The following is a 72,089-nucleotide window of genomic DNA, read 5'->3' on the forward strand; positions in this document are numbered from 1 at the left end:
GGTGAACCATTGTGAAATACTTTGGGATGGGATTGTTGCATCTTGTAATGTAATGTTCATGCATTTGTAAGCTTGGAATGAAACTCGGATTGGATCTTGTTTCCTTTGCTCGGTGGGTGGCTTCATAGAAGCCTAGGTTGGGAGGTGAGCCTCCATGGTTCCAATATTTGTGTTGTGTAGCAAGTTTTTGAGAAGATGTATCCCTATGAAGAGATTTGAGTTTCACTCTTGGAAATGTTGAAAATCATGTGTGTGGAGAGACCAATCTTTTGTGTCATTTCATAATGTATTGTGATGTGAAGCCTTCATTGTTGTTTCAATGAGATGTAAAAGGAGATCTCCTAATTTTTGGTATTTTGTTGAAGTTGTGAAGCTTGAGAATTTGTATAGAGTTAAACTTGTAAGGAAATATACATAGTGAGGAGAAGCATATTAAAGTTATATGGTCAAATTTTTGCATATATAAAGATTGGTGCATTTAGTTAATGTTAATTCTCATGGGGTTCTCATATGTGATCACCCTTGTAACAACCATTCAAGGTAGACTAAGTAAAATCATTGTAAGCTTCTAATTTGGTGATTGATGGAATATGAATAGAAGTTCTAAGAATTTAATTGTACATAAGGTTGTATGGGAAGAAATTCATTGTCTCTATGGGTATTCATTTCCATATATGATTCCCTTCATTCTTAATTCTAATTGTTTTATGTATAGTTGTTTCTTTTAGATGTGTTAATAACTTTTCTTTTAAAAAGACATGTAAAATGAATCTTATTCATTGAAGTGTCCAACCATGAAATGTGATGCATCATTAGTAAACCTTAAGACTAGGTATAACAAGTGATAACACCGATTCTCCCACCAAAATAGTACTTTGTCTTCATAGTTGGAATGGAAGAAAGTAGGTCCTGGAATAACATAGTTAAAAATCCATAAAGAAAAAAAGTGTTGTAAGTGCACTCTTTTCTCTCTAGAAAATGTATGAGAGAAGAAATAAATCCTCCTCCTATTACAAGGCAATTAAATAATCAAGAAGGATGTACTTCAGAGCCTAGTGCTTAAAATAAAACAATATCTAGCTATAGGATCATACTAAACTTAGTAATAATCCACTAGTTTAAAAAAAAATCCTTATAGCAAGAAGGAATCTCCTGTGTCACCTAACCCTTGAGTTACTAATTTTTAAAGTAACCCAAAAATAAATAAGAAATGACTGACAAGGATATCTTGGGCACTCACAAGAAAAAGGTAGGAATTTTTTTATAAAAAAATTAAAATATATAGTATCAAATCATGGGGTAGTGTTCCCACACCTATCTAGGCGGCCTTCCTCTTTTCTATCAACCTTGGGTGCAAGGAAAAAGGTGGCATGATTGATCTTGCCACTGATACAAGTTAGAGACCTCTTTCCCCATATTTTGGCACCCACTATTATTCAAAAAGCATGATCAAATGTTTTAACTTGGCTTGTGATCCCAACCCCATCAAACCTCCTTGGGAAGCATTGTAAGTGCCTAGTAGAAGGGCCAAGTTAGCTTTAAATTTCACTTTAGTTGGGTATCCCATTTGCTAAGGAGAAAGGCCCCAACCTAGGGAAAGTAGTCACCTAGGGAGTCAGGTAGGTGGAGATTGGGTAAAATAAATCAGAAATATTAGGTTGTAAATTAACCATGTCCTTATAGCATGTATGGGGAGTGTTATTCTATCAAAGTAGGTTAATGATTGTGTTGTCATTTTAGTCTAAGTCAAATGGATTATTATTTTTATTATTGTAAAAGTCATGTGTCAGTAGTTAGGAAATATATCCCTTGGTTTAAAAATTATAGAATAGTTTAGTAGCACATTAAAGAGATATTTTATTAATATTATTTTTTGGGTGTTTTGGTTATATTATTTATTTTTGATGTAGTTATGAATTAGAGGTTATCTAACTAATAATGTAGGTTATAAAAAAGAAGAAAGAAAGAATAATTGAGAATGCATCTTATTAATTAAGATTATTAAGATTTATCTAATAAACTATAAAGTAACTAGGTTGCAATGAATAAACGTTGTATAACATTGTAATTATAAAGTAACTAACCTACATATAAGTATAAATAGATGGATAAGAATAAGTAATGGTAATAAATTAGAGTTGTAAGATGTATGGTATTAACATAGATAATAGGCAATAAGAAGTTTGGGTGTGGTTTAAAATTAATAATTGTAGAGATGGGAATATAGTTAGTGGTTGTAGGATAAAGTTTATTAGTAGACTTTTAACATTTTAAACAAATATACATTCACTAATTGTAGTAAGCCAACATAAGATGGTAGGATTTATTGACGGGTTGGTAAGTATATGTGGTTAGGTAGTCAGTAGATATATTCTGTAGTAGGAATTCGAAATATAAATTTTATCGATCATGATAGGAAGTATGAAAAGCTTAGAAAAGATGAGTATTTAAAAATTTGAAGTTGTTACGAACTAAGGATTAATATAAGTTATATCTCTAATAATATGTAATAAGAGTCATGGACTAGTAAGGGTTGATAAGGATCCGATAAGAAGTCGGTAGATGAATATCATGAGTAATCTTAGGAATTAGCAATAGATTGTAGAACGAAATTGATTGAAAGATGGTTGATATTAATAGTCCTAGAAGTAGAGATAGTTAGAATATAGTAGATCATGATATGTGGATAAAGTCTATATATTAGTGGACCCTAATCGATACTATCCGGAAATCTTACTTAAGCTCCTCATATTGATATGTGAAAGTAAGGAGATTGCTATGTAATGTTGTACATCATCAGAGGTAAATGTGAATGTGTCTAGGGGGTCATGTCTGCACATATACAATTAGAAATTACGTTGATAAAATATTTGATTAAAAATTTAAATGTGTATCTAGATATAATCCTTCTTAAGTTAGAGATCTTAAGTCATCTGCAATGTTCCACAACTAGATTTATAATGTATGATCTTAAGTAGATTTGGGCTAAGAACTTTATTTTGTGGAGCATTAGAAAATATATGTTTAACTTACTGTTACCTAACTGAAAGTTGGCAAAATTAGTAAGTTAGTAGAATGATTGTCAATGTATGAACTTATCCTCTCTAGGAACAAATTTGAAGGAACCATTTGAGACTTACATCATTGTCATGATCGTATTCAATGTAAGAATCATATTATTCAGTGATGTACTGACAGGTTCCTTGCCACCTAGATTGATATATATGATGATTTGACTCTCAGAAGGCAATCAATCAATGGCCGGTGAGCCTTTGAAACTTGATATCTGCACTCTTAGTCATAACAGCCAGACTTATAAGAAAACCTTAACCTAATGCCAGTATGAACTCCTTAACTGATTATCATTATTATTGGGAAATCTCCGTTGTATAATTTAAATGTTGTCAAAAAAATAAAATTGTAGTTTTGTTTTTACCCTGTAAGTTTGGGCATGACAAAGGACCATAATATCAAATACACATAATGACATAAGTGTTTCATCCAGTTCCAAAGTAGGAGTGAAGACAACTGAAGCCAAGATGGTGCTATTAATAGGCAATGACGACAAACATTTATATTATGTTCAAGCACTTCACTCCAAAGAAGAATCTAGAGGAACACTATTTTTTTTTTTGATGAATAGTCCCTTCCCTATATTAAAAAAATATAGGATCGCCCCGCAAGTTCATACGGCCACTGGCTAAAAATCAACTATTCATCAAAAAAACTATAGAAAACAACATAAAACAAAGAAATCCTCAAGTTGACAACGCAATGCCAGTCGAGGAAGGAGGATCCTTATCATTAGAGCTCCACCAAAAAGTGGGGATAGTAGTTGGCTCAGGGGGAGCCCAACCATCATCCGCAGTAGCAGCATTATCTTCGTCTTTCTCTCCCTCAGGCCTGGAAGGAGAAATGGCTAAATTCAATTGCGAAAACACTCACTTGAGGTCCAGGTGAGTAGAGGGCCAACCAATAGTAGGAGCAGCAGGAGGAACCATTGGGGACCTTGAACCAGACCTCTGGGGAAGCGAGGCCGAGCGATGCCAATCACCGAAACCTCCAAAAACATAGCGTCGATTGAAAGTACCACAGCTGGGAGAGTGGTGCTATTGAGAGTGAGGTGTGCACGAGTGGCGAGCAGAACTACTACATCCTTGACAGCGATTGCGAGGAGGGGCACGGTCATTGGAGACCAAATCTAGTGGAACACAAGCAACCATATAGGGGGCATTTCCCCAATGAGCCAAAAGCTCCTGTAAGTGTGCCACCTCTACAACCACTTTATCCATTTGTACTTGAATCTACAACATGATATTGTTATAAATACATGCTTTAGAGTACATAGCCACATTAATGTCAAGTGTGTTGTGAGCATAAATGACTGCATTGCGATATTTCCAAATGGTAAATAAGATCTCCAATCTGTAAACATGCCATATCTGGGTGTATTTGAAGGGAATCAAGGTATTATCACCCAAAAGAACCATATTCCAAGAAAAAGGTTCTGGGTGGAAGGGGCGAAAGAGATCATGGATCCATTGCCAGTAATACTAAGCTCGTCTTCAAAACCAAAAAAGTGCAAAAAGGACTATGGTTGACCACAAAAGGGCAACGAGGGTTAGGAACTTCTAGATGCCACAACTAAGAGCCCAAAGGCAAGCCCTAGAAAAGAATACACCAGATGAAGTGTGCAGTTTTGGGTTCATTAATGGCGTGCCACACAGTGGAGAAGCTATGACTCCAAGTGTGATGCGAAGATTGCAAATGCTAATGCTAGTTGAGAACATCAACCATGGGTAGGTGAAGAACCAATCATCGGTAACCCAACCTAGATTTATAGCTAGTTACTGGAGTGTCTAGATACCACTTCCAATCTTTCTACCAAGGGCGAGAAGATCGAATTCTTACTTTGTGTAAAAAATGTGAAGGCACTGCAAAAACTAGAAGATTAGAAGTCTGTCAATTTGGACAAGTGAACTAGAATTGCACTCATATGTCTTCCCATGACCACAAGCTCATAATAACTCTAGAGAAAATATCTTTAGGGGTCCTTATGCCACATTTTTAAAAATGCAGAGCACTAGCCCTGTGCATCTTAGCCAAGAGAATACCTTGTATAGCAAATAAAGGTGACCACCAGAGGTTATGTTGGTTTAAGGAAAGCCCATCTCTAAATCCATTGCCAACCCAACAAAGCTAGGGCTTAACTACTTTCTAGGCTTTCCAAATACTCTTGGCAACAAAAGTACCCTAAGTTTGAATAGGTATAGGGGTAATCAGAAGGGTTTGAAACCTAATCCCCTTCCAGGCTGGCCGGTGAACTGGAAAGCCTGAAGAAATACAATGCCTTAAAAGAATCTTCCAAGCTTCATTGCCAGAAAGAGCTCGGATCATCCATTTGGCACATAAAGCAGTACCTTGCTTCTGGTTGGACAACAAGCCAAGGCCACCAAACTCCTTGAGAAGACAACAAAAATCCTAGGCAACTTTATGAAAGCCCTAGTGAGAAGAATCTGACACCTAAAGGAAGTCATGTAAAAGGTGTTCAATTTTGAGGTATGAGGCCTTTGATGGAGCCCAACAAGAAGAATAATAAACATGGGTGGTAGCTAGCACTTTGGAACAAATCTGGAATTTTCCTACAAGTGAGAGAGGTTTGGTGATCCAATATTCCAACTTCTTCTCTATTATGGCAAGAACCGCATTCCAGAGCTCAATAGCTAAGGCTTGGAATGTGAAGGGGATACCAAAAAAATGAAAAACTTCCCCATGTTGAACCTATATCCATTGGTATTACTCAAGCCAAGTAGGGTGAGGAAGGTAAGACAACAAAGAGTTTTGTGCCACTGAATGGATGACCATGAAGCAAGATAGAATGTGTTAAGACATTGCAAAGCAGAGGCAACATTCTCTTCATCCTTAATAAGAGTGAGGAAAGAGTCATCTGCAAAATGACCATTCATAAGCTGGTCAGGGGAATCCTGAAGGGAAATACCTTGATCCCTTCTTTAAGAGATGGCATTTGTGAGCAAATACACAAAACCTTCTGTTGCGAAGACATCTAACGAGGGCACCAGTGGGCAGCCTCAGTGAATTGAATGATAAAGCCCAAATGCTTAAGACTGATGGCCATTAATGGATATGCAAGCAAAGGCATCTCCAAAGAGCATTTGGACTAACTATAAAAAGGTAGGTCCAAACCTAAGAGCCTGAAGCATGGCCAGAATGAAAGGCCACTCAATCCTATCGTAAGCTTTAGCAAAATCAATTTTGAGAAAGATGGCCAATTGCTTGGAATGACAAGCCCATTCCATCCCTTCCCACATAGCATTTATATTATCCAAGATATAACGGGACTTGATAAAACTCGTTTGTTCAGGGTGAATGATCTAAGGAAGGAGTTGACAGATTTTGAACAAGAGAACCTTGGCAATGATCTTATAGGAAACATTCAACAATGTGATGGGCCTCCAATTGCAGATGTCTTTAGGGTTGCCCACCTTAGGTATGAACTTAATATTCCCTTTCTTAATTAGATTACCTAGAGAATAGGAATTGTATGCCTCAATATAAACCTTATGCAGGTCTAGACCAATCTCATCACAAAATGCTTTGTAAAATTCACAAGGGAAGCTATCACAACCAGGGGCCTTATCATCCACCATGGAGAAGACAACTTCCTTGAGGTCTTCCAGAGTGAGCTTCTACTCATAGAACGCATATTGTTCTAGAGTGAGTTTTTTAGGCATGATAGCCAAACAAGCCTACAAGGCTTGGTCCTTGGCCATTGAGGGACCCTGAGCTATTAAAACTTTTTTATAGTGGCAAACAAAGGCTTGAAGACTATCAGGAAGCTCACAGAGGGTATGTTGACCGTCAGAAAGTGTTTGATCCCCACCATAGAGTGGTGTGCCCTCAATGCATTAAAAAATTCCTTGGAAGCTTGATCACCAACCTCTAGCCAGTGAAGGCGGGCTTTGAATTGAGCTCCCCGAGTAGCATAATTGTCTGCAACTTGTTTCTAATGGTGAAGGTTGGCAAGCCGAACCTGGAGATTCATATCAAATGGATTCATGACAAGAGCTTCAATGGCCATACAAAGATCTTTGATTTTGGCCTCATAGGATCTCTTGCGGTATGTAGCCAATTGCCTCCCATAAATGCGAAGAAACCTCATAGTATAGGTGATGGCATCATTCCACCACTATATTCACCCAGAGGATGAGTGGGGCCTAGGTTCAAAGTTCCAAGTTTGTAAAATATGGGAGGCGGTGGGCGGATGGGACAACACAGAAGTATTAAGGTAAAATTGAGTTTTACAATTACGAGGAGGGGTAGAATACCAGGTAATGGAGAAGTGGATGTGAAAATGGTCTGAAAGAGTCATGTTAGGGAGCAGAGTGATAGGTAGCAGACTCTTGTGAGAAAAAGAAAAAAAGGACTGAGAAGAAATCATAGCACGGTCCAACCTTTTAAGGACCCTATGAACTCCCTCTCAAAAGTTGGAGCATGTGTACCAAATGCCATCAGTCCGGTGGCAATGAACATTGGGATCAAAAAGACCCAAATCGTTTCTCATGTAGAACTAGGCTTCTCACTCGCCAGCTAATCATCAAAAAGGTAGAAGGCCCACTTTATCAATAGCCAACTCAACCATATTAAATTCCCTGCAAAATAACCAAGTGGCAGGTGGCAAAGAATCAACTAGCCACCTCCACAAGTGTGAGTGCTCAATCACATCATTAGAAGCATATATATTGACAATGCCAAAAGAATGATTTTGAAAAGACAAAAAAATCCAAACTACTCTCTGCATGGGGTTAGAACCATGAGAAATAACAAAAGGAGAAAGCTGAGGGGAGAGGAGAGTGACTACACCACCTTGACCAGCTTCATGCTGAGAAGCAAAACTATCACCATCCGACCATATCACACAACAAGCTGAGTTGAGAAGGAACCCAAAGACTTTAACTTCTTGCAAACAGAGAACATCAATATTGCCAAGCCTACACTTGGTATCATGAACATAATACTTTCTAGGGAGCTCTGTTAGCCCCAACACATTCCATGAGAGAAAAATCATCATAAACCAGCTTGCATATTCTCCTTGTCCTCAAGCGAAGAAAAATTGTTATGCAAGAAAGTGGAGGGTTCAAACAAAGAGTCACCCAAAGTGATGGCTCTTTTCTTATTGCCTTTAGGGCTGTGTGAGTGATGAGGAGACGAAGAAGAAATCATAGAAGCTACTTGAGGTGCCCAAACCTAGGCAGCTTGTACCTCTAGCTTAGTTGTCCCCTGCGATGCAGGGTTTGAAACAAGCAGCGACGACACACCGAGAGGAGCCTCTGGTACCGAAGGCACAAGAGGAGCCACACTAGAACTGGGTTGGCTAGGTTCTTGAGAAATAGGGTTTGGCTTAGCAACGCCCTTGCCTTTCTTGACAACCATTGTCCACTCATTTTTTTAATAGCCAGAGCCAGCTTAGGTTCCTGCATTGGAGAGTGATTGTGTTCAAGAAGAGGACAATCCTTAATCTTGTGACTCACAGATTGATTACGAAAATAAGTATTCAAGAGATTCAAGTAAAGAACCTTTTGAGAAAATGTGGTAGCACCAATATAAATTTCCACAGTCTCTTTAAGGTCCTTAGAAAGGTCGACCTCAAATAGACCCTCCACTGAGGATGGGCTTAAAAAAATTTGTCTAGTTCCATGCAAATGACTTTGCCCATAGTTTGGGCAATTTCAGTGAGAAAAGACCCGCAAGGGATGGACAACCTAAGGAACTCTACCCAAACTAGAACCCTAAGTTTATAGTCATCCGAGACATAGAAGTCTTGAGACCATCTTTGAAAAATGAGTAGAGATGAGTGAGCTGTCCACGACCCATAGATGAAAATACTCTCAGCCTGGGAGGGGTTACCAAAATGAAACAAGAAAAAACCCTTGGTGAGGTTTTGAATCCCTTCAAGACAAATCACCTCAAGAGACCAGGCTTTGGATACCCATTCATGTAGCGTGCTTTCAGATGGAGTGTGACCCACAAAATACCCAATAAGGGTTTGGGTTTCTAGCCATTGGCAAACAGATTCAAAAGTGGAAATATTTAGAACCAAGTCGAGAGAGGAATTACCTCATGAAATACCTTGGGCACAAATTTGCACGGGCATTTTCTTAGCAGGGCCATTATCGTATGTAGCAGCAACTCCAACACCAGCAGTAACTGCTAGGCCGGAGAGGGCCAAGGCCATTATAAGCTAAAATAAAATCCCACACTAAATGCGGAATGACAGATAGTAATGCAGAAAGGGCTCAGACACAAACCATACAAACCCTAGTAGAGCTCCATCAGAACACATTTTTGGAGTGGTGGTTTTGTAGAAACTCTCTCAAACCTGACCCTTAGAAGTTGTGTTCACCACATTGTTTGCTAGTGTGACTTACCACTCCTGTGTACACCAAGGTTTTCTACAACATTCAACATATTTCTTAACGCAACACATATGCCTCTAATATGCCATGTATAGCTAACCCTATCATCTCAAACATTGGTGGTGTTGAGCAGCTAGAAATGTCAATGCTTAGTAGGGTGTGGACTACAGGTAGCTTCTACACTACAAACACAACTACACCCTGAATTTATTGTCACAAAAATCTTGTCGACGATAAACATAAATTGTTGGCCACAAAGTTTTGGTAAGAAGTATCATTTTAGAAGCACCAACATGAGGAAATTCTGGTGGGCTCTCGCCTAGTTGAAAGCCTATCGTCTAATAACATTCTCAAAATCCAATAATAGAAAGTTTTCTAAAATACTTTAGATGATAGTGGCCTCATAGGATCTCTTGTAGTATGTAGCCAATTGCCTCCCATAAATGCGAAGAAACCTCGTAGTATAGGTGATGGCATCATTCCACCACTAGATTCACCCAGAGGATGAGTGGGGCCTAGGTTCAAAGTTCCAAGTTTGTAAAATATGGGAGGCGGTGGGTAGATGGGACAGCATAGAAGTATTAAGGTAAAATTGATTTTTACAATTATGAGGAGGGGTAGAATACCAGGTAATGGAGAAGTGGATGCAAAAATGGTCTGAAAGAGTCATGTCAGGGAGCAGAGTGATAGGTAGCAGACTCTTGTGAGAAAAAGAAAAAAAGGACTGAGAAGAAATCATAGCATGGTCCAACCTTTTAAGGACCCTATCAACTCCCTCTCAAAAGTTGGAGCATGTGTATCAAATGCCATCAGTCTGGTGGCAATGAACATTGGGATCAAAAAGACCCAAATCGTTTCGCATGTAGAACTGGGCTTCTCACTCGCCAGCTAATCATCAAAAAAGTAGAAGGCCCACTTTATCAATAACCAACTCAACCATATTAAATTCCCTGCAAAATAACCAGGTGGCAGGTGGCAAAGAATCAACTAGCCACCTCCACAAGTGTGAGTGCTCAATCACATCATTAGAAGCATATATATTGACAATGTCAAAAGAATGATTTTGAAAAGACAAAAAAATCCAAACTACTCTCTGCATGGGGTTAGAACCATGAGAAATAACAAAAGGAGAAAGCTGAGGGGAGAGGAGAGTGACTACACCACCTTGACCAGCTTCATGCTAAGAAGCAAAACTATCACCATCCGACCATATCACACAACAAGCTGAGTTGAGAAGGAACCCAGAGACTTTAACTTCTTGCAAACAGAGAACATCAATATTGCCAAGCCTACACTTGGTATCATGAACATAATACTTTCTAGGGAGGTCTGTTAGCCCCCGCACATTCCATGGGAGAAAAATCATCATAAACTAGCTTGCATATTCTCCTTGTCCTCGAGCAAAGAAAAACTGTTATGCAAGAAAGTGGAGGGTTCAAACGAAGAGTCACCCAAAGTGATGGCTCTTTTCTTATTGCTTTTAGGGTTGTGCGAGTGATGAGGAGACGAAGAAGAAATCATAGAAGCTACTTGAGGTGCCCAAACGTAGGCAGCTTGTACCTCTGGCTTAGTTGTCCCCTGTGATGCAAGGTTTGAAACAGGCAGCGATGACACACCAAGAGGAGCCTCTAGTATCGAAGGCACAAGAGGAGCCGCACTAGAACTGGGTTGGCTAGGTTCTTGAGAAATAGGGTTTGGCTTAGCAATGCCCTTGCCTTTCTTGACAACCGTTGTCCACTCATATTTTTTAATAGCCAGAGCCAGCTTAGGTTCTTGCACTGGAGAGTGATTGTGTTCAAGAAGAGGACAATCCTTAATCTTGTGACTCGCAGATTGATAGCTAAAACAAGTATTCGAGAGATTCAAGCAAAGAACCTTTTGAGAAAAGGTGGTAGCACCAATCTGAATTTCCACAGTCTCTTTAAGGTCCCTAGAAAGGTCGAACTCAAATAGACCCTCCACTGAGGATGGGCATTAAAAAATTTGTCTAGTTCCATGCAAATGACTTTGCCCATAGTTTGGGCAATTTTAGTGAGAAAAGACCCACAAGGGATGGACAATCTAAGGAACTCTACCCAAACTAGAACCCTAAGTTTGTAGTCATCCAAGACGTAGAAGTCTCGAGACCATCTTTGAAAAATGAGTAGAGACGAGTGAGCTGTCCACGACCCATGGATGAAAATAATCTCAGCCTGGGAGGGGTTAGCAAAATGAAACAAGAAAAAACCCTTGGTGAGGTTTTGAATCCCTTCAAGACAAATTGCCTCGGGAGACCAGGCTTTGGATACCCATTCATGTAGCGTGCTTTCAGATGGAGTGTGACCCACAAAATACCCAATAAGGGTTTGGGTTTCTAGCCATTGGCAAACAGATTCAAAAGTGGAAATATTTAGAACCAAGTCGGGAGAGGAATTACCTCATGAAATACCTTGGGCACAAATTTGTGCGGGCATTTGCTCAGCAGGGCCATTATCGTATGCAACAGCAACTCCAAAATTAGTAGTAACTACTAGGCTGGAGAGGGCCAAGGCCATTATAAGCTAAAATAAAATCCCACACTAAATGCAGAATGACAAGTAGTAATGCAGAAAGGGCTCAGACGCAGACCGTACAAACCCTAGTAGAGCTCTATCAAAACACATTTTTGGAGTGGTGGTTTTGTAGAAACTCTCTCAAACTCAACCCTCAGAAGTTGTCTTCACCACATTGTTTGCTAGTGTGACTTACCACTCCTGTGTACACCAAGGTTGTCTACAACATTCAACATATTTCTTAACGCAACACATATGCCTCTAATATGCCATGTATAGCTAACCCTATAATCTCAAACATTGGTGGTGTTGAGCAGCTAGAAATGTCAATGCTTAGTAGGGTGTGGACTACAGGTAGCTTCTACACTAAAAACACAGCTACACCCTGAATTTGGTGTCATAAAAATCTTGTCAATGATAAACATGCAGGGTTTGAAATAGGTAGCGATGACACACCGAGAGGAGCCTCTAGTATCGAAGGCACAAGAGGAGCCGCACTAGAACTGGGTCGGCTAGGTTCTTGAGAAATAGGGTTTGGCTTAGCAATGCCCTTGCCTTTCTTGACAACCTTTGTCCACTCATATTTTTTAATAGCCAGAGCCAGCTTAGGTTCTTGCACTGGAGAGTGATTGTGTTCAAGAAGAGGACAATCCTTAATCTTGTGACTCGCAGATTGATAGCGAAAACAAGTATTCGAGAGATTCAAGCAAAGAACCTTTTGAGAAAAGGTGGTAGCACCAATATGAATTTCCACGGTCTCTTTAAGGTCCCTAGAAAGGTCGACCTCAAATAGACCCTCCACTGAGGATGGGCATTAAAAAATTTGTCTAGTTCCATGCAAATGACTTTGCCCATAGTTTGGGCAATTTCAGTGAGAAAAGACCCGCAAGGGATGGACAATCTAAGGAACTCTACCCAAACTAGAACCCTAAGTTTGTAGTCATCCAAGACGTAGAAGTCTCAAGACCATCTTTGAAAAATGAGTAGAGATGAGTGAGCTGTCCACGACCCATGGATGAAAATAATCTCAGCTTGGGAGGGGTTACCAAAATGAAACAAGAAAAAACCCTTGGTGAGGTTTTGAATCCCTTCAAGACAAATCACCTCAAGAGACCAGGCTTTGGATACCCATTCATGTAGCGTGCTTTCAGATGGAGTGTGACCCACAAAATACCCAATAAGGGTTTGGGTTTCTAGCCATTGGCAAACATATTCAAAAGTGGAAATATTTAGAACCAAGTCGAGAGAGGAATTACCTCATGAAATACCTTGGGCACAAATTTGCGCGGGCATTTTCTTACGGGGGCCATTATCGTATGCAGCAACAACTCCAACACCAGCAGTAACTGCTAGGCCGGAGAGGGCCAAGGCCATTATAAGCTAAAATAAAATCCCACACTAAATGCGGAATGACAAGTAGTAATGCAGAAAGGGCTCAGACGCAGACCATACAAACCCTAGTAGAGCTCCATCAAAACACATTTTTGGAGTGGTGGTTTTGTAGAAACTCTCTCAAACTCAACCCTCAGAAGTTGTCTTCACCACATTGTTTGCTAGTGTGACTTACCACTCCTATGTACACCAAGGTTGTGTACAACATTCAACATATTTCTTAACGCAACACATATGCCTCTAATATGCCATGTATAGCTAACCCTATCATCTCAAACATTGGTGGTGTTGAGCAGCTAGAAATGTCAATGCTTAGTAGGGTGTGGACTACAGGTAACTTCTACACTACAAACACAACTACACCCTGAATTTGGTGTCATAGACATCTTGTCAACGATAAACATAAATTGTTGGCCACAAAGTTTTGGCAAAAAGTATCATTTTAGAAGCACCAACATGAGGAAATTCTGGTGGGCTCTCGCCTAGTTGAAAGCCTATCGTCTAATAACATTCTCAAAATCCAATAATAGAAAGTTTTCTAAAATACTTTGGATGATACACAATGTAAAAAGAATCTGATTCAGTTTTAATAACTAAAGATAAACTAAGCTAAAGGAGAAATAGATAGGGCTCAGGAAGCCAAAGAAAGGGTTTCAAAATTGGCTTTCTTTTCTACAAATTTTGTGCTATAGGGAGATGGAGGTTCTAGATTCTAGCCTTGCTAGGGGAATTTTATTTCTGTTTGTATTTTTAATGTAGGGGAAGAGAGATATTTTATTTCCAAATAGTGATTTGTATACAGAGATAGCTAGATTTGTGTTGTCTTGTTGTCTGTTTAGAGAGGAGAAACATTAGTATACCAAAACTTTGGTTTTAGATACTCGTCTCTTGATCAATATTAATCTTTGAGTTATTTTAGTTTTATGTGAATGTAACTCTATCTTATTTAATTACATGCATGATTATCATCTGGTCTTTAGTTACTCATGCACTTGGAAAGATTAGACATGCCTCTCTCCTACTTATTTTCTTTGTAATGTAATAGTCTCAATAAGTGGACTTTGTGTCATTCCTTATTCGTGGGTAGATGTTCGTGTTCCTTTATTACGTTCAAGTTAAAAGCATTCCCAAAATTTATATTCATCGAAAGAAGGGAGTTGTACCTTCCTATCAAAATTTAGAGGGTGTTTATGTATTCCAATTGCTAAGCGACCTAGTGTCAGTTGCATGAGTTGTCTTCTTGGCTCAAGCATTCAAGAGTCACGTTAAGGTTGTTTTGTAAAGGAAAAATCTGTTAACAAACAACTATATACATATCTTTTAGGGAAAAAAACTATGAATTTATTAGAGGCTTTAGCAAAAACTAATAAAAAAGAATGATAAAAATTATAATCGTTAAATAAACCTTACCTAAATTTTTATGGTCGTCTTCTATTGTTTTAGGCTAGGACACTTATCTAGGCTGTCACATTTTACCAACTTTCTATCACACTTGACTTTTTTTTTTTTTTTTTTTGCTTAATTTGTTCACGAGAAAGATGAAAATACTATTAGGAAAAATTAACACAACCAATTGTAAAGCAAAAATCAAAATTTAAAATTTCATTTTAATAGAAAAGATTCGCTAGGAACATAGGACAAGTGAAATTCTCACTAGTTTGCTCCCTTTCCAAAGTAGGGATTAATGCTAAAAAGAAGCTCAAACATTAATTTCCTTTCCACCACTAAAAGACAAACTATTAAAATCACAATTATAACATTCTAAAAACACCAAAATTTAAATATCTTGAATATTATTTTTAATTTATAAAAAATAAATCATTGAATTAATTAACATTTCACAGAAAATAACAATTTAAAGAAAAATCTATAATTTCATTCAAATACATTCTAAAATTATTCTCAATAAAAGAATGGGCAAAAAAAAGGAGCCAACCAAAAATAATCCCTTTTAAATCAAATTAAACACTTGGCAGATGCAAAAGCAGGGCTATCCAAAACAAAGACTTTTCAGGATACAGATATTTCTTCACCTGACAATCGTTTGCGCGCAACTGATTTTTTTCCCGATATGGTCTGCCACATGTATGGCCATGAAGGAGCACATAAACCATTTGATTAAGATTCAAACAAATATTTGGGCCGCACCCATGTGCCCAATTTCATTTTCTGAACCACGTTTTCTATATTTTGTTGATACCCATTAGCGATATCTGCAAAACAGGATGGCTCAATTACTCAACACTCTCCACTCACGTACAATCAATCCTCCAAGCCTTTCAAGTCCGAATTCTGTGCATAGAACAGGCCTTACTCATTGCAATCTGTCATGTGGTTTTGAAACCAGAAATTCTCTAGGCAAGTCAATTGCTGCATCTCCCGTGCTAATTACATCCAAGAGATTGCGAAGAGAAATCAGTTGTTCTGCAAGCGTTAGCGCTGGTGGGAAGAAAGGAAATGTGATCGAAGTTGAGGATGGTATGTATGCTTGGAATCCGAATCAGAGTTAAAGAATGTTGTGGTCCAATAGAGAAAATGTGTTTAGGACCTAACAAAAATTTGTAATTTGTTCAGGATACAATTGTTACGGGGTTATAGTTTAATGCCTACCAGAGCATGTTTACTTGTTTAAGAGATTTTATTGTTTAGGTCTCAGGTTTAAAATGAAATTCTCAGGGTTGCCTTCCTTCAAGATTGTGTATAAGGCTATTACAGCAAGCTTATGTCTAATAGTAAGGAATCTTGTTTTATGATGGGAAGTTAAATAGAAAATATCTCCCCTTCTTTGTTTCCAAGTGTTTCCATGCACCCATCTACCAATTTTAACTGTGAATGCAATGTGAATTGTAAGTTTTTAAACTCAAATTCCTTATTAAGGTTGCTTACCTCATTCGGGTGACGAGTTTATCAGTTTGTGGTTGATGGTACTCTTTCATGCCACACGCTTTACTTTTCTGAATATTGTTTTTCTTGTTCCAAACGTAGCCATTAGGTTTATTTTTATCATACTCCCATCCCCTCAAGTTAATGAGTTGTCTGATATACTGCGGTCTTTGATTGGTGTTACATTGGAAGTGGCCCTCCTACTAACCTAATACTCGGTTAATTGTAGATATGTATTGCTACTTGCCAAGCCTCCCCTCTCCTCCTTTGCAACAGAATTCTTGGAATTGTTTCTGCAAATAAGAGATCCTCATATCATATCGTCTTACCCTTTTACTTATTTGTTAATACCATATTGGTTTTTGCTATTTTAACTTTCCTTCTCTGTTCATGCTTTTCATTTACGAATTTTATATTGGTATCCATTATTATAATGCAGAATATACACGCCATAGGCGTGTTTGTAGTTGTCTAAATTTTACTCGAATATCTGAGTCACGAGGTCTTATTGATTTCTTTCAGTGCTAGGATTTTATACTGTGCATTTGTTGCTTTGAGGTGTTGAATTTTATGGAAAAACAATTATTTTGCTAAACAGGTGAGGAGCTAGAGAAATACATCCAAGAAGCAGGAGATAAGCTGGTACGTAGCATGTTCGTTCTTATGAAATGGGGGAGCTAGATGCCGTATATTTTACTGGTCGCTAAGTAGGTTGTGTTGTTGTTGGCACAGGTGGTGGTTGATGTTTCAACTACAACCTGTGGACCGTGCAAGCTTATATATCCAAAAGTGGTGAACATGAGCATCGAGTATCCAGATACTTTATTTTATAAAATCAACGGAGACAAAAGCAGCAGCACTAGGGTAAGCCCATTGTATCTCAGACATTTCATGTATGAACTTTTGCTTTATTTTTTCTTAACTGAGATAAATTTTAATTTTCAAAGAAACGTGTGGGGCTTGCAATTTGCATTCTCATATCTTATGATTATCTGAATACAAGCATGTACTGTAAGAAAAGAATGCTAATTGACCATAGTCAGCATAAAAATCAGGTGGAGGAACAGGGATCTGTCCTCACACTATACTCTCCTGGTAACTATTATTAGGACTGCTTTACCACTTGTTGATAATTAAGTTTACATTATTAAATAAAACTGCACTCATGTGTGTGTATATATATGTATGTATGTATGTATATGCGTGTGTGTACACACACATATATTTATATACACGCGTGCGTGCACACACACACACACACACACACACACATATATATGTATGTATCTAGATTCTATATATATATAGCATAGCAAGCTTGTAACTGTGGGATGTGGCTCAAAAATATGTTTTAACTTAGCTACTGTCTAGACTCTACAATGTCTTCTCCATTGTGGGAATGAATAATGTTCTTGATGGGGAGTTCAATATAGGTCTTTGAAATTGGTGGAAAGCCTTATTTCTTTCTCCATTCTTATTTTGAAGAGGAACTAGTGTGAAAACCCAAGAAGAGTGTTTGATGGGAAGTATGATTTTGATTTAATGAATCTTGTGAGTTCCTGCTTCATAAGATAGTATCAGGATTTGTTAGCCTATGCATTTGTTTCACTTGCTTTCTGTTAAGAGAGAGCTCAATTGTATGTTGGCTAATGCCTTTGTTGTAGTCTTTGAGTTACTAATAGTTTCATGGCATAACATGGCCATATGTAGCACATATATAAACCGAGTAAACACTATACCAACTTTTAATCTTTTCTCAGGAGCTATGACAACCTATATGTAATCCCCCTTTTTTAACCATAAACTTTCTTTTATACTTATATCCTCATCAAATTTGAAAAGACTTTCCAAGGTGATCAACTCATTAGGAATTTGTTGAACCTCAACTAGAGAATTCTGATCTTCATATGCTTCTTCAATTTTTGGCTAGAGCTTCCTGGTGAACTTTTCAGATAACTACCAAAAAAAAAAAAATTCCCAGCAACTTTCAGAAACCTGCTAGTGATCTCAAATGTCAGGGATGGCTGGTTTTATTACTTTTTCATATGATCTCTATTTTGCAATAGATCATCAGTTGGGCTGAACTGGGATGTTATCAGAGCCATAAAATCAACTGAGCTGAAAGTTGATGACTTTGAAGCAAGTCCCATTCTGTATTTTCATATGATATTTTTTGAACATTTTCTGTTACACGATCATCCTCACTTGACCTATGACTAGGTTAGAATTGCCAAAATCTTATAGCTGCTTGATGCCATTTTCTTGCCAAGTGCACCCATGAATAAGTGATTTATGTTCAGCTTCATTGTTTTGGCAGTTAAATTGGAGTGCATATGAGTGGAGTGTCTTGTTCCCATCAAGAGAGAGTACAGACACACCTTCTCCTTAACCATTGCTACATCTCGCACCATGCAACAACACCATCACAATTTGAATAGATTATCTTATTTCTTTTGGATAATTCCTTTTTGTGCATTAACTTCCAGTGTAAACTGCTATTCATCATATGTGATATATGTACCCAAATTAATAAAGTCATAATTACATATGCACCCCATTATTTCTATGGTCTATAGCATAGGTAGGCTTAAAGTTTTACTAGGGCTCACAAGACAACCTCTGGGATTAAAATGCCGACTTCTTTTAGTAATTTTCAATGAGTACTTCTAGCTGCTTTTCTAAATATAAAAAAAGGGAGAAAGCTCTGATAGTAAATGCTAAATTGAAATCTAATCTAAGTAACTAACATGGATCATCCACTGGATGAACAGATTTCTTATTCATTCCAAACTTTGGACAACTATAATCAACAGATTTCAACTTAAGCATTCATGAGATTATAAAAGGCAAATTCATTAAACAATAACAAGGATAAGCTTGTCACAACTTCTGTAAAATGATTAAACACTTTAGTGTAGTAATAAGATCACACATTTATCGAGTAGTTGACACAGATTGAAGATCAAAGGATGTGAATGGAGTTCTCAGTTCTTGCAAAATGTCAATAAAGTCACATAGAAACTTGACACCCCAAAAACATATAAACTTATAAAGAATATAACAAATCTGCATTCTAATATTAAACTCAAGAAAGATTGCAAATTGGTAATGATGAACTCTGAAAATTCAATAAATTTCTCGGTCTTCCATGACCCTTAGGCCCCTCACTATTGAGTTCTTATTAGCAGCTACCTCGTTCTTTGTATATTGCTCTGTAGCCTTCTGTAGTGCACCTCTTTCTTTTTTCTACACCATTTTGTACACCTTCTCCTTCTAAGCTCCATGCAGCTGTTTTTGATGTTATTGCTGTTTATAAAACCCCCATGATGGGGCAACCTCTTTCCATGATATTCGCCGTCTCCTCACCATTTTATAATGGCAACCCTCTTCTACCATTTTTAACATTCCATATCCTTCAATGTTTTCTTTTGTTTTTAAATGATTTTTATTACTGATTAATTTTGTTTTACACAGCCCCAAAATGGGCAACCCATATCACATTCTCCACACCATCTCACTAATGTAAATATATTGTCATTGATGTCAAGGGAACCTAGATATCATGAAGATAATGCAACAATTGAAGATATAAAGATGGAAGGCATAGCCTGAGGAAGAATAAATTAAAGATAGAAAATACATATGAATTCATATTGATTGAAACAATGAACAATGGAAATAGTAAACAACAACAAACGATAATATATCATTTGAAGGGGGGACAATAGCAATATGTGTACCTGTACAATGTAAACATTCAGTGTTTAAACTCTTTCAAGCCCGATAATAATATTAACAAGATGCCGTCGTATAAATTGAATATATGGATTCAAAGAAATCTTTACCATTACATAGTCGAAGGTATGAATATGGAATACCTCAAAAGTATCGAGGATCAATAATAAATTGAAAGATTCTATGGCAAAAAGAGATAAACTAAAGAGAAAATAAATTATGTAGACGGGTGAAAGGTAAGTTTAACATTTGCAGCGATAAAAACAAATCCACGACAAATGAAGAATATCAAAAGTGATTATCGTGTGTCTTAAGATTAAGAAGAAGCATATGCTACCGAAACATTGTGATGCTTACCATAATTAATGAAATATATTCTATAAACTTTTAATTAAATTTGTTTAAAAAGAGACATGACTCTTTGAAAGGTCACAACATCATATATAAGTAAGAGGTGATTCATTTGTAAAAAAATAAGTCAGCAGTTGGAGCAGTTTGGATGAGAGAAGAGCAGAAATAAAAATATATATTCAGATATTATAAATCTGATATATATTTAATCAGAATTTTATAAAGTAGTGTGAGTGCCATATTATTTATCTATTGGAAAAGATTGGCTGACTTCAAGGCAAAAGAAATCACATAGTTTCCATCATTAGGTTGAGAAAGCAACTACGTAAAGGTGGAGGATCAGATTTAGTATCAAAAGTGGGGAGTAGGTGCTTCCAGTGGGTTGGAACCTACGAACTGTGGGAGTTGTAGCTCCCAGCGGCGAGGTTCTCGCATAACGAGGTTGGAGCCCCTTGTAGGTCGGAGCCTACATACACATTGTAAAAAGATTCAAAGTTATATAAAAATATTTAAATTGCCGTGGTTTTCTCCCGCATTGGGTTTCCACATAAAACTTTGGGTTATTGTGTTCATATGCATAATTGTTCATTTCAGCATTTGAAGTTACTTGTGTGGATTAAAGTTTTAATTTGGCGAAATCATTATTATACTGATTCACCCCCCCTCTCAATATAATTGTGTGCTCTTCAATTGGTATCAGGGGCAGTTCCTCCTATAAAGCCTAACCGCTTGAAGGTAGATCTAAAAGAGTACAATGGGCGAAATCTTTCAAAACGAAATGCCAATGTTTGAAGGGACAAACTATGCCTATTGGAGTATAAAAATGGAAACTTATGTGACGGCTATTGGTTTTGATGTCTGGCAATCAGTTGTAGATGGTTGTATACTGCCTCAAAACCCACCAACGGATACAACCAGAAAGAGAAAATGTGAAAACAATGCCAAAGCGAAACATGCAATTTTGTGCAATCTTGCTGAATCAATATTTTCAAAAGTTATGCACTATAAATCGGCCAAGGACATTTGGGACAAGCTGAAAAATGTTTATGAAGGAACCGAGAATGTAAAGAAATCCAAACTACAAACTCATTGGAAAGTATTTGAAAGTCTCAACATGAAGCTGAGAATATACTTTATAGCCACTTTTTTTGATCGTGTAGATGATGTTGCCAATTCTATGCAAGCTCTTGGTCAGGAAGTAAAAGAAAGTCTTGTAGTTGAAAAGATTTTAAGATCGCTATCTATGAAGTTTAATTCTAAAATTTCTGCAATTGAAGAAAGAAAAGATTTAGATAAATTGACAAAAGATGAATTACATGGAATTCTTTCCGCTTATGAAATGAGAACCAAAAGCAATGAATCAAAGAAAGAAATAGCATTTAAAGCATCTAAGAAAAATAAAAGCAAAAAACAAATGTCAAGTGAGAGCTCAGATAGTGAATCAGACAAAGAAGAAGCTTACTTCATGAGAAAGCAAAAAGGAAAGAATGAAAAAAACAAAGGAAAGTTCAAATGCTTTAATTGCAGAAAGCCAAGCCACTATGCATCTAAATGTCCTCTCAACAATAGTGACTCCATTGAAGATGAAAATGAAGCTTTCTAAAAGAAGAAATGGGAAAAGAACAAAAAAACTTAATAAAAAGAAACAATTTCAAAAGAAGGGTAAAAAGAGGTTCTACTCCAAAAGGGAAAACAATTCTTCGGATGAAGATAGTGAGGATTGGCCAAGTGATGAGGAGGATGAAGTTCTCTTTGTGGCCGAAGCCGACCTAAATAATGTTCATGAGGATGAAGAAGATGAATCTTGTGATGAAGAAAATGATGTTGATCTTGAAGAAGAACTCAATACGCATCCAATGAAAATATAAAATTAAAGAAGAAAGTAATCAAATATAAAGCTGAATCCGAGAAAACACTAGAAGCATTAAAAACTCTTGAAGAGGAAAAGAAACAAGTAGAAGATAAGTTAAAGTCCAAAACAAAGAAGTGTGTCAAATTGGAATTAGAAGTTGAAAAATTGAAAAAAGAATGGGAGGATAGCACTATCAAATTAAAGGACAACATTAAGTTTGGGAAAAGTTCAGAAATTCCAACTACTATTATAGACAGCCAAAAACCCGCTTCTAGCAAATCTGGAGTTGGTTTTAAAAGAAATTCAAACAATGATAAGTCTTTTAAAGGATTCATCAAAGAAGGTGATAACATAGCTGAAAATGAAATATCAAAAGAAGTAAACAAACTTGATGATGTGCATAAACATCATTATAAGTTCCATGGCTATTGTTATTCATGCAATCATTTTGGGCACAAAGCAATAGAATGTAAAACAACAAAACAACATATGAATGATTGGAAAAGGCCATATCATAGACAATATTTCTCCTACACCTTCAATGGATATTGTTACTCTTGCAACTAGTTTGGTCATAAAGCACTAAATTGTAGAAGCAAAGAAAGGATCACTTCAAACTTCAAGATCAAAATTCTTTTGCTCCATTGGTTGATCTTGATATTCTATGTTCAAATTGTAATAACTTTGGACATGCTGCCCATCAATGTAGAACAACTTTTCTTACAAATCCATCTAAGAAAGAAAATCATGCTAACAAGAAGGTTTGGAAAAGGAAAGAAAAGTCTCTATTTGTTTAAATAGCCTTACATGCGCAGAATAAGAAAGATAGATGGTATGTTGATTGTGGGTGTTCAAGACATATGATAGGGGGCAAAAGAAAATTCATTTCATTTGAACCAATCAGTGATGGATCCGTAGAATTTGTGATAGCACAAAACAAAAAATAAAAGGAAAAGGAACACTTAGTCTAGACCATGGAAAATCCAAAACAAAGAATGCCCTATATGTAAAAGGATTAAAAGAAAGCTTGCTAAGTGTAAGTCAGCTTTGTGATCAAGTTCATAATGTAATATTTCATCCTAAAGGTTGTGAAATTTAGGACGGAAAATTGATAGCTAACACAAAAAGAACAACAAATAATTTATACATTCTACAAGAGATGAAAATGAGACTTGTTTCTTGGCTCAACAAGATGAAAATTGGCTGTGGCACAAAAGATTGGGGCATTTAAACTTTGACAACTTGGTCAAAATCAGTTGTAAAGGAGCTGTAAGAGACATACCAAAATTATCAAAACCTTCAAACACCATTTGCAAACAATGTCAATTGGGAAAGCAAACAAGAAGCACATTCAAGACTAAGAAGTACTCTACATCAAAGCCACTTGAACTGGTGCATTCAGATTTATGTGGACCAACTAGGACAAAAGGTCTTCAAGGAGAAAGATATTTCATGTTATTTATTGATGACTCTAGAATGATTTGGGTAGCCTTCCTAAAAGAAAAATCAGAAGCACTTGACAAGTTCAAAGCCTTCAAAGAACTAGTTGAAAATGAAATGGAGACAAAAATAAAATGTTTTAGAATGGATAGAGGAGGAGAATTTACATCACATGAATTTGATATGTATTGTGAAAAGAATGGAATAAAAAGACAACTTTGAGTACCTAGAACTCCTCAACAAAATGGAGTGGTTGAAAGAAAGAAAGAACGGTTCAAGAAATGTCAAGGGCAATGCTTAATGAATCTAATATGGCCGATACCTTTTGGAAAGGAGCAGTACATACAACAGTCTACAATTTAAATTGTGCAAAAATAAGAGTAAATCATGACAAGACACCTTACGAATGATGGAAAGAAAGACTAACATCATTCTAATATTTCAAAATCTTTGGAAGTACATGTTATATAAGAGGGGGCTGAAGTTGACTTGGCTAAATTTGAAGCTAGAGAAGATGAAGGAATCTTTTTTGGATATTCATCAAAAAGTTAAGCATATAGATGTTACAATAAAAGACTTCACAAGATTGTTGAAAGCGCAAATGTAAAAATTGATGAAGAATTTGAAAAGAAAAAAGAAAATGCAGAAATACCAAGTACATGTCAAGAATAAGAAGATCCAAAAGATGAAGAAGATGAAGAAGAAATTGAACAAAAACCTTTGAAGACACCAGCAAAAACTCCTTTAAAGACACCAACAAAAACTCCTTTAAAAACACCATCAAAATTTGTCCAAAGAAATCATCCAGAAGACTTGGTAATAGGAGATCTAGAAAAGGAAGTTCAAACATGAAGAAGATCAGAAAACAATGATGAGCATGTATACCTTTGTCTTGTATCAAAAATTGAACCAAAGAACCTGAAATAAGCCAATGAAGACCAACATTGGGTAAAAGCTATGGAGGAAGAATTGAACCAAATCGACAAGAACACCTAGGAAATTGTTCCAAGGCCAAAAGATAAAAATGTCATAGGAACAAATGGGTGTTCCGGAATAAAATGAATGAAAATGGAGAAGTCACTAGGAACAAAGCAAGACTTGTCTATAAAGGTTATACTCAAGTCGAAGAAGTGGATTTTGAAGAGACTTCTGCTCCAGTTGCGAGATTGGAAGCAATCCGGATGTTTCTAGCATTTGCAAGCCATAAAGCATTCAAAGTTTACCTAATGGATATAAAATCAGCTTTCCTAAATGGAGACTTAGAAGAAATATATGTTGAATTTTCCGAAGGATTTATATTGTCTAAAAAAGAGGATCAAGTATGTAGATTGAGAAAAGCACTTTATGGACTAATGCAAGCTCAAAGAGCTTGGTATTCTAGATTGGATAAGTATCTTCAAGATCAAGGTTTCAAAAGAGGTATGGCTGATAGTAATCTATATATCAAATCTGAAAATGACAAACTTTTGATAGTAGTTGTACATGTAGATGACATAATATTTGGAGGAAGTGATAAAATGTTTAAAGAATTTTCCATGAACATGCAACAAGAATTTGAGATATCCATGCTTGGAGGATTATCCTTCTTTCTTGGATTGCAAATAGAGCAAACAAATAAAGGAATATTAGTTTCCCAAGGTAAATATATCAAAGAAATGTTGAAGAAATTTGGAATGGAAGATTGTACTCCTGTTGGCACCCCTATGATTACTGGATGCGAGCTTAGAAAAGAAGATGGATCCCCAAATATAAATCAATCCCAATATAAATCCATGATAGGAAGTTTGTTAGACTTAACAGCTACAAAGCCTGATATCTTGCAAGCTGTTATGTGGCCTGATTTCAAGCAATGCCAAAAGAGACTCATGTTCTAGCAATTAAAAGAATATTTAAGTACTTAAAAGGTACTATGAATCTTGGTTTTTGATATCCAAGAGGAAAAGATTTCAGTCTCACCGCCTGCATAGATGTAGATTTGGAAGGCAATATTGATGATAGGAGAAGTACAAGCGGAGGTGCATTTTTTCTTGGTAATTGCCTAGTATCATGGCTAAGCAAGAAGCAAGGATCAGTAACTTTATCTATCGTAGAAGCTGAGTACATCGCAATAGTAGCTAGTTGTACACAAGTGCTTTGGATGAAGCAAACTTTAAGAGATATAAAGTTGAATTTGAGCATCCTATTCCTATCTTTTGTGACAACACAAGTGCAATCAGCATATCAAAAAATCCGGTCATGCACTCCAAAACGAAGCATATTTCAATCAAATACCACTTTCTAAGGGAACAAGTACATGAGAATCAAGTCAAGTTGGAATACATCAACCCAAAGGAGAAAATCGCAGATATCTTCACAAAACCTCTTCCAAAGGAAACTTTTGAGTGCCTAAGGGAGAAATTGGGAGTAGTATCACTCTCATCCATTCACTCAAAGTTTCATAAGAAGTATGAGTTCAAGGGGAGCATTTCTTTTGTCCTAGAGTCCCTTTTCCATTGATAACAAAGGGGGAGAGATTGGAGAGAGGGGGAGCCTTGTGCAATAAAGACCATATAATTAAGAGGTTGCCATCAATGACAAAGGGGGAGATTGATGGAAATATATTGTCATTGATGTTAAGGGAACCTAGATGTCATGAAGATGTTGCCCAAGTTTCAGTCATATCTTCTTGCTTTAATGTTTGAAGTTAGTCAAGTGTCAATGTATTGAGTCTGAGTATAGATTGCCCTTATGATGGCCTGTTGTAACATCTGGTTTTCTCGGGTCTAAATTAACATCTAACATACTCAAAGAATACAATTATTACTTCGTTCCATAGGAAGACAGTTATATCATTCATGCTCATGTGAATAAGATTTACTATTAAAATCAGTTAGACAAATTTTTTTAACTAAAAACTCGAAATACCATCGAATGAAATTACTACAAAAATTGAAAACCACATACTTTGGAAAACTGAGATCGAAATCAAACTAGGGATTCTTCTGCAACCACCTGAGTTAGTTCACAAATACAGTATAACAATTTCACATGACAACTATCATCTAAAAATTGCTATCTCAAAATTAAATGATGATTACAATTAAATACCACTATATTTAAAATTAGGGCATCACATACCACTGAAATCATTAGGGCATTGATTACCATTGGAATCTTTTAGGGCTTTTGATACCATTGTATCACTTAGGACTTTTGATACCATTGATTCAAATAGGGCTTCCGGTACCATGGATTCAATTAGGGCTTCTGATACCACTGATTCAAATAGGGCTTCTGATACCACTGATTCAAATAGGGCTTTTGATACCATGGATTCAATTAGGGCTTCTGATACCATGGATTCAATTAGGGCTTTTGATACTGCTGGATTCAATTAGGGCTTTCGATACCGTTGTATCATTTAGGGTCCTAGCTATCACTTAATCAATTAGGGCTTCAAATTCCTTTCCTTCTGATTACTTAACTGTGACAGTAACTCGAGATTAGAAATATACTTATATTCAATATTCATATAAATGAAAAGCAATCCATGAATCTATCTCTTGTCTCTAGGTGTAAAGTGACGGTAACAATGAATTAACTCAATTTAATCTTACCTCCTCATAAATAAAAGTGATAATACCTATTTCCGATAAACAATTGAATGCATAGCTTATCTCTGTCTGACGCACGTCTGACATCTTGGGGAGAGGTGAAACATTGTTAGGGGCTTAACCACCCAACCTCAGACCACATCTTTATCCCCACACAACCTCTAATGAGAAAGGCCCTCCCTACCTGGAATTGACAGGGGCCATCTTGCCATCCACTAGGCATCCTGGTATTTAACACACCATACGACTTGGCAGCAAAAGATTACAACAACAAGATCAAGCATGAGTTATTAATTAATTCATATTAAAATGATAAACATTGATATGTCATAACTGATTATTGTTTCATGTTATTGCAGATTCATTTTTCTCACCTCATCACCCATTTCCTCGGTTACACAACCGGGTGAGTCCCAGGTGTTCGAAATTCTCAGATCAACCGATTTTGTTAATTATACAAGAGGATTACCTGCCTCCAACATTTCACAATCTGTGATTACATGATTATGTTCTTTAAAGATTCTAGAATTTGATTGCTAATTCTAATATCCTTCGGCATAATGATTATGGATCCATGCTATGTTTTTCCGGACTATCACTTGCCATGAACAAGGCAAAATTAGAAGGAAATTCAAATCTATAGTATTAACAATATATCAATGTAAGCGATAAATGATATGACCTAATTACACGATTAAAGATCTACTCCATGATTTGATTATGTATGCCAGTCTTGCCTTAATAGTATCCTCCACACAAAGTGATCGAACAGATGTCAGAACAAAATCTGAGATAGTTTTAAAATTAAGTTATAATGAGTGTGTGTGTTGGTGGCCTCTGAATATATTTTGTTGCTCATGCACACACTACAGAATAGGATAGGATATTGATGTTAATACACATCGACCAGAGAGAATACCATAATACAAAAGCAGATAGACTAAATATACTGGAAATGAATCACTCAAACCACAGTGGACTTTGCATAATCACGCCATACTGAACACACAAGATATTTGAGCTGATACTGCAAGAACGAGCCATGCAAAATAATCGAATATATTTACCTCACACACAATCTATATGATGAACATGTATAATAAAACCACTGACAATAATTCTGAAGCACCACAGTAAACAATCCAATAACTCTTGACTCATATATCTCCTCTATCTTTCCTCATGCATCGAGCAACATATAAATTGACTACTGTAAAAAAAATACTGATCAACACTAGTGCAGATATTCACTATACATAGTATCAATGAAGACTTAGCAGCAACCTTCGACTTCTTTCCAGAAGCGAGATAAACAAACAAACATTAGAAAACAGATTAACTTGTTATAGAAGGAGAATAGGCTGAACCACAATTTAACGGAAACAAGTTCAACAATTAATGGCCTCAAAAGAAGCTCCTGCCCTCTAGAACTTGTCTTAGAAAACCAAAAAGAACTTCCCATCCAATACTAATACTTTTTGGCCACTACTTCATGAACAGGTTGACAAACTTTTAATCCCAAAACTGAAATAAGAAATATGCTAAGAATTACCAGATATAAAAGCCAAGAGTCAGCAGTGAAGAAGCAAAGCACACAATGACAATGGTGACAAAGTTAACCTTAGTCGGTCAAAGGCTGGTAGCCGATAATGCATTGGCTGTGGCAGGGTCTGGAACTTGCTAAACAACTTAGTATCTGCACTTCTTCCCTCCTCACCCAGGTGGAATCCCAGTAATTATAACAATCCTTAGAAGAATGTTCCCTACGGCAGATTAAATCAAGAGTAATGATGCCACAAATTGCAGAGATTTCAAAAAGAGAATGAAGCCGGAAAACTATGTGTAAGAAGTCAAAAATAATAGGAAGCCGGAATTGATAAAGGAAGTCGAGATGCTTGCATGGCAAGGAGCAGTAACTTGGACTGCTTTATCAAGGCTTCCATGGACGATGTTGCAGGTATCGGTGGTAATAAAAATGAGGAGAAGTCGGGAAACAAAATAGATATCCCTGTCTGCCTCCCTCACGACTTTTAATTAACTAGCAATCCGTGACTTCTTGGCTCCTTCCATTATTTCAAAGATTCAAGCCATTCGAATTCCCAAGTGCTTAATTCATTTAAAACAAAAAGAGTAAAAATAAATACAAGGTTAAAGTTATAAGACAATTCGAATTGCCAAATATTAGATCGATTATCATGCCAAGTGTTAATTGGTTAAAAGCAAAAATATTAAAATAAAAAGGCATGGAAAGAGAGTTAAAAGATTATAACTCAAAAATTATAATAATTCAAATGATATTATAATTCGAATCTTATTAAAATCTTATATGTACATGTAATATCGCTTATTAATTTATTAAATTATAATGGTGTCAAATCATTTTATATTATATGCACATTTATAAATATTCATTAAAATAATAAGATGAAAGAATATTAAAATCCCTTTGAGATACATTTATATTTTAACTCAATTATTTTAATTAAATTTATTATTTAAATAACTCATGCAGTTCCACAGATGTATTCTATTTCAAGTCGCTGGATCCTCTACCTTGCTGCCCAGTGATGGTGATGCTCTTGCCTAATTCTTTTCTGACAATGCTTCTACCCCCATTGACATGTTTCTTGCAAGAAAATTCCCTATAGTTAAATTATATTATTATAATGAATTATTTAATCTTAATTAATCATAATGGTTAACCATCTTCTCAATTCCATGAGTTCGTGATTAACGATCAACTAACATGTTATCTTCACTTGAAATCATAATGACTAACTATCTTACCATTTCACCAAATTATAACAAATTAAACTGCCAACTGACTTCATGTGAACCTCAACGGCTATATTTCAAATTAGGTCAAAATTTGGGATGTAACACCTTTCTTCTCATTTTCCCTTTGAGATAACTTGATGTAGGAAATCATATGAGCAATACATTGATTCTTAGCTACATGATTACGTTTGGGAGGGTTTGTTATGCATTTTCTTGATGAGAAGAAGGTCTGAATATCTCTAATGATTCACATTCTTTGTTCCTAATCATGTTGAATACAAGGTTCATGTTGAGAAGCAATTCTTTATGAAAGCATTTTTTCATCTCTGAAAGTTTCTAACTCCATGGTCAAAGATCTATCTCTAGAGAAGGATACATTTTCACAGATATATACAAAGCAAATGTAGAAGAGAACACTGAAGACTGAAGTTGAAGATTGATATACAGATTGTGAGAATAGTTCTAAATCAAGTTCAGTTGAATTCAATACAGAATGAACGTTAAAAAATGCAGAAATGGTGAAAGAACTAAGTCAAAGGTGGCGAAGGCCAAAATTGAAAAGAAAGCGTGCTATTGGCTAGTTGAAAAGTCCAAATGCTTACCTATCAAATCGGGTCCCATTTAAATATTAAACGAAAGTTGGATGCCTTCATCCGTTAGATCAAAAAAGATCTGTGGAGGTCATAATGTTGCAATGTAAAGATGCCCGTTTGATAATTTATGCGACAAAGTGACGTGAAGGCATGTGTCCGGTGGGCCATTACATTTCATGAAGCGTAGTCAGAATCTAGTCACTAAATGCCACGAAGGAAAGAAAGTCAACGTCAAATTCTCCAAGCAATAGAATGGTGCCAACTGTTCACCACGGTGTGCCTAGTTGGAAGGAGGGACCCGCACTATGAAACAAAGAGACCTAACATTGTTTTGTTACTACCGTCAGTTCTAAAAGAGATCCACGGATGTCGCTATCTTGCTATGTAAAGTTGCTCGATTGTTATTCTATGTGACAAAGTGACAAGAAGACGTGTATGTGGAGGGACCCACGGAGAAAGTTATAAAGGAAGTCATAACGTTTTGATCTCGACTGTCGATTTGAGATCAATGATGGGAATTCGAAAATGCAATGACCATTGGAATATGAAATACATGGGCTTGGTGCGAAACAACAAAAGATGAAGAATAAACCATTTTCTACAGAATTTTTTGAGATCACATGAAGAAGAATAGTCATCAAGCATTTTCAGGAATATCATGGATTTAGAATCGTCAGCAGAAGAGATACTACGTGCTCGTATGACGATGCAAACTAGATAATTTCATATTTTATTCTTTTCTATTCATATGACTATTGCTCTACCAGAATTAAGAAATGACAGTAAACTATAAATGTAACCTCATTTGATAATGAAAGGGTCGGCAAATGGTTCTGTAATTCCATTTACAGTATTTTCTTTTCATGTTTTGTAGTCCATGCATTAGATAACTTTGCACTTAGAGTTGAAAGACAATTGTGTATGATCCTGTAAATAATTAGATGGATTCCACTTTGTTTTGATATTTGCAGAACAGCAATTCCATTTGCTGCTTCATATATGGTTCTATTTCTTCTCTTGATAGTTTCATACATGTTAGACATTTCATTGGGAATTAAAGGATAATGTATGCGAATCTATTGGATACTTGTTGAATTCCATTTCAGTCAAGGCTAATAACCAAAGCGATTCCACTTGCCCTCATATGTATAATCCTGTATTTCCTACTTCTGCATTTAAATTAGCAATTTGCATTTAGAGTAGAATTAGAAGTCAGAGAATATCAAGATTATCTATTGTAATCATTCCATTGAGTGTGATAGGTTATTCATATACATCTTGCCTGAGCTGTTTGTGCCTACAAACAACTTGGTTATCCTTTACTGCTCTTAGATTAAGAGCTTATAATATTAAGAATTTTTGATCACATAAAGATGCATTCATTGCTTATTATTGCAAGAATCATAGGGAGTTGTACCCAATCAATTCAGAGGGCAGTGATAGGATACATACACTAACCCATTTGTTGGTAAACATCCTTTTGTTTCTCCAAACATTGCGTATCAAAGAGTCAAGATTATCAAATATAATAAGAGAACAAACTGTTGACCAATAGAAGTTAATGCAACAATTGAAGATATGAAGATGGAAGACATAGCCTGAGGAAGAATCAATTAAAGATGGAAAATACATATGAATTCATATTGATTGAAAAAATGAACAATGTAAATAGTAAACAACAATAGACTTCATTGATAATATATCATTTGAAGGTGAGACAATAGCAATACGTGTACCTGTACAATGTAAAGCTTCAATGTTTAAGCTCTTTCAAGCCCAATAATAATATTAACAAGATGTCGTTGTATAAATTGAATGTATGAATTCAAAGAAATGTTTACCATTACATAGTCGAGCATATGAATATGGAATACCTCAAAAGTATCAAGTGTCAATGATAAATTGAAAGATAGGTTCTATTGCAAAAATAGATAAACTAAGGAGAAAATAAATTATGTTGCAGCAATTGGATCAACAAATTTGATGAGTTTTAGGGATTAGCCCCGCTAGTTACCTCGTTCTCAATAGTGTTTCCATCATAGATTAAAATATCATCATTTTATTGCCGATAAGTAAACTTCTCGCGAGAAGTTTCAGGCGGCGAGAAAACTCTAGTTTTTATCGCCAAATTAGGGTGCCAAGATTTTCAACTTCTCGCCTCGACAAGTTGGCGATATATTGCCAATTTCTCGCGATAACTTGGACTTTTCTCGTGGGTGGCATCTAGTAAAAACTTGCGGTTACAAAAAACAACATTTCATTGTTTCATTTGTTGCGTTTGGCGTCTTGGGTGGAGGAGAAGGGTTTTGGAGCAGCACCAAGTGTTTGGAATTGATTTGTAGCAATTTCCAGAGGATTAGGAGCAGATTCGAACTAGATTCGAAGCTCTTTCCAAGCAAATGACCCCCTGCCTCTCCCATAGTTTTTACTAGAACTATTGGGATGGGGAAGAGGAAGATGTAGAGTCAAAATAGTTTCATATTGAACTTGACATTTGTATTTGCTTATATTTTGACAAAGACAATTTGGTATTTACTATTTGTAGCTTGTTTCGGAGTTCAGAGTTTGTGACTACATCGACATTCCATATGAGGATGCGATTTTGTTACTTATTGTATTTATATATATCTAGATCATCTTGTTTGGTTTGTTTACTCATTTACTGACTCAATACATGCATCTACTTATTGAATTTTGTGAAAAAATGCATTTTTAATTAAATAAAAGTCATTTTTTAAATTCCCAATATTTTCCCGAGAAGTTTCCGACTTCTCTCTGATATTTGCCAAGAAATTTTTTTTTGGCCTCACCGAGAAGTGGCAGAGAACGAGAAGTTGAACTATGGTTTGCATTGTTGGCCATATATTAAGGTTGAGTTTTTTTGAGATATACAATTGTTTCTTTAATCAATATCATGCTCACATTTGTTTACAACAAATATATGATTTCTTTAAGAAATTATGTTCAACAAAAGAGAAGAATTACTAATTGCTTATTTTTATTGCTTTTCTTGTTGCAACTGCAACTACATTATTTACAAATAATTCCTCTCTTGAGGACACATCAAAAGGAATAAATTAATAATAAACTGGACACCCTATTCTTGGGTATTTTGTCCATTTTCATCTTTGGGCTTGTCTTGCCCCTCACATGGTTTATAATAAATCATAAGAGGATTAGTTTGCTTGTCATTCCATTAGTAATAGTCATGCTTTGGCATGTTCTTAATCAGATAGAAAAATATGGGATGTCAGGGTTTCTTGCAAGGTGTCATACAGGTATACATCTTGTTTAACATCCAAATTTACATTTTTCAGTTTATTTTATTTTATATAAGGTGTGATGAGCCCAAGGTTCAGAGTTGAACCTAGCACTCTGATACCATATGTAACATGCTAAAAATTCAGAAACTAATTAATCCTTTAAATAAAGAAATAACATCACAATCTTAACCGAATGAAAGGAGATACCGTTAAATTAGTTATTCTACTCTTTCACATGAAATGGAAATACGAGCTAACTATTATTTACATCCCCAAATAATTAGAAACTAACAACTTTTACCTACTAGATTCACATGACATTCAGATATTAACTACCATTTCACTTGCATGTTCTAATCTAACCTCCTGACTTTGGAAATATTAAAATACATGGAAAGCAATAAGTTTATCAAATGAAATGTGAGAAACATAAAAAGGTTACTAGAGAACAAGCGATTGATGACACTGAGTTGTTCAAGCCTTGGCGTCTGGAAGAGAGGAGAAGCATTGTTGTGGGCTTAACCTCCCAACTGTGAACCTTTAGTATCCCCACACAATTCCCATTGAGAAAGGCCCTCCCTACCCTGGGATTTGGTTTGGGACACCCTTATCGAGCCACTGAGCATCTTGGTGTTAGAGCGTCGACTAGTCAGCTATCGAGGCTGTGGACACTTTCCCATCAGCCTATCTCACAACTGCTAGGACCTTGACCTCGGGTGATTATGGTAGCAGCCATGCCATTAACTACCTTGGCCAGGATTTGGGTGGGCAACCTATATGCCCAATCACCCACCGCTCGACTTGACAACAAGATTTCATACAAGGGATTTCCATGAGCTATCTTAATTACCGAGTTCGAATGTTATTACTGATTATATTTTTCTTTCATTTCAGGATTCTTCCCACTCTCTCCCTTCATCTCGACCATGCTGGTCCTCATGGATGATTGCTTGGGAGGTTCATTACTTGATATATTTTCCATCTTCATGCCAATTCTGGCCTATGGCATCATAAGAAAGTTAAGTCCTTACTCTGAATATTATTTCTTACATATATAGAGCAGCTTCCCCATCTCAAGGATATATGAAGCATATCCCTATATGGTTTGGTACTCATAACAGAGAATATAAGTGCACTCGAATTCCAAACATATCACATGCATAGCTTTTCGGCAATCACATAATTACTTCTTTGTACAAATTATAATGGAAAAGATTACGTCTAGCAACTCCATCTGATTATGGCTTTTTGTATTGGACTCAATGTGCAGAGACTCGAGGGCCCATCTAATGAGTTGGCTACTTCAACCAATGGTGTGATTAAACTGACAACAATATTGATCTCCATGGAATGTGCGTCTACATGATGAGAAAGCATGGCTTTGGGTCTAATGGTTGGTGCATTGTGCCCAATCAATAGAGAAAGTTTGCCTTGGATAAATATTACTTGAACCATCACTGACGAAAGAAGACTGGTAACTAATGGTGCAATGTGAGAACTCCAAAAGCCCAGAAAAACCTAGGGAGATGTGAGAGGGTTCCACATATTACCTGATTTACATCATTGCCCCTTGACCTCACTCTTATTTAAAAGATGGCCCCAATGGGCTCCATTACTTACATGATTTATTGTGACAAATTAGGCGACTCTGAGTTGACAATCTCAAAGAAGTTAACATTGTTTCAGCTGTAGGATTATAGCATTATTGTAGGGTCAATGGAATGTTGAATTGATGTAGGATTCTAATAGCAAATAGGGTCTGCAGGCTGCTTGATGAAGATCAAAAGCTCAAATTATTTTGCAAGACTGAGCTCCACCAGTACCAAAATGTAATGAACAAAACAACAGTCAATCAAAACAAGAATTTTGCTCAATCCTGAATAGAAGGATAGATCTTCTTATCAAAACAATGACACCTCAAAGAGATGTTCTGCCAGGACTCAGAAAATGCGGCTCTACCTGAATTTTGCATTTAGGTAAAAATCCAAGAGGTACAATATTCAAAATGTACACAACTTTAAGGGTAATAACCATTACTCATGGAAAGTGGATCTCAAGTGTCATAATCCAAGTTAGCATGCTGCTGAGGCTGGGATCTCAAACCCTTACCCTTACCTTTCTGCATACCCTGATTTGCAAATGGCATTTCTGCTATCTTGATGGAACCTGTCATGCCCCTGCCATGAAGGGAAAATTGACACCTTAAAAAAAATCATCTTACCTTGAGACTTCACAATTTTTCTAAAGAGTGAACAGAAAAGCTGATAACAAAATCAGCAATTAGTAGAAACAAGCATACATTGGACAGCGATCAGTATTAATAGCAGCGATTTTGATATTAGTTTGAAAGCTAAAATTAGTATTGAAGGGACAGCAATTCTTCGCTGGACACAGATTATACATCACAAGCAGAAGACCATGATGGGAGAGATCATCAAGAAACGAATCTAAAAAGTGTCGGTGCTCATAAGCACAGACCAATACATTTTCTACGAACAATCAGATCTGAATCAGAAATCATTATGCATTGCTGGCAATATTATTCTAATTTCTTAGCCTTTTGTGGTTGCATGAATATATGTTCAATAGATGCATGATGATTAAATACATATAGGTAATAATTTAAATAATATATTTAGTACATAATACCAGATATAAGCAATAATGTGGATTTCCAGTCTACTCACCATATAGTAGCTATTGATCATGGCAAGGTGAGGGAGGGAAATACAAGGAGGGAGCTGTTATAGGCTTCCTCACTAGGTACACCACCTCCTGAGGGCCACATGAGGCCAAGAGGGATGGTATATCTGCTCTTGGGCCTAGGGTAGAGGATCACTTTGGGCACCCTATTGTAATTTCCCCTCCAACCTCTTCATGAGTTGATTGTTGGGATTGATTCAAGAGATTTTCAATCATAGGAGGGTGAATAAGGGTGGCATGAAGAGGGTGAACTGCTATAGGCTTCCTTTTTAGGTACACGCCATTATGGATGGCACAAGACCAAATGAGTCAAAAAGGGATGGTATATTCACTCTTGGGCCTAGATAGAGGATTGTTTTGTGCACCCTATTCTGTCTCCTTATCCAAGCTTCATTATAGTTGAACCCCAATAATAAATTATATATCTTATATGATTAAGATGATTATAAATATATGTCCTTTAACCCTATTAGCAATAATCAATGTAATGAATTGCATCTTCAATAACTATCTAACATGATTGTAGGATCTATCTTGCTTTTACATTGTGGGTTAAATTTTTTAGTTTTAGTGATCTCTAATAGATAAAACTATTACTGCAGATATAGACAATAACTGATATCCTTACTTGAACAATGATAGAACCAGAGATGCAGAGTCTGTTCTCTTAATGGTGATTGCAGAGTCTTTAACTTTAGTGCTGAGGATCGCTGAAGATATACTGTTTTCACAATGGAGATTGCTGAGAGAATATGTAAATCACCTTCAATGAATGCTGTCGATGGTTGTCCTGCAAAATGAATGTGCAGATCACTGGGACTGGAATGCCTTAGATTGATTATTTTCCCATCGATCTGCACTTGTATTTATACATGAGAAAGGTCATGCCTCCCGTAGAGTCACGACTCTACTTGGCCTTTGGCCACGTAGGGTCATGCCTCTATGGAGGCATAACTAACCAATTGTTAGTTAATATAATACAACATATTACATGATCGACAGTATAACACAAGACCCTCGATAACATATACATTATGATGTCTGCCGATAAGATCATCAAAAGGTATGTTAAGACAATCATCCAAACATATATATATATATGTTGGCAATATGACCAATCAATCAAATAAGGTGAGATATGTGGTTGTCATTTATGGCAACATTTGTTTTGCAATTTAGTCATGATTATTTGTGAAGGAAAATTGTCGAAGTATTGGACAGTGTTACGGCAGCATGACAAGATTTCTTGATAGCAGAATATTCCCTTGGAATATTCTCTTGCACAGTTAACCCTAGATGCATGATGTCATCCTGATGATGCATACCAGTGTGCATGTCCATACGATCAACCTAGTTCAAGTTATGGAGGAATAGTGATGTAGATACCTCAGAGTGCAGAACAAAGCATGTCAACAAATTGACTTGTACGACTTGCAGAATTGTTTTGTTTACTAAATCTTGATGAGCCGACTCTAAGGATGATATGTGAGCCGACTAAAGAAGAATTTATTGATATGTTTGATATAAGTAAAGAACTTCAATTGTGAAGTTAATATGGCAATGCGATATTATGATATGTGATGCGAAGCAATGTTATGCGAGATATGATGCAATTTGATACGTGCGTAGTCACTCTTTGTATGAAGAACTGACAATCAAAAGTATTGCCAAGTACAGAAGTATGTATATCTATTCTCTTGAAGAACTTATTGTATAGTTGCATGTTAGGGCAGTGGGCTCTTCTTGCACACATTTGTATGTGATCCACCAACTCCTAATAGGGTTGAGGCTTCCAACAAGGCCTAGTCTCCTAACAGGGACTCGAGACACTATACATTCTTCATAGACTCCTAACAAGGTCAATATCCTTAACCGAATTCTTTTATAGAGTGAATCATCTAGTGGGTTCAACCCCACTGGGGGTTTCCCTTGTTAACAAAATATGGTGTTATGAGTTCTCTTTGTACATGGTTGTTTATACTGTTCAGCATTATTGGTTTACTTCTTTATGCATGTATTAGAGTAGTTAATAATATCCAGTTGTGGGAAAAAAGATTGAAAATATTGATTCACCCCCTCCCCCCCTCTCAGTATTATCTATTTCTAACAATTGGTATTAGAGCCTACTTATTCAAAAAAGGCTTAATAGCTTGAATAAGATCGCTATGGATATGGAACAGTTGAAGAAGAATCTTGAAGGTCTTGAACAAATTGATCTTCTTAAAGAGATGGCCTAAAAGATAGATATAAAGATGCAAAAGCTTACATTGGTGAACTAAAGGACAAGATAGATGACGTAAAACAAAAATGACCTAATGAGCAAACCAATGATGATGATATTGAAGATCTAAAGAAAGAAAATGAGATCTTGAGACATGAGTTAAAAATAGTTGAACTCAAGCTAAGTCTTAAGAAAAATGGAGGAAAGAATGACTCTGAAATAAAAGCTGAAAAATGTAGATCTAAGATCATAGTTAAGCAAGGTAACATCTAAATTGGAATCTATCAAGTTAGAGCATGCAAAATTAGAGAAATACAACAATATTGTGAAAGTTGAGTTTGTCCAAACCAAACAACAACTTGAGAATTTATATACCAGCAGTGAAAAGATTGAAGAACAAATGTCTGTACAGAGACCTAGCTATGACAAGACTGGACTTGGATTCTTCCTTGGACAATCCACCAAGAGATCTATTGAGAGAAAAGAACCTGATACTCCTGAAGTCAAAAAGCATCTAAGCATAAGCAAAATAGATGATACATCTAAAGACAAGAATGTTGCTCACTCTGAGAAATCTAAAGAAACTGATCAAGATGAGGATAAGAGAAGAAAGGAATCTCATGCCTGATGTAATGAACTTGAACATACTGAAGACAATTGCAAAGATAAGTCTTTTAATCCTATTTCAAATTTTTATTGTCATAATTGTCATAGATATGGACATTATGTAGTAGATTGTAAGAAACCTAAATTTGATAATGATAATGCAAATAGTAGAATGTTTAGGAACACTAACCATGCAGGCAATAGAAGAAGATCTCACAGCAATGAAAGTGGAGAAAGAAGAAAAATTGTTCGTTACAAATGCAACAATCTTGGACACATAGCAAGGAATTGCAGAGCACCTAACAACTAGAATAATGAACAAAGAAGGAATGTACCTGTATGCCAATTATGTAATAACTTTGGACACACAACAATTTTTTGCCAAATGGATAGAAGAAACCTTAACAGGAATCAAAATTACAGAAGGAACAATAGAAGAAATGATGACAACCTGAAGGAAGAAATGAAGGAGCTAACAGAAGAATTTAAGGAAATATCTGTAAAAGCAAGAGAAGCTGGAAGTTCTCATACAGCTCAGGAAGAAGCTCATCCTAATATCTTGACAAGACAGTAAAGTCACTTATTGTCTGTGACCCATCTTACTTGCATTAAGCATTCTCAGTAAAACAATGCGTTAGTTAATCATAACTAATGTTAGAAAGAATATCACAAGTTGCGTAGTTAACAGTACATACTAGACATTAAGAGGAGTCTACAGTTAAGTGCGCATTGCTTAATATGATCAGTATAACGATATATAAGAAGAATAACCTCTCTGTTATACAAAGACAGTATTTTGGACTAGTGGCAGATACGCATTTAATGCCAAGCACAGATTGCAAAAGATTTAAAGGATGCAAATTGATTTACGAATATCATTTGCTTGTGCGAAATCTTAAGTGCAAGATTGAAGAAAGATTTGAAGTGTTGAAGAAGTTTGGAGATATGTGAGATCGCTGAAAACCCTAAAACACGAAATTAAGGTATTTTTCGAACTTGTTGAGCATATTTTCAGAAATGGCAAGACGAGAAGTGTTTAATAACTTTAATGTCAGTAATAGACCTAGATATAACTTAAAGAAACACCCATTTGTTTCTCTTCTTGATGACCCAATTGGAGCATTTTCGCAAGTACCGGAAAATATTCTTCATGTTGAGGACATAAGAGGTTATATTCACTGTAAAATAGAAAGCATAGGAGATATTGAGATTCATAAGGAATTGGAAAAAATGTGCAACAATGATTTGTCATTGAAATCAAAATATGCATACCTAGAACAACTTAACCTAGTTAAGCATATGTTCTACATGGACTTTGATAACCACGAATGGACAAGAATCATTCTGAGCAGAGTTCATGATGACCTTCTAAGGTTGGGAGAATCTATCATATGCATTTATAATGACCTAATTCACAAGGTCATAGGTTTGAGTAACAAAGGATGCAATCCAGTGAACATAAAGAATGTGAGCAAGTTAGTCGAAACAAATCTCAACACATGTTTTGATGGCAGAAATATGAAGATCAACTCTATTGAAGATGGAGTAAGACTTGTTAGTAAAATTTTGGGATATAAGTTCAACCGTGGATCTAGGATAGATTCAGTCCCCGCAGGAATTCTTCATGCAACTTATGTGATGGCAGTAAAGGGAGAAAAGGTTAATCTATGTGATACTATCCGAACTCAGTTGTTGGATAACATATCAAAAATTAAGAAATCTAGGAGCGCAGTCTTTAGTTTTGAATCCCTATTGACTCATACATTCTTCTACGCAACAAAGAAGTTTTCTAGTATCTCAAATTGGGATAGAAGTGAGTGCATAATGCAGACTATCACTCGCTCATATAGAACCAAATAAAAAATAGTCAGAGATAATGATATTGATAGAATGATGAAATTATTCCAAGCTGAAATGAAGAAAACGTATAGGATACCTCCTGCACTAATGGAAAAATATAAGGATGGACTATGTTTTTATGGTAGAAATAGTTACACATGCATGGAGGCAGTAGTCCCTCGAGTAAAGTTCATTGAACCTATGGGTTATGAAATGAGTGATGAATTGATTGAAGGATATGCGCAGATAATTCTACAGTCTGAAGTTGATTTTGAATGCCCTAGATGGGGGACATATACTGAGAAGATGAGAGAAGTCAAAACAAATCAAAAAGTCATGGACTCCAAGAAGAAGGTAGAAAGAGCAATTGATTCTATCTTAAAGGAATCAAGAATGTCAAGAAAGGAATTTAAAGAGGTGAAAGGGATAGCCTTGGAAATGAAGGCCAGCGGTCAATCTGAACTATTGACCCTTACACCTATTGCAGTGGTCGGACCTACTGAAGAGGTCACAATTGCACAGACAAGTGCGCAACACCTACAATGCCATATGCAACAGTTGCACAGTAGCAACCTCTGAGGAATGCAAAGAAAACAAAGGAAGCGTCAACACCTAGGAAGTCCACAAGGCTTGAGAAAACCAAACCTGAGAAGTGAGTCAAGCAAACTACAAGTGGACCTAGTAAGAGGAGAAGAACCTTGCAAATCAGTTCCTCTGAATCTGAAGAAGAGACTGGTGATAGACCAGTAGAACCAGCAGAGCAGGAAGCAAAGACTTCAACAGGAAGAAAAGCATGGAAACCAAAGTAGAATATCTTAACATGCAAATTATTAATGACAATAATTTTGTGCAATTGAATAAGTATTATGACTTGTATAATTATATGGATAGAAGACAGCTGGAGAATGTTGTAGTTAGAAATATGATCCTAAAAGATAAAAGGTTTGATAGCATAAGAGGTCAAATACTTGAAGATTTGTACAGTAGATTAAGAAACAGGAAAGGTAGAGTAATTGAGGAAGATAAGAAAATAAGGATAAATATGGTAAAAAAGTTATGTATAGTAAATAATGAGGAAGAGATAAAGGAAATTCTGAAAGGAATAGCACCATTGTTGAGAAATAAGAAGAGATCTATTCTCCTTATGGGAGGAAATTATGAAGAAGTGAATGAGGAAACTAAAAGAGCTATAGTCACATACATGTCTACTATGCCTAAGAAGACTGAGGAGAGTGCACAGCTAGAGAAGAAAGCCCTATGCCTAAGGAGACTGAGAAGAGTGCGCAGACAGAGGAAACCAGTCCTACTGTGGTAATAGTTAGTCCACCTCATAGTTTTGAGCAATCAAGTGATATTCACCACACATTACCATTGGCAGTGAATCTATGCAAGTCGATAACACCAATGTGACAGTGGATAGAACTGGAGACCCATTTAAAGATTTTAGCCCTAGCATTGTTGGCAATATTGTTGATTACAATAGCTCATTTGATGAGGAAAAAGAACAGGAGCAAAAGAAAGATGTACCTTTTGCAAAGAAATTTGAATCTAGCACTGAAACAGCTAATTCAAGTGCGCCTTTAGCAACAGCAGTAGTAAAATCTTCTACACCACCTACAAAAGCAGCAGTAGTCACCACAACAGCAGTATAGTCAGATGAAGAAGATGAGGCACAAAACCTTATATCTTCTTTAAGTAAACTCCTTGAAAAGAAGAAATCAGTCAAGTCTATTGAGAAGACTTTAACCTTAGTTTTGGACAGATTGGAGAAGACAGTAAGTTTTGTTGATACACTTGTAGACATCCAACAGAGAGCAGCAATTTTGTACAAAACCTTTGATAATGAGTTTACAACACTTACCAATGTGGCTACAATTCAAGCACGAACTGAGCATGATGGTAAACTTCTTAATACCATGTGTACAAATATAAGAAATGATATAGAAATGCTAAATGAATGCATTAAGGCATTAAGGCAGAGTACGGAGGAAGGGAAGCAGATATATGATAAGTGCAACATGGCATACCTTCACCTTCATAGTTTTGATGAGAAAATCGAAGAGTAGGTAATTGAGCTTCAGATGCTCACTGATAACTTTGTGAAACAGAATAAAAAATTGGAAACCTTTGAGCATGCAATGCCAGCAATTCATTACAGCATCCGGGATACACAAGCAGAAAAGGAGAAAGCTCTAAAAAGATTTACTCTTTTGAGGGACCATTTATCCCCACAGATTACACTGTTACAAAATCAGTTGGAGGAATGTTTGGTAGCCAAGACCTCATATGACAAGTTTATGGCTACAAGTTTGAATGCAACAGAGTTAGCCACATATGCTCTATGTGCGCTAATTAGTATCTTTGATGCACTAAAAGATAGTTGAAAGAAACACCTTGCGCAATTGAAAACTAACTTCAGTGATTGTTTTCCCAAGTTTTGATGCAACTTTCAGTTTTTGATAGTATTTTCTTTTTGTTGACACCTTTGTCATTGATGTCAAAGGGGGAGAAATAAGGAAAATTGTAATTGTAAGTTATATAGTTGTATTTTGAAGTATAGTAGTAAGCTTTGCTTTAAGCAAGCTTTGTAATCGGAGTTATAAGGGATGTAATCTTTTTTCAAAACATGAATTCAATGTTTTTACTGTGTTATGGCTACTTACTTTGATTGGTATGACAACATGTTTGGGACTTAGCCAATTTTCCCAAAATGTTGCCATCAATGCCAAAGGGGGAGATTGTTGGCAATATGACCAATCAATCAAATAAGGTGAGATATGTGGTTTGTCATTTATGGAAACATTTGTTTTGCAGTTTAGTCATGATTATTTGTGAAGCAAAATTGTTTAAGTATTGGACAGTGTTACAGCAACATGACAAGATTTGTTGATAGCAAAATATTCCCTTGGAATATTCTCTTACGCAGTTAACCCTAGATACATGACATCATCCTGATGATGCATACCAGTGCGGGGAATATTCTCTTACGCAGTTAACCCTAGATGCATGACATCATCCTGATGATGCATACCAGTGCGCATGTCCGTATGATCAACCTAGTTCAAGTTATGGAGGAAATATTGATGTAGACACCTCACAATGCAAAACAGAGCATGTCAGCAAATTGACTTGTACGACTTGTAGAATTGTTTTGTTTACTAAATCTTGATGAGCAGACTCTAAGGATGATATGTGAGCCAACTAAGGAAGAATTTATTGATATGTTTGATATAAGTAAAGAACTTCAATTGTGAAGTTAATATGGCAATGCGATATTATGATATGTGATGCAAAGCAATGTTATGCGAGATATGATGCAATTTGATATGTGCACAGTCACTCTTTGTATGAAGAATTGACAATCAGAAGTATTGCGAAGTACATCAAGTGATCCAGTATTGTATATATATCTATTCTCTGGAAGAACTTATTGTATAGTTGCATGTTAGGGCACTGGGCTCTTCTTGCACACATTTGTATGTGATCCACCAACTCCTAATAGGGTTGAGGCTTCTAACAAGGCCTAGTCTCCTAACAGGGACTCAAGACACTATACATTCTTCATAGACTCCTAACAGGGTCAATATCCTTAACCAGGTTCTTTTATATAGTGAATTATCTAGTGGGTTTCATCCCCACTGGGGTTTTCCCTTGGCCAAGGTTTCCCTAGTTAACAAAATATGGTGTTATGAGCTCTCTTTGTGCATGGTTGTTTATACTGTTCAATATTATTGGTTTACTTCTTTATGCATGTATTAAAGTAGTTAATAATATCCAGTCGTGGGCAAAAAGATTGAAAATACTGACTCACCCCGCACCCCCCCCACCCTCTCAGTATTATCTATTTCTATCAATATATGTAAGTAACATCAATGAATATTATCAGATGAACCTGGTACAAATTTTGCATGTCTGATGAACAGAATTCGCATAACATCATTACTTCTACTGATGCTATACATCAGCACTCCCTCTTAGCAAGGGAGAAGTAATACACCTTCACAATAGAATATTTGAATACATTATCTGATCTTAACACTTTAAAACAATGACTTGTCAAATAATTAAAATTACCATGCTATGAACACTATCATAACATATATTATGATCTCTAATTGTCCGAAACAATATCTAGAGTAATCATAACGGATTCATTATCAATGATCTCTAATTGTCCGAAATAATATCTAGAGATGTCCATGCTAATAGGCCTATCATTTGCAAGATCGTCACCTTACAAATGGTTACCTTTTGAATAGATATATGTCCATGAAAGATCGCCACCTTTCATTACATATCTGATGCAACTAAACAACAATAGAAGCAAAAACTCACATGAATTGAAAACTTAAATTCAATATTCAATATTACAATTTAATCATACCAAGTTTTCCTCTGAAGTAATCCAACTTAACTTTAGCAAGAGGCTTAGTAAAGATATCTGTTGTTTGCTCATTACTACTGATGTACTCTAGTTGAATGACTCCTTGATCCACCATATATCTAATGTAGTGGTCAGGAATTTCAATATGTTTGGAACGATTGTGGAAAACTGGGTTAGCTGAAAACTTGATGCAACTTTGATTATCACAATGAATCATTGTGGGCTTCAAAGGTCTTTTGAACAAATCTACTAACAATTTTCGTAGCCATACCACTTCTCTAGCACCCAAGGAAGAGGCAATGTATTCTACTTCGGTAGAATTTAATGCAACTGAAGACTGTTTTCTGTTGAACCAGGAAACCATTCCAGATCCTAGACTGAAGCAACATCCAGAAGTACTCTTACGTTTAGTAGGACTGCCTGCCCAATCGGAATCAAAATATCCATGAAGGTTGATGTTGACTTGATCATATTTGATTCCCATCTCAATAGTACCTTTTAGATATCTCAAAATGTATTTAGTTGCATGTAGATGTATCTTCTTTGGTGCACACATAAACTGACTCAAGGTGTTAGTTGCATAACATATGTCAGGATGAGTATTCACCAAATACATTAAAGATCCAATGATCTGCTTGTAGTAAGTAAAATCTGTAGGTTCTGATTTGATCATAACATCCTTTAACTTGTGTAGATTGACTTCCATAGGAGTAGAAGCTGGTTTACATTCCATCATTCCAAAATTTGTTAGAATATCAACTGTATATTTTCCTTGATTCAAAAAAATGTAGTTACCTTTTTGCCAGACTTCTAATCCAAGGAAGTAGTGTAGAAGACCTAAATCTTTCCTATCAAACTTTTCTATGAGTTTTTGTTTGCATTTCTTTATGAGATGTTCTTCACCTATTATCAATAAATCATCAACGTATAACACAAGAATAATCATATCATCACCATTTATTTTCAAGTATAAGTTAGGGTCAACTTCATTTTTAGAATATTCTAACTTCATTAGATAGTTGTCTATCCTTTCATTCCACGCTCTGGGAGCCTGTTTGAGAGCATACAGAGCTTTCTTTAATTTACAAATGTGAGTTTTGTTGTCATGAGTGTAGAATCCTTCTGGTTGCTCGATATAAACTTCTTCAATTTTGCCATTTAGGAATGCTGTTTTGACATCCATTTGATAAATTTTCTATTCTTTGGATGCAGCGATAGCCAAGATGGTTCTAACTGAAGTGTATCTAGCAACTGGTGCAAATGTTTCTTCATAATCGATGCCTTCTTTCTGTGAGAAACCCTGTGTTACAAATCTGGCTTTGTACTTTTCAATGCTGCCATCAGATGCATGTTTAATTTTAAACAACCATTTAGAAGAACCAATTGATTTGTTTTTAGGCCTCGGTACAACATCCCATACATCATTTTTTAGTATGAAATTATATTCTTCAATCATTGCTTCTTTCCAAGATCGACTTGATAGTGTTTCTTAAACATTTGAAGGTTCTATTTTTATAAGTTTAGTTAATAATGCAACATAACATGACTGATTCTTGTTCTTTTACTTTCTTGAATTACTTCATCAGGTTCAACCTGATTTTTTTCTATCATTTTCCTACCCTAGAGTGGCCTCTTTTTATTGTTGATATTTTCAGAATCTTCATGATTAGATGTAGAGGTAGAAGACAGTTCAATATCATTCTCCCTCTCAATTTTTGCTTGGTGATTTTCATCTACTTCAGGATTAGATTCATCACTGTTTCTAGAAATATTAAAGGCGATATCTTCTTCAAATTTCACGTCTCTATTAATCTCAATTGTTCTTTGACCTGGTATAAAGACCCTGCAACCTTTGGTTGTTTCACTGTATCCAATGAGTAACCCCTTCTTTTCGAATGGTTCTAGTTTTGTTCTTTTCTCTTTAGGAATGTGGATATAAACAGGATATCCAAATATTCTTAGATGACTTAGATTTGGTTTACTACCCATAAATACTTCTTCAGGAGTGGTGTTCTCTAATACTAAGTGTGGACATCTGTTTTGAATGTAGACTGCAGTGTTAGATGCTTCAGCCCAGAAGGAAGTATGAAGGTTTTGATCGTGCATCATTGCTCTAGCTGATTCAACAATTGATCTATTTTTACGTTCTACAACTCCATTTTGTTGAGGATTATATGGTACAGAAAACTCCCTCTTAATCCCAACAACAATGCAAAAGTTTTTAAAAATTTCAGAGATGTATTTACCTCTATTGTCTGACCTTAGTATTTTTATTTTCTATCCTGACTGATTTTCAACTAGGGCTTTGAATTCTATGAATTTTGATAATACTTCAGCTGATTCTTTCTGTTTTAGAAAGTAGATCCAAGTTCTTCTAGAGTAATCATCAATAAAAATTACATAAAAGAGGCACCCGTTAAGAGAAGGTATAGACATAGGGCCGCACAGGTCAATGTGAATCAATTCAAGGATGGATTTTGATTTGTGAACACTTTTAGGAAATGATTGCTTTGTGTTTCACCTAGGGCACATCCTTTGCAAATGCTTTAGTGATTAGTTTTGAGACTAGGTAAACCTTTTACAATTTTTTCTATAGATGATAATGCATGATAGTGAAGGTGACCTAGCCTTCTATGCCAAATTTTGGTAGAGTTTGATGTTTCAAGACTTAGAGCTAAGTTTTGATTGTTACACGGTTTATACAGACTTCCGACTCTGAATCCAATAGAAATGGCTTTCTTGATATTAGAGTTATTTGGCCAAGATAGAACTTTGTCCTCTTGAAAAGTGATTCTAAATCCTTGATCAGCAAGACCAAAGATAGAGATTAGATTTCTTTTTATTCTAGGTACATATAAAACATTTTTGAGTTGGAGAGTAATTCCTAAATTTAGGTAAATAGAATAGGAGCCAATACCTTTGATAGGATGAGTAGAGTTGTCTTTAGTGGTAACTTCTTTTGAGGAGTGTTTTGAGAAGGTTTCAAATTTTTCTCTAAAACCAATGATGTGTCGAGATGCTCCACTGCCTATGATCCAAGTGTTGTTGTTTGAGTTTAATTCACTTGAAAGCGCTAAATAAAATGCAAAGTTTTCTTTTTCTTCTTTCTCTACTTCCTTTTCTTTGATTTCTGCTAGAGCTGCTTGAATTCTCTTTCGTTCAGGGCATAAATTATGAGAGTGACCAATTTTATCACATTTGAAACATCTAATTTTGGACCAATCACGTTTCTTATATGATTTGTTAGTTTCTTTCTTATTATGTTTGAATTTTTTTCCTTGTTTGAATTTGCACGAAGAGCTTGAATGTCTCCCTCTTGATTTATACTTAGTCGTCTTGAGACTAATCTTGATTCTTCTTGTGTGCATTCATTTTTTAGTAATTCAAATTTAGGAAGCTCGGGTCGAGAGCTTAGGCCTCGAATAAATGTTTCCTAAGATAGAGAAAGTCCTCTTAATGCTATCATGCTAAGTTCTTTGCCATCAACTTGATTTTCCATTATTGCAAGTTGATCTTTTAATTCAAAAATCCTTAGAAAGTAGGATGTAATAGATTCTCCATTTTTCATCTTTATATATAGTAGATCTTGTTTTAGAGTTAACAATCTACTAGTATTGTTGATTTCAAATGTATCTCTGATTGTAGAAAACATTTCAAAAGCAGTCTTGAGACTGGATATGGATGGAAGAATATGATCTTTTATAGAATCTATTATAATGTTCATTGCTTTGTTATTGTGTCTTTTCCAAGTTATTTTCTCTGGATCATTTTCAGGCATGGATATGTTTGTTTCCATATACTCCTCTAATTCCATTTTTCTTAAGATTATCATGATTCGAATTTTCCATGACAAAAAATTTGATGCTCCCTCAAGCCTATCCTCTAGATTCACCATTTTGATTTAAGAATATAATTTAACTTTTATAAATCTGAAACTTTAGATTTTAATTGAGTAATAGATTTTCTTATTAAAATGGCTCTGATACCATGATAGTTTTAGTGATCTCTAATAGATAAAACCATGGTTACCGGGAGACCCGTCTCCCCTCTAAAAGTCGCATCTCGGAGACTGAGACGCATCTCAGAGACTTTTCGTGTCTCCGGAGACCTCAAAAAAGGTTGGAGACGAAGTCTCCTGAAGTCTCCCCATCTCTTAAACCAAAAAGTGAAGTCTCCCCGAAGTCTCCTAATAAAATATAAATGTAAAATATAATATTAAATAATTTTATATATTTTAGCCCTCATTTTAATGTTTTTAATGTAAAAATTAAGACCACTGACAATTTAAATGATTAAATCATTTAAAATATTTTATTTAATAAATTAATAACTTTAAAAACATTAGAAACACTTTTAAAAAATTATTTTTATTCGACAATTTAAATGATTAAATCATTTAAAATATTTTTGGAGAGATGATTTTTTGGAGAGCATGATAGCTGAAGACCATGAGATGGATGATCACAACCTTGTGGAGTAGATGATAGTACCATCGACATACTAATACTAGATATATTTCTGTTTTTTGTTTATTGTACAAAGTGTTCATTTTTGTTTGCATATCGGCAATTCAGCATCAAACTATACTTTTTTGAATTTAAAATTTGAATATGTAATGATAATCTCAGCGATTATCAATCTGATATGATGGTGATCATATGCAATATTCAAACAACAAATATGTCTATGAGATACAATATTGTGATCATGTGAGTTTTGAAATCTTTGACTCTATGAGTCTATTTTAATTTTTAATGTGACATTATTATTATTATTTACTTTAGTCTTACAGTATTACTATTTTCAAATTTTGTATTTACTTTTAGTATTAGACTCTTTAAACTATTAAAAATTTGCTGTCTCCAAGTACCCCCGTCTCCTATTTGAAAAATTGCCGTACCGGTACCAGTACCAGTACCGGAGACCTTGAAGTCTCCCCGTCTCCCAGTGACCTTGGATAAAACTATTACTGCAGATATAGACAATAACTGATATCCTTACTTGAACAATAACAGAACCAGAGATGCAGATTCTGTTCTCTTAATGGTGATTGTAGAGTGTTTAACTTTAGTGCTGAGGATCACTGAAGATATACTGTTTTCACAATGGAGATTGCTGAGAGAATAAGTAAATCACCTTCAATGAATGCTGTCGATAGTTGTCCTGCAAAATGAATGTGCAGATCACTGGGACTGTAATGCCTTAGATTGATTATTTTCCCATTGATCTGCACTTGTATATATACATGAGAAAGGTCATGCCTCCCATAGAGTCATGACTCTACGTGGCCTTTGGCCATGTAGGGTCATGCCTATAGGGAGGCATAACTAACCAACTGTTAATATAATACAACATATTACATGATCGGCAGTAAAACACAAGACCCCCAATAACATACACATTATGATGTCTGCCGATAATGTGTACATTACAATGTCTGACAATAAGATCACCAAAGGTATGTTAAGACAATCATCCAAATGAGATATATATATATATATATATATATATATATATATATATATATGATGTTATCAGATGAACCTGGTACAAATTTTGCATATGTCTGATGAACAGAATTCGCACAACATCATTACTTCTACTGATGCTATATATCAACAAAATTATATCTCTAACTACATTATGTTCCTATTGGTTTTTATTGAATTTGTGGTTCTAGGGCAAAATATTGGGTAATCCCAAAGGGGACATTACAGAACTATTGTTTCATATCTCTTGAAGGCATTCTTGTAAGAATTAAGCATACAGGGAGTTATAATTCTTGCATTTGGTGCATAGGAAGAAGTTATTAATAATTGTCCCTTGCATATGAGACATGTCCAATTTGAAGTCACTGGAGGAAATGCCTAGACCATCCAATTTTTTCTTTAATCATATTTACAGAAAGTCTTTAGAAACATTTGGATAAAATCTCAATGACCTGGATTAAATGTTCAGTTTGCACTTACTAACAGATTAGAAACAGAAATCTTCCTCTATGTCCACATATCTAAAATAGTTCCCCTTAAGGCACACTTCTTAAAGCTCTCTTTCTATCCTGTTACAGCTATACAAGCACTTATTTTTTGGCACAAGTTTATTATATTGTCTTTAAGATAGCATTATTTACACATTTCCCCAAGCATAATATTTTGTATGTACTATTTGGAAAGCCAATAACCTAGTTTGGCCGTATCATGATCATACACTTGAACTTTGTTGGGACAGTCCAACCTACCCATTTTCTGGAACATGACCTCTTTTCCCTCTGTCATCTATTTTTCCAATAAACCTGTTTCTCTAAATCATTGGCACATTATGAGAAGATTCTTCATTTGTTGGAACCTGAGATATTCTGAGCCATAAGATAACTCTCAACTTTGGGGCGGGGGCCCTAGCTCGGTTGGCTAAATCTTCCCTGTAGCAGGGGGTTGGTCACGGGTTCTAGTCTCCCCCGTCCCTGTGGTACCGGTGGGCGTGTCGCGCCAGTGCTACCGGTCACGTTAAAAAGTTTACCCGGCGCATTAAAAGAGTAAAAAAAAAAAAAAAACAAAAAATAACTCTCAACTTTCTTAATATTGATTGTCAAGCAAAGCAACCTTGATTGACATTCTGCCTCAATTGCACTCCTAAATTGTACCCAAAAAGATCTAGCAAAAAATTACAGGAAAATAAGACCAGGTATGTAACTTCCATTGAAAAATGCAATGACCTGTCTAAAAGACTGTTTCATCCGTGCTTGAGAGTATTTCTATAATATGCAATGTAACTTTTATGCTGATACTGTGTAATAAGTCTTCCAAAGGAGATATAATTGCAAGAAATACACACACACACACAAAGACAACAATGCATAAGCCTTGATATTGTTTAAGGTTTCTTTAAATGTGGTCATAGTGGGACACTAAAACAGAGACTTCCAGTGACGAAGCTGCTAGAGCTGAGGGATATTTAAGACCTTTAGTTTCCACAGAACCACATCATTGGACTGTTTGTCCAACAGTTCTGTTGCGACATAATGACTGTACTAGGCTTTTTTTTAGGTAATCATGCCCTGCTATTCCTTTTTTTTTTAATGTGTAGCTTTCTTTTCCAGCATTTAAATTATTTGACGCCCGCCTAAAGTCTTACTGCATTATATTTCAATCCTGAGGTCTCTTGAAGGTAGAACTTGGGAAAAGGTTACCCTATATTTAGTTTTATGCAAAACTAATGAGCTTATGATTTTAGCCAGCTATTTTGGTTTTGATATTTTATTTATGGATTTGTTGCAGGCATTGATGAGAAAATGGGGTGTGAGAGCAGTTCCTAGTTTCCGATTTTACAAGGGAGGGAAACTAATTCATTCCCATTCTGGAGCGAATGAGGATGAGCTCCGTTCAAAATTTTTAACACATTATGTTGCTGTCCAAAGTGTATCTAGTTAAACGAGACTGGTGTAGTTATAGTGTATGAAGATTATGGCGCAACTATGTACAGCAAACCATGATGTATTTCCATTGTAAAGTGTTCTATTTAGGCAGTGAAAATTGACATAAAGGAGGTCTCATCAGGCTTTATTATGTTCAAGGGTTATGTCCATGAATGACATTGGCGCTGATTAGTGTTATTTTGGTATATCTGCTTCTCAAAACACATGATGTAATGTGGAATCTAGAGGGTTATAATTACTATTTTGAAACATAGATCAGTCAATGGCTTTCATGGTTCTCTCACACGATTATAATTTTGGGGTTAGCATGAGTGGACTCCTTGGATCATAATCTTCATCGCTGTGTCTCAGTTTTTAGGTGTAGATTTCAGAGTACAAAAGTAAAAATCCTCGTTTGGGTTTATAGGACAAAACATATACAGAAAAAGGAAATACAAGGGATCTGAAATATGGATATACTTTTTCTACATTGTATTCATTAAATTTAAATTAGCACTGGCAGAAACAGTGGATGTCATGGTAAATAACTACAAACTAAAAGAGAATGTTTTGAATGTCAATATATTTTATGATCAAGGAATGAGAAATATCTAGCTATCATGTGTGTTAAAAATGGAAGCAGCACAATTGAAACCTTATACACTCGTAGGAAAATTTTCGGTGGCAAAATCCAATATGATTCTTTATTTGTTATTTAAATCACGAATATACTTGTTTGTGTAATTTTCACTGAGTTTTGTGTACGGGTACAGATTACTCATTACTAGCAGAGCTTTCAAAGGGTGGGGCAGGGCGGGTATGTATGTCCTCAAATACACTCCATTTTATGAGGCTGTCGGTGAAAGTTCTTTCAGCAAATCTCGTTCAACCCTATGAAATTCATTAAGAATTTAAATGGGTTTCTTTCAGTGGGCCATCTTAAGGTTGTTATTTGAGATTTGCAATATAATGAAATTCAATATTGAGTTAGATGTAGATAAATCTTGTTATTGTGTCCGAAGCATCCTTGATTGGATTAGGAAGAGTTGGAAGGTGAAGATTGGAATCCACATTTTGCTTGTGGATCCAAAGGCTACTTATTTATGTAGAGGAGGGGTACATTATCGAAAGATTTGTTTTCAAATGGTGCCAGAATCTAATTAGAAATTTCAAGAATTAGTTCTGAATCCTGATAATTTTTGGATAGGGGAATTGATCTGGTGCTGCACCAGATTAAGGTACTGTTCCTATAAGATTATGGTTACAGACCGTACATTCTGCTTTGGTTGCACCATTTTACTTTGCTTTAAAAGTTCTGGAACGAGGAGTCCATCAAGGCTATAGATAATATCATATGCATGGCTCCAAAACTTTCTTTCAAACCGGGATTTTATGTATTGTCTCTTTTGCTTCTCTAAGTAAACATAATGTTGTGTGCATGTGTCAATTATGTTTGGTAAGAAAACTTGCTAAACTTGAATGTTCCGTGTGTTATGCATTATGTTGCTCATGCCATGATTATAGTTGTTGCAGTAAGATGGCCCTTTTATCATATAATCATTCTGAATTTATCTCAAAAAGGATCACAATGGTGTTGATACGTACGCAATTGTTGGACCTTTGAATATATTGACGAGAACCTCACTAGCATATTCTTGTTCATAGTTGAAGAGATATTGGGCAAACAACACATAGCAAGGTAACTGTGCTATATAGTTGGTTTTGTTTTTGCATTCTCTAGGGAGTCATAATTTGCTGGCTATGCAAAATATGAGCACAAATTCACAACAAAAACTTTTCATACCTTACAATTGTTTAGTGTCCTATGTTTGTATAACATCATGTTCAAACCACTTATTGAGGATTTGGGTGTAGTTCCAACCTCAATTTGGTGTCATATACTTGTACTCTAATACTAGATCACTTATAAGGAAGCAACTATCTAGCCCTAATTAAATGAAATGTTACAAAAATAAGCACCATTGATGCCACGGTCCATCCTACATGTCTATCTAGCCCTAATTAAATGAAATGTTACAAAAATAAGCAACATCAATGCCATGGTCCATCCTACACGTGGGATAGTTGCTTTTGACTTGTAGGTGTTGTTACTTTGGTACAAGATTCACCAAATACTTAAAAAATTTATAATAGGAGTATATGGAACACCCTCCACTATAAATTGAGCTTTACAGTATGTAATATATTTGTGAGATTCCTATGAGCATGTGCCCTCATAAGATGGGGTAATAGAAGTATGAATATTGCCCAAAAGTGTCTAGTCATCCAAGGAAATGTTAATATTAGTTGAAGATCCAGAGTCTTTGCATAAATTAGGTGATGTTTTCAGTATTGTAAGGGAACCTAATTTGCTCTCTATGTTGTAGACTATCCTTATAACTTGTGAGATATATTTGTTCAATTATGTACCATAGTCACTTGGTTTATGAACATTTTCAGGCTAGGACAATAGATCCTACTCTACCTATTATTTCCAAGACAAACAATTCTCTGAAGTTGACAATAGAATAATAGAATTTAAAGTTAAAACCCACAATGGACCCTCACCCCCCCCACCTCCCCCCCCCACCCAAATAGAACTTATCTTAGCTCACGTAGCTACAAATGTATGTGTATAATCCCATTTAAGACAAGTATATTGAATTGGCAATTTGTAAATGAAGTATGTGAGCATCAATGGAAAAATAAACAATATTTTTTAACACTTCTAGTTACTAAAATGGCCCCCTACTAGACAGTAAATGTTTGACACTAACAAATGTGATTACAATGAAGGATTCTAGATTTAATCGAGTTCAACAAGGCTTGAAAGTAGTGCCAAATCAAGAAACTAGTCACACTAGTACAAATAACATGAAATTGCACCTTGATAAAAAAAAAATGGCATTTCTTTTTGAGCCCTAATGAATATATTAGTCTTCAAAAGTTGAGGTTATAATATTTAAAATCCAATGAAGAAGGGTTTCTCTAGAAAACAATAATGTAAACAAGGCATGGTAGCAAAAACAAGTGCACATAAATAAAAGGATGGTAGCTAAGTCATAAAAACTAATATTGTTTAGGCCAAAAAAGATTGAACTTCCTAGACCATAAACTTGAAAAATGACAATTTCATAGGGAAATGGGGATTCTTGGGTATTTTGGACATGATTATGTTTGTTTGATCTAAAATTGCCTAAAGATTATATTAGCCTTCAAAAGTAGAGATTTAAATTGAAAAATATAATGAAGAAGGGTTTCTCTTCAAAACAACGATGTAAACAAGGCATAGTGGCAAACATAACTTCAAATAATTAAAAAATATACTAGAACAATGATACAAATTAATTTTGTTAGGCCAAAAAAAATTCAACCTCTTGGACCACAGACTTGAAAAATGATAATTTTATAGGGAGGTGGGGGATCTTGAACAGTTGACACAATGAATAAGTTTGTTTGATCTAAAAATGCCCCACTCGTAAAAAGCTTGTCATGTCCAAGTTTTGGAATTCTTTCTACTATTGTGTCAAAGAATCTCCGAGTTATGCAAACCAAAGACCTTTTTCACTTTCTTAAGCCTCTAAAATACAATAGGAGTGTTAGAAATATGGTGTCTCAACCATGCAAACAAAAAAGATTAATTTTGATATGTGAGCATTGGTTGGTGGGGGGAGGAGGGCTGAACACAAGGGATCCCTATGGGGGCATGGAAGGCTCATCCTCTCAATGAAAGGTTCATCAACTACCCATTTCAGCAGGGGTTCAAGGGCAATACTCACAAAAGCTACAGTTTATATACATCTTATTATTGTAAATCTGGACCATTCATCGGATAATAGTGGGGATTTTGTTGGCTTTATTCAATCTAAAATGCAATCCTATTTTATGAGGGAATTACAATATTGTTGTGCATTGTGATGTCTAGTTGGTGATATCACCATGAGAGGATTGTTTTGCAAATATATTGTAATCTTTTGAAATAACATTGAGTAGGTTTTGAAGTGTGGGATTTATCTTGCCGAAAGATTTTCACCACATAAAATTATTAACAATTGTTATTTCTATTTTCTTTGTAAATGTTGTAAATATTTGAAAGTTGCACATGACCATCCTATCAAGATTAGTATAGAAAGTTGTCCTGCAACCTTGACTTCCTTACAAGAAGAGTTGGGGATGATGTCAAAATCACCCAAAAAATATACCTCGGTAGATTAGAGAGAGAAAAAAAAACACATATGTAAGTATAGCGGTGTCCATGAAACCTTTCATATTCTCTATGTTATCCAAAGATATAATGGAAGAGCTTAATGGGTTTTGAGGTAATCTACTTGCAAACTTGATTAGCCCCTGAAATATAAATAATTAGAAACAAAATAGTTTCAAGAAGGATTATCATGATGGTTTAGATTCAAGAGACTTGAATAATGACACTATTGTTATTTTTGTTGTAGCAAATACTATGCATACATGTGAGGATCTATGAATTATTGACTTAGGAGCTTCTTTCCACTTGACTACACATAAGGAGTTATTTTCTAAGAATTTATACTTTGGAAAGAAGCCATTCTTAGTATGGTTGGATGTGGTGGATTCAAGATCTGATTTGGTGATTAGAGGGTCAAGTATCATTTGGTTAATACACATTCATAATTTGACAAGGAACTTTTTGTTAGTGAGCAAGATGAATGATGCAAGTGTGTGAGAAGTGTTAAAAAAATGTATCTAAGATGCTTCAAGGACCCATGGTGTTATCTAAGGTAGTTGATGGTGTAACTTGAGGATAACACCTTCCTAGAATGTATCAAGTGAAAATTTCAGACCTAACTTCACAACAAAAATGTTATGTACCAAAGAGGTTTATAGCATAGTGATTATTGAGTGACTTTATGTCTAAAGCATGGTGGCTTCTTAGTGGATTATATAAAGATTGACTTCTATAGTAAGTTTGACAATATTAAGACTTCTAGGTGGGTTTCATAAGAGTAGAATATGTAGTAGTATAGTTTCACAACATGATAATTATTCAATTTCTACATTAGACAAGTTTCACAACATGGAAGTTCTTAAACATGATCTTATTTTAAAAAGATAAGCATTTATCAAGTAGGAAACTATGTTGTGGCATAGATGCAAGGATCGTATCAATAATTTTTAGTGTAATTAATTAATTATAATTATACTTATGTTTACTTAGGATAATGCACTATATATTAGTTTGCATTGTGGAGGAGTTTGCATTTCATTTTAGCACATGGTTTATGAGAAATCCACATTAGATTTAGTTAGTTGTTATCTCATTCCTCTTTGTGTGTGAGATCCACCTTTAGTGCTCTAATCACATTATCATCCTCTCCTTGTCGCACATACTTTATTATACAATGGAGGATGATCCACCTTTGGTGGACATGTGATGCCAACTAGTGTTTTTTGATAGGTTATCACTTGGATATGTCCTAGTTATAATTCATTGGTTATATATTTAGAGATGTCTACTTTCTAAATCATTGGAACATTGTATTTTATTGTTGATTGTTATCAAATCCAATCAATCAATTGATCATATTATTCTATCTCTTTTTTGTGCTATTCCTTGAGCTTCTAGATCTTGGTATTGTTGTTCTTTTCCCTAGGCAAGTTCTTACAATAACTTAGAGTTGTTAGAAAAGGTGAAAAATATGCACTGTGTTTTCTCATCGATGGCAACTACTATTCTTTTATCTTGGCCAATTTGGGAGTCACACACTTTACTATATATTTTTATACTTCAAAAATTATGCAGTTTATCAGAATTAGAGTTCAGTGAATTAGTTAGATTAGTTCACTATGAGAAGATTCTAAGGAGTTAGAGAGGATGTAATCGTAGAGCATGGAAGTAAACATATGTTTATGTCTAATATGATCTTCCCAAGGCTTGTAGTGATTGTATAATGGAGACATTCATTTCTAAGTATTAGATTGATAGTTTTGTGAAGAGTAGGGCAAATCATAATGATTTACTAGAGTGATGAGTTGATTGGAGATTAGTCTCAGTAAATGGTATATTTTGGTGAGAGAACATTGGAGTTGTTTACTTTTGATCAACTAGCATTCTTTTGGTTGAGGATTCTACACGTTTCATTTCATTTTAGGAGTGGACAAAGCTTTTTTTTTTAGTTAGAAGATCATATAAGTGATTAGGTTTGTTTGTGATGGTTATGTATGATGTATGATTAACTAATATGATGCATAAATGCAAATTATATGATCAGATGTTGTATTTGATGTAGAAGGTTTGTCAAGGCTTCATTGGAACTATTCAGGCATTGTTTATGCTACTAGTCAGTTCGGTTGAGGATTGTAAGTTCATTTTGATTATGTAATTGGCTTTATGCTCAGATGTATATGAATTGAGTAATTGAGTAGTGAGCTCTAGGTCGTGGGCCTAAATGCAAGTACATTCCCCTTTTGTACTTAAGCCTTTAATTAGACAACCTTTAACATGTCATCTTATTGCGATATGCTATCATGATTTAACTATGTGATTTTGAGTCAAACTCAGATCTAGGTGATGCTCATAGGGGTGAAGCACCGAGACTTCTTGGGAGGTCACCCATCCCAGTACTACTCTAGCCTAAGTGCACTTAACTACAGAGTTTTCTCCATGGTTAAACGCAAAGCTTGCAACCCCATTTGCAAAACCTTCACCAAGTGTTGTGCCTTATGAACCATTCATTAGAAAGCCCCTTAAGCTCATCAATTGATAAGTAGGAGATAATTTCCACAAGAAGTCAAATTGTGATATTGCTATCAGGATTTAACTGTGTTATTTTGAGTCAAACTCATTGACCCATGTTTCATGAGTAGTGTTTCAACATGAATCCATCTCTCATAAGAATTAATGGAACACTTAGCACTCATTGGATCTAGGTGATGCTCATAGGGGTGAAGCACTGAGACTTCCCGGGAGGTCACCCATCCCAGTACTACTCCAGCCCGAGTGTGCTTAACTATAGAGTTTCCTCCATGGTTAAACCCAAAGCTTGCAACCCCATTTGCAAAACCTTCACCAAGTGTTGTGCCTTATGAACCATTCATTAGAAAGCCCCTTAAGCTCATCAATTGATAAGTAGGAGATAATTTCCATAGCAAGTCAAATTGTGATATTGCTATTAGGATTTAACTGTGTGATTTTGAGTCAAACTCATTGACCCGTGTTTCAAGAGTTTTGATTCAATATGAATCCATCTCTTATGAGAATAAATGGAACACTTAGCACTCATTGGATCTAGGTGATGCTCACAGGGGTAGTACTGGGATGGGTAACCTCTCGGGAAGTCTCGGTGCTTCACCCCTATGAGCATCACCTAGATCCAATGAGTGCTAAGTGTTCCATTTATTCTCATGAGAGATGGATTTATGTTGAATCACTACTCATGAAACATGGGTCAATGAGTTTGACTCAAAATCACACAATTAAATCCTAATAGCAATATCACAATTTGACTTGTGGAAATTATCTTCCAATTATCAATGCCATCTTAGTACTGCGATATTGAGTTATTTGTGGGTATCATCTACACTAATTTTTCCCCTTAACCAATTTTCCTTGATAATGAATCATGGTGTTATGATGATGGCGTGTTGGATCTTTTTTGGTTTAACTTCTTTTACTTTAAGTTTTAAATTGTGGTTTGGAATCAAGAAACTTGAAAAATATTGTTGCACCAATTCAACCCCCCTCCCCCACCCCTCTTGGTGCTTCTTCATCCTAACAATTAGTATTGGACCTTGACTCCTTGGAAGAAGTCTAACAACTTAAGGAGAATCATGTTGGTAGCATCTAGCAATATTCTAACTTAACTCTTGAGATCTCTTAATGATCTTGACAAAGCAAGTGCTCACATTTATGAATTAGAGGAAAAGATGAGGGAACCTAAAAAATTAATTGAAAATTTGAAAGAAAAGATAAATCAATCCAGAGATAGAGGAGAGATCTTGTTGACCAATTATCATATAAAGGAAATACCTCAAATGATGGAAGATATAAAGATTAAAAGAAAGTTGTGTTGGAGAGAGATAACCTAAAAAATGAGATTCAAGAAATAAAAATAAAGATGACTGGAGATATCAAAGTTAAGAGAGCATTTGAACAATCCACACAAGCTAAAAGTGAAGAATTTCATAAGCTAAACAAGGAGATTGGACAGTTGCAGTTTTCATTGAATAATCTAAGCATAGTGAGAAAGAATTGGAAAGAGTGAATGATATGTTGAGGTGAGATCTGGTGAGGAAAGAGAGGTTCAAGGAAAGTTTGGATCTAGCACTGCAATGCTTGATGAAAAAATTGCAAGACAGAGAGAACACGTGAAAAGCATGGTTTGAGAAATGAACAAGGAGAATTTTCTAAAACCGTAAAAGAAAGGATAGATCAAACTAAAAATCTAAGGAAACACCTTTTAAGAAAATTTTTGACAAAAAATCAATGGGAGATGTTTCACATGCAATAAACTTGATCATAGGGAAAAGGAATGTTAGAACAATTAAAACTCTACAACCTTTTCTAGATATTGCTTCCCATGTTAGTAGTATGGACATAGATCTAGAGAATGTAGATCCAGGTCTAGACCAAAGGTGGGACCTAATTCTAATGAAGGAAACTCTACATGATACAAATGTAACAACTTTAGACACATTAAAAGGAATTTTAGGTTGAGAGCCAATCTGAACAATCTGAGGTATACAAATTTGAATGTTATTTGTTACATACACAATAATTATGGACATGTTGCTAAGAATTACAGATATAGAAATATTGGAATGAGAATGAATGATTTGATTAAGATGAAAAATGCAAGTAGTGTTGATAAAGGAAAGTAAAAACTGACTCTAATGTATAACTCACACCAATCCTTGGAGTGAAATCTTCATCAACAACCTTCTAATGTTAAAGATCTAATGGGGAGAATATAGCATAAATTCTAAAGACCCCTAGAGATCATTTCTTGATGATATTTTGAGGAAAGTTGAATATTGATCCTACAATACTAAATCTTAGATCACATGCAAAGTTATGGTCATATGGATGATTGTAGGGGATCCATCAATTTATTAGGTTATATCATATTTTTGGTAGGAAAGTTATGAATAACATTTAGTGATTGAATTAAAGGGATAAAAATAGGATTATAAATCATATTGTACACATTGTAACATGAAGAGTTTGGAGAGAGTGACTAAGAGACAATTTGATGATTGATTGAGTGGCTTGTTTTACATGGGCCAGAAAATCCCAATGGAAAAAAAAAGCTATTTACCACAAATAATTACATCTATCTTTTTAGTATAACTATGGATACGCCATATATTTTTAGTTTTTTTTTTTTGGGAGAATCCTAGGTATGAATTTAAATTGCACCCTTCTAAATTGATGGAAGGTAATCTTGAAGGCACATTTTTGCATGTACCCTATGGTGTTATGCACGTTGAGGATATTCATGCCTACATTCATTGTAAAATTGAGGAAATTGGTACTTTAGATATCCATAAGTTGTATAAATCTATGTGTGAGAACGAAAATATGAACGATGAATTTTGGAAGCGTAGGGAAATTAACCTACTTTTTTATAAAAACTTTGTAGAGTTCAAGGATGTGAAATGGATTAAAATAGCTTTGAGAAGGACTCATGTTCAATTATTTTGGCTCGATGATCAACTGATTAAGATTACAAAGGAGCTAATTTGAGAAGTCAGTGGATCCAATGCCACTGGTGAGAGCCCTAATCTAAAATCTACTAAACAAAAAATTACAGAGGAGCTTACAAAGTCAAGGTGAGATTAGAGAAAAATTCCAATCAATGATATCATTCAACTAGATGTCAAACTTGCTTCAGTGATTCTCGGCTACAAGGTATACTGCAGTAGAAAAATTAACTCTATTTCATCAACTACTTTTCACATTGCCAATTAAATGTTGAAATAGGACATTCAAATCAATGTTTGTAAGATTTAATAACTCAGTTGTTGGAAAAGTTGGATAAGATTAAGAAAGAAAAATCAAATATATTCAAGTATGGTTCTTTGATTTTGCACATTTTTATCTACTTGATGAATTTCATTCCTAGAGTAACTTGGCAAAAGGATGTGCCAACAACTCATAGATGTCACAATTCTATCAGTAACAAGATAAGAATCATATTGATAGTCTACTTTCAGGTTAATTTAAGATGTTTTAGAAGAGAATGCAGAAGAGAGAAAGGTTTCCAAGGGAGATTGTTGAGAGGTATATCGATACGGTTTATTTCATGGTTGAAACTAACCAATATTGTATTGAAGTGATTGAACCAAGGTAAATATGGATATAACCCATGAGATATGAGATCATCCCTAGTATTATAGTTTAGCATGTTGAAGAAATGGTTAAAATTTCTACTGATAAAAAGGAAGAAAGGTTTGGAACATGTGCAAAAAAGTATGTAAATGTTAGATCAAAGCTAAAAAAGAAAGATAAGAACAAGAACATAAATCTAGTTGATAATATTGCAAAGAAGGAAGGAATCAATAAAGAAGAGATGGAAAAGATTCATAATGAAAGAGATAAGGTAGAAAATGTGCCTATTGGTGTGGATGAGGAGTTACTAACTTTCTATCTATCTTAATGCCTAGAACCACAAGAAGTTCTAGAAGGGCCAAATCTTTACCACCTTTGAAGAAATTGTCAACACCATATAAGGCCACCGAGTCTAAGGTTGAGAAGTCAAAACTAAAACCAAATAATAAAATGACAATTCAAAAGAGTATGTGTCTGAAGAGGAAGAGGGAGAGTGATGATGATGTTGGAAAGTAAAGTCCACAAATACAACTAAGAGGGAGGCAAGGGGGTGGAGGTTGAATCAATTGTGCACTTTAAACAATTTAAATAAAGTTTATCAAATTTGAAACATATGATCAATAGATGAAACAAGTATAAGATAACAACCATGTACAATGACACAAGATTTTGTCAACTAGGGAAACCCTTGATCAAAGGGAAAACCCCAGTTGAATGATGCCCACAAGATGATGTATTAATATAAAATTTTCATGTGAAAGGATAAGAATTTGTTAGGAGCCAATTAAATACAATCAATACATTTATTCCCTATTATGAGACTTTGAATCCCTATTAGGGGCTAGTTCAACCTTGTTAGGAGCTTATAGGAGGTCATTTGAACCCACTATCCAAATCACTTTAGAACTACCCTCACTAAAAAAATCACAAGATAACATATCAAAGGGTGAACTAAATGATACAACTTATCTTTCCAGTATAGTTCCTTTGAAGTTATAAACACATCATCCTCTTCTTTGATCTCATCAAGTTCACATCCAAAGCTCACATACATTCATAATTACATAATGAGACTTATAATCACACTTAAACCATGGAAAATGTCTTTCCTTTATACAAAGTCCTACCTAATTGAGTTGGCCTTGAGGCTTCCCCAATATGCAATGAATAATATAGGACCTCAATAAGATATTTCAATACACATTGCAATACAAATATAACTTCTCAAAATGATATAACCTAAAGTCAGTCTAATAATGAATAACCCCCACATTATTCTTCACAAATCTTCACAAAATTACCTCCAAATTTTATTACCTTGAAAATATCATCACAAACATGTCTTCAACTAAAATTTAAGCACATTGAACAAGATTCAACCTTGCCAAATAGATACAAGCTAATTAACAATATATTCTTTCCTACATGCTAGCCTGCAAGCAGTCTTCTGTAAAACTGCCATTACTCACTCAAATTGCCATATTACTTTCCACAAACATAGACATGTCATAAAGACATATCCCCAAACATTATTTTGACCTTGCAAAACATAATACTGCAACTGCTAACCGTGAGCTGACCAAAACTATCTCTATAACTCTTACTGTTTCATCTCGAAATCCAATATGTTAACATCAATTAAAAACCTATTAGCATGAATGTTGATGATACTACTTTGGGGGAGTACCCTGAGCATTGGAGAACACTGACATGTTGCATTCGTGATTGTGTTTGTCATTGATGACAACATAGTATGGTTTCTGTAGAGACTGGAAGAATAGTAGTCAGAGATCTTATCTTGGGCAATAATTGAGTAAGGGTTATGTGATGCTGAGCTAAGGAAATATTCCTGAGAGTTTCCTAATGATGTGGTTGAGAGGACAAAGTCTGAGTCAAAGATGTATGATAGTTGTGTTTGATTTGTGATGAGCAGTGCAGAAGCATAGCATCTGTTTGACAATTTCTAATGTTTTCATTATATCTTTTAGCCAAGATATAATGAGGTGATGCATAGTCAACCAGTGATAGAGGATAGTCAAGTGATGACATCAGCAATTTTGCAAGCCTTAGTATCACACGTGTAAATTTGTGTATAGACTATGAGCCGACAATGCTATGGTAATTGTAATTAATTAATTATCTTATTTTAATTAATTGGGAAATCCTCAAGGTAGACTGAAGGAATTATTATTAAGATATGGTATAAAGGAAATATTTTTGCCTTGATTGTAAAAGGTATGATGAGTATTGAGATCATTGTTGAAGTGTGAATTGCGAAAAGGAGCAGGGTGCTTACTGAATGCATGTAAGTGATCCAATGGATAATTAGATGCGCAATTCGAGATTTGGTTACAAGATCTAAAGGAGTAGAAGTCTAGTTGATAGGACAAAGACAAAAGAAGGAAGTATAATTCAGTTCTATTATTCTACAAGGAATAATATAGAGATCATTTGGATAGTGGGTTCATTGGTCTTGCCCTCGAAGCTATTTAGGCAATGGGTCCAACTATCTTCCACAATTCCTAATAGGGTTGGCACAACTCCTAACAGGGTTGGAATCTGCTAACAAGGATTCAAAGTCTCCTAACAGGGACTCATATGTACTAAATTTTGTAACAGACTCCTAATAGGGTCTATCCTCTAACAAGGAATATTTATATTAGTACATCATCTTGTGAGTACCATCCCCATCGGGGTTTTCCCTTTGATCAAGGGTTTCCCTAATTAACATATTTGGTGTTATTGTGTATGAGTATCTTGTTGTGGTTTCAATTTACATTACTCATATGGTTAGAATTGTTTAAAGTTATTATTTGTGATATTAGTTGGATAACTGATTCACACTCCCCCACCCTTCAATTATATCAGTGGACTATATATTCTAACATGAATGCAACACATAAGCACTCAATCATCTCTACAAATATATCAACATACTCCACCAAAGAAGTACTCTCAATATTCATGCTAACAATCTCCCCCTGTGGCATTGATGGAAATATATGATAAAAAACCACAAGTGCCGAAAATACCAAACTTTGTATTGACATCAACAAGTGTTTACTAATATCAACATAAATTGAATACTCATTGACTTCAAATACTCTCCCCCATACATAAATATGCATTACTCTCCCCCATTCATGCATAAGGTGTTTCATGTATTACTCTTCCCCATTAACATCAATGACAAAAGTGCCATTATGCCAATTCCCGAAGTCCAGTCATCCCCAAAACAATCTAAAAAAGCTTTCCAAGTGCCAAAGACACTGTTATACAATACTTTTCTAAATATTTCTCAATAAATCTTCCCAAATAGTAACAAAATCCCCCAAGGAAGCATTGATGGGCCTCTAAAAGGCCATTATTTTGAGTTCCTTTTATCTTGTTTTTAGACAGTTATCTTGTAAAAACAATCATGGCTCTATGGTTTTAAGTAAATGAACTTATTTTTTCATGACTATGTTATCTATATGCTAAGACATGAAGTAGTAGTATGGATAAGTTAAAATATGCTATATTTGTTTGAATCTATGAACTTCTATAGTATAATGAAGGAATGTTACATGCTAATAAATGTTTCCTCATCCATGCTATGTTTTGGGTAGATTCCTTCCTATAGCCATAGGATTTGCAAAGAGTGATAGTTTGAACATTATACCTTTTCTAACATTGATGATAAAATGAATATATGTATGTGGAAGTTGTATGCATTCAATGTTTTGTAGGTACTTGTCATGCGTATTCTAAGTCAACACTTCAGCGCTAAGTCAAAGTCGACTAGATTACTGAATCACCACAATGAGAAGATTATTGTGTGATTTTTGTTATGGTAGTGCACAAATATAGCTCCCTCAACCTGATATATTCTTGGAGGAGTTAATCATGGTTAATGATATTTCTGTTGCAAACTTTATGAGTCTATAATTGATCCTCATTTGTGGAGTGATTGTAGAGTTAGGAAGTTGTTGTAGTTTCCCTTTTAAATAACACCCATTGTAGCTTTGAGAGGATTTTTTTGGGAGAAAGATAGAAAAGATTGATTTTTAGCAACGAGTGATCTTGTCTTTAATTAGATGTAATCTCTTACCATGAATGAATAGAATACAAAGTTCAAGTTTAGATCTTCTGTCTTGATTGTCTTTTTTGTTCACTCATCCAAGGGGGCAAGGTAGAATTATGTTGTTCCTACAACCATTGATAACAGTATTAGTGAACTATTCCTACAACATAAGTTCTTAGATAGGTTTATTGTTTGCATCATTACTTTAAGCTCTAAATTAAGATGTTGTTTTAGTATCTAGCTTAAGTTTCCTTTAGCATTCCCTTTGTTTTAGTTGTAATGACTAAAAGAGGAATTAGAGCATATACTTTGTAGCCACCCTCTCAAGCTTATGCTCTTGGGTTGACAAAATAAAATGAAGTCAGTATGTTATTTTAGGGAAACACATGATTTTGTCTAATCATGGAGTCACTGTGAAAAGATGTCCAATCCTTTGTTACTAAGGCATTAAGCTGACCCACCATTTTTGGTGTCATTGCTAAGGAAGGTGTCAATCTAATTCAACCCTTAAGTTATTATGTTAGTTTAGATATTGCATGCATAGAAGAAGAAACCTCCTTGGGAGATTTTTTCCTCATAATATTTAGGAAGACATTTTTAATCCTGAACCTAAAGAACCTCATAGTGTGAACAAAGAAGAACCTTTCAAAAATCCATTCGTTGCTGCTCAAGAATGAATAACCTCATCCTCTGATGAATCCTTGCATTTGAATGTTCTTTTTGTTGAATCTGAATACCAAGATAATCCACTTGCCCTTGTTATCTATCAACAACTACTAGTAGTACCTCCTCCAGGAATGGCTCAACCTAAACCTACATTTTTTTTCCTATCCATCCTCAATAGGGTAACCAAAATTTGAAGAACATACTTGTTGCTGCACTTCCCAAGTTTTGTGGCCTAATCAATGAAGACCCTAAAACCTTTCTCTTTAAGTTTGACATACCTTTTAGAAGTTATGAATATACAACTAATTCCCTTCAACTAATTTTTTTTCCTTCTACCCTAAAAGAAGCTTCTTTAAGATGGTTCATGTTGTTGGGTGCCAATGTTGTAGTAGATTGGCTTGTAATGAGTAACTTGTTTCTCACAAAGTATAAAGAATACTACAGGGGTTGTGACTTGAAAGGGGATGACATTTTAAAAATTTCCCAAAAGGATGATGAAACCCTAGAAGATTATTTTTCTCGGTTCATGTTCAACCTACATCATAATGCACAACATCAATTGAATGACGAATCAAAGAAACACCTTATTTTCGAGAGGCATGAATGGTGAAAGCATTGAAGCTCTAGATCTTATGGTAGGAGGAGATATCACTCAAAAAAAATGGACTAATATACAAAATATATGCTTGAATTATTCCAAAGCCACTATGAAGAAAGGTAGAGGGCTTTGAGATCCACCATATAAGTCCAATGGTAGTTCAGGAGTATCAAAGATGAAATTATCCAATTTGTTGTCATATTGCAAGCAAGACATTATTAATGATGTAGCCACTCAATTGGACACCATGCAGGAAAGAAGGAAGAAAGATGAAGTTGAAGCCATGTTGACTGAATATTATCCACATTTTAGGGACAAGAAAAGGCACTGTAGATGTAAGTCTATTGCAAGTGTGGAGACACAACCAATGCTTACTAAGTTCAAAGCAATTGATGAAAATGGAGAGGTGCTTTGTGTTGCTCAATGAAGGCCATGGGCTCAAAGACAAGGTATGCCACAAGATCCTCTTCATAGTTATAATGATAGAAATCAATGGAAAACTTCTCAAATACTAGTTTTAGTGGAAATAATAATTGACAACAACCCCAATAGGGTTGGTAGCAACCCCAAAAAGGTTGGAAGCAACCTCAGCAAGGTTGGCAACAATCTCAGTAGGGTTGGTAACAACCTCAACATTAGTATACCCAACCAAGTTAGCAAACCATATTTCCACCACCTCAGCAATAGGCTTTAATGCCTCCTCCTGTAGCCACTAATACTCCTTCCAAGAAGAATTAGCTACCATTTGAGCCTAATCCTAATCCAAACAATACTAAACAATGGGCTCAACAACAAAGCTATGTTATCTCCTTGATTGATATTCACTTAAGGTTAGGCACCACTCTTCCTTCACTCCAAAAGCCTATAATAACTAGAGTTGAAGATCCTTTGACTAAGTAGATGGATGAGTCAAATCATCAGACCTCTCATGTAGCCAAAGAACCTCCATTTCCCCATAGGTTGATGGAACAAAGCCAACCCACAAAGAACCATGCAGTCATTGATTTGCTTAATCAGCTGAAGCAAATGACAGTAAAAATACCATTACTGGATGCTACTGAGGAAGTCCCTACTTATACTAATTATATTAAGAAAGCATGTATTAAATAACCAAGAAGGAAAAAGAAAGATCCAAGAACCATTCATGTTTTAGTATAGTTGTTTGATTTAATGCTAGAGAAATTAATTGTACCTAAATATTCTGACCCTAGAAGTCATGTGGTACATTCACTATCCATGGGATCCAAGTTTAAAATGCCTTAGTTGACTTAGGAGCATCTATAAATGTCATGACAAAGGAGGTATTGTCTCAACTACATATCATTGGCCTTAGAGAGACATCCATCATACTTTAGCTTGCTGATAGCTCTACTATTAAGCCAGATGGGATGATAGAAGATGCCATAGTCATCTTAAACTCTTGGGAGTATCCAATTGATTTTTTTATTCTCTCCCCAAAGGATAATATGGGAGGATATCCTTTAATCTTAGGATGACCATGGTTGGCCACTGTAAATGCCTATATAGTTTGTTGATCCGAAAAGATGACAATATCCAATGTTATTCATACCAAGAACCTGACTTTATACTCTCATGCTCAACCATTGTTACTAGATGGCCAAGTAATCTAGCTGGATTTGGGTGATGATGATTCAGAGGTGATGATGATAGGTAGAGAATCATTTATATATTCTTCAGAAGAAGATGAAATAATTTCATCCATTATTCTGAATGAATATGAAATAGTATCTCAAGTGTGTCCTCAAGCTGAATGTATCTTAGAGACTATATTACCATCCTTGGATTCACTGCATCATTCAAAAGCTTCACAGTTTCTCCTCTCATTGTTACCTCATGAGATGGATTCTTCTCCTTTTGCCCAATTATTCATGCCAGGTAAGGATGTTAAGATGGAAGTTGGTCCAGGCAGAGAATCGAATGTAAATAATGCCTTATCACCCTCCCAACAAAAGATTATGTTTCAATTATTGTAGGAGAATCAAAGAGCATTCGCTTGGGATTACATGGACATGAAAGGATTAGATCCTATGCTTTGCACTCACAAGATTTACATCAGCCCTAACTTCAAACCTATTCGCCAACCTTAGAGGAGAGTTAATCCTATTTTAAAAGATATAGTTAAGAATGAATTGCAAAAACTACTAAATGTAGGTTTTATATTGTAGGATTTGAGCAAATAAGCCAATCAAATCCACAAAGCCTTCGAATCCCTGCATGCAAAAACCTATCATAGAAGAAAAAGATGAGAAGAGGCAAGGGTTTTGCTAAAAAATGAAGATAGAAGAAAAGTTGCTCTCAAATGAAAAATGCATAAGAGATAATGAAGAAAGTACAATGCTCATCCTTATAAAGGTGAGATAGAAACCCTAAACTAAAAAGCTAGGTTGCACAATATAATTAATAAAATATTAATTATATGCACCTACAAGATAGCTTAAGAAAACTAGAGTAATAGGCAAATTAATTAATTAAATCAAAGTGATTTAATTAATAAGTGCAAACAAATAATTACTCTAACATATATACCCCATATGTGATAGCCAATGGGTCTCACCTCTGGTTATAATACCTAAGAAGGGAGGATAATGGTGAGTTTGTGTAGATTATAGGGCGCTAAATTCAGCCACTAAGAAAGACCATTTTCCCTTGCCATTTATAGACCAAGTCCTTGACAACCTAGCTAGAAAGAAATATTTTTCTTTTCTGGATGGTTTTAGTGGTTACAATCAAATAGAAATAGCTCCACTGGATCAAGAAAAAACAACTTTCACCTTCTCATAGGGAATGTTTTCCTATTCAGTTTTACCTTTTGGCTTGTGCAATGTCCTAGCTACATTTCAATGAGCTGTCATCAGTATCTTTTTAGATATCTCTACTGACTATATGGAGATCTACATGGATGATTTTACTATATATGGGGTTACTTTTGAGGAAGCAAAAGAAAATTTAGAAATGGTACTCAAAAGATGTCAAGACTACAACCTTTCCTTAAATAGTGAAAAATGTTTTATGGTGAGGGAGGAAGGTGTAGTGCTAGGCCATTTTAGCTCATCTATGGGCATCCAAGTAGATCCAACAAAGATTGAAGTCATTAGTACCTTACCTATGCCAAAGAAGCAAAAAGATGTATGAAGTTTTTTGGGACATGTTGGATATTATAGAAGATTCATTAAAAACTTCAGCCAACTTGCAACACCCCTCTACAATCTGCTCAAAAATGATTCTGAATTTACTTGGGACTTTGATTATGCTACATCTTTCCTACAGCTTAAGGAAGTTCTTACCACAAACCTTGTTTTGAGAGGACCCAATTAGGGATTGTCTTTTCACATTCATATAGATGCCTCAGACTATGCTATAGGTGTCATGTTAGGACAAAAGGTAGACTCAGTTGAACATGTCATTTATTTCATCATTAAAAATTTG

At 35.4% G+C, this 72,089-nt stretch overlaps 1 protein-coding gene across 1 annotated transcript; it reads left to right on the forward strand.

Moving 5' to 3' along the window:
* The first annotated feature begins 15,343 nt into the window (after positions 1–15,343).
* Positions 15,344–53,288, forward strand: LOC149532820 (uncharacterized). The gene is made up of 4 exons (XM_089803500.1): positions 15,344–15,835; positions 16,839–16,882; positions 16,973–17,104; positions 52,873–53,288. Exons 1-4 carry the CDS (start codon positions 15,583–15,585, stop codon positions 53,023–53,025), a joined length of 582 nt encoding a protein of 193 aa, XP_089659626.1. The 5' UTR covers positions 15,344–15,582; the 3' UTR covers positions 53,026–53,288.
* The last annotated feature ends 18,801 nt before the right edge of the window (positions 53,289–72,089 follow it).

Source organism: Cupressus sempervirens, chromosome 10 (assembly GCF_028749045.1).
Source record: "Cupressus sempervirens isolate cs-2001-9-10 chromosome 10, ASM2874904v1, whole genome shotgun sequence".
NCBI lineage: Eukaryota > Viridiplantae > Streptophyta > Pinopsida > Cupressales > Cupressaceae > Cupressus > Cupressus sempervirens.

What these genes read in the sequence shown, in the direction of transcription:
- LOC149532820 (XM_089803500.1), top strand. Translation starts at nt 15,583, where the DNA reads ATGGCTCAATTACTCAACACTCTCCACTCACGTACAATCAATCCTCCA. An exon ending in TGTGATCGAAGTTGAGGATG is followed by an intron (nt 15,836 to 16,838) that starts GTATGTATGCTT and finishes TTTGCTAAACAG; the next exon opens with GTGAGGAGCTAGAGAAATAC. An exon ending in ACAAAAGCAGCAGCACTAGG is followed by an intron (nt 17,105 to 52,872) that starts GTAAGCCCATTG and finishes GATTTGTTGCAG; the next exon opens with GCATTGATGAGAAAATGGGG.